The sequence below is a fragment of the Acipenser ruthenus genome, chromosome 6 (assembly GCF_902713425.1).
Source record: "Acipenser ruthenus chromosome 6, fAciRut3.2 maternal haplotype, whole genome shotgun sequence".
In the NCBI taxonomy this organism is placed as follows: Eukaryota; Metazoa; Chordata; class Actinopteri; order Acipenseriformes; family Acipenseridae; genus Acipenser; species Acipenser ruthenus.
The window spans coordinates 16,365,082-16,437,170 of NC_081194.1; the positions used below are offsets into that span (position 1 = coordinate 16,365,082).

Below are 72,089 nucleotides of genomic sequence, written 5' to 3' on the forward strand. Positions count from 1 at the left end.
TGTTTTAAACTTGTTTAATTATAATATTTGAATGATCCCAGTTAACATGTTAGATAAACAAGTATGCGTCAATTATACTGTATGCTGTCATCATGTGTTCTGTTTTGTCTGCATTGCCAGGGAATAAAAAAATAAATAATAATAATAATAATAACAACAATACCATATTCACTGTAGCAACTTAATTTCAAGAAACCAGTGTTTAGAAAAGTGTATCTTGGGCCACTCACTAGAATATGATGCTGGATAAATCAAGTATATATGTAACAAATAATATTTGTAATTTTTATTTGTGCAATATCCAGATTAAAAGGTGATTCACAAGGGACAAAAACGTATTGTCTATATGGCTCTACCTAATATCACAGAGCAAAACTTAAATCTGGATCTTTAAATAGCATTCTGTATCTGCAAAAAATCTAGCACACCTCTTTTTTTAACCAGGCCACTGTAAATGTAGTGGAATTCCTTTGACAGACGTAAAGGCCTTGATGACAGTTATTTTCCAGACCTGGGGCTCGGCAATCACAACTCTACCAGGTTTCCCACATGAAGTGTCTGAAGGAGTGGTGGACGTGTCACTGATCCCCAAGCCCCAGCATCTGGCTGCCTTTATAGAAACCTGGGGTGCTGATAAGGGGAGCTGACCCCAGTGTTGTCACATTCTCGTAAAGATTAGACGCCCTCGTTGAAGATAATTACAACAGCTGAGGATAAAGTGAGATGGAGTCTGAGGGTCAAGTATGTGCTTTTGGACTTGTATCAGGGGCTGTGATATTTAGAGCACCATACTTTAGAGCACTAGAAAGTATAAAACTATGGAGTTTCATTCAATAAAAAAATGTCATGGTTTTCAGAAAGATAAAATTATGGAATATACATCTCAACCTGGAGGAAAGATATGTCAAAATAGATATTAGTAATACAATATGTTGCTTAATACTATGCCAGATATTCTGAATATAATTAACTCCACTAAGGCTTACAGACATAAAAGTCTACTGAAATAGCTAAAACATGTTCTCCCTTTTTTTAATAGTAGCTGGTCTGTGTAATTTTCTCATGGCAACAATGGTGATGAACCTAATAACAGAGTCAGCAGGAATGCTCAGACTGGCTTGAACTTTAGGGTTAGTCAAGCCATCCAGGCTAGTGAAAGTATAATGTCAATAGTCAAATAGGCTCACCAACCCAACCAGCACATGGTTTATAACAACTGAGTGCTGTGGAAAGACACCAATTATTATTATTTTTTAACCCAGGACAGGTAACTCATACTTTAAATAATTGCGGTTTGCACCTAGAATTGAGAGAAGACAGGATGATTATTGTTGCTAAAAAAAAATCCTTCAGGATGTTGTACAGTCAGCCACTGTTACAGTAAGCACAGCCCATAACAAAATATTTAGCTTCTTTAGCTATATTTGTCATTAAGCTATGAGTTGCTATATCAGTGTTTTGGCTCCACTGGGTCTTCCCTTGATAAAGCTCTGAATCTGGGCATATGCCCAGAGCTGCCTTTAAGACAGTCCATCAGCAGTCTTGCAGTGTATCGTCATCAGCTGGCTCCTGCTCCTGTGTAAACAGCTGAGGAGAGTGGAAGTATCCTAGGCTGATTGAGATCAGTGAAAATGTCAGTCCGGAGTGCCTGTTTGGCAGATACAATCTGCGTCTGGAGGTTTTCCATGCCTATTACCACGGGAGTCTCACTCAACATTCATACCCATGTCAAGGAAGAGGTCAGAGGAAGGAAAAGGGCAGCCTAGGGCCAATAAAAGGAATTGTATTATCATCCTCCTTCCCCTCCCTTCAGAACTATTTTAAAACAATCAAGTTACTAACATACACCCCCTATACAAAATGGCAGTATCATGGAAAAGTAAATAACCATGACCTACATCCATGTAAAAATTGACATGCATATGAACAGGTTCTTCCATATAGCCCCAGCTGTCTGGATTACATAAATCTTGGTGACAGGTTACGGACAATCACAGAACATTTACTGTGGAAACTTTTATAAGGGATAGTTTGTATGAACTGTACAACAGTGCACATAAACTGTGCACTGTTGTACAGAAGGAATATAATTGCTTCCTCCTCACTTTAACCTGCTGCTCATCCAATTTATAAGAAATCCTGAACACAGTAATGCTGATACTATTTTATTTTTTTTATGTCCAGATTGATTGTCTTTAGAAGCATTGTCGTTATAATACACGTCAAGGTTTAAATGGTGTGTGACTGCTGTGAGGAATAGGCCAGTCTCAGATAACTGGGTGTGACAGTATCAACATCACCCCCTTGGGTTCTGGCTCCATGTGAACCCAGCTCCCACACTGCTTGGGCTTTGAAACAAATAAACTGTACTCTAGGTACTATAGGTCGACAATGCTCATCAAATAACATGGTTATTGATGTTTGCATGCATCCTACAGTAGCTTTGATGTTCTACTTGTGTTGAGTGTAAGTCTCTCTGTATCACTTTTTCTGACTGCTGATATATCCTCACAAACAGAGACGTAATTTCATGCTGGCAATCTCACTTAACCTGTTGTTGATTACTTCCGAGCTGTTTGCAGTTAATTGATTTAACACCTTGTGTATTTTACTTCAGTCACTGAAAAGGGAGTGGGGAAATTAGGGCACCTAAACCCAGTACATATTATTATTGAGCTATTCAGAGCAAAACAGTCTTCTTTTATAAAATTGCTGTAAAACATTTTGTATATGGTGTACATTATGTTTCAATTATATCATGTAAACCTGATTGATGTAAATATTTTCATGCATACTGTATAACAGCCCCAAAGGTCCACCTACATTTCTGTTTTCTTGAATGCTATAATTGTGATTCTGTATTTAGAAATACAAAAAGAAACATAATAAATTCAGTGACAAAGGTTTCAACTAGAAGTCTTTTTCAATGTCTTCAATGATGCTGTGTATCTGTGACATTTAAATAATACAATAGTATGTACTCATTTCCATTCAACTGCATTCTCCCAATATTATTACAACAAAATGTCTTTTATTTGTTTACCTTGTCACTTCGATATTTTCTTTTGTCACTTTGACCTTCTTGCCACGTCATGCCCCATTTCAAAGTGTCTTTGATGTGACAGTTACATCATGCAGCAGATTTGTCTTTTTTTATTTGTCTTTGTATAGGCATGACAGAGAATGAATGGAGCTGTGTGTATGGCAGAACTGCGTAATCACACAGATTATAGGGAATGATAAATGTGTCATCATAGCCATTCCTGGCAACGTACTCAGCATTCAAAATTTAAAATGTAGCGGCATTACGTAGCACTAAACTAAAAAGCAATTAAAAATCTGCCAACTGGGAGACTAAGAGCTGCCATGTTTGCGTGCATGGATTCAAAACAGGAATCTTTGCTCTCATGACATACTTCAAAACAAAGAAAATCACCAAGGATTAATAGTCCCGTAATATGCAAAGGAGCATAAAGGAACACTATTACTTCGGGGTAAATCGTAGGTTGGTATCAGTTTCTAAATTTACAAGAGGACTCCTTCCCTTTAAGTTATCTTAGCACAAACAGGAAGGTCAGGCATCTAACTTCCAGAACAAAAAAAATAAGCACCTGCCTAGGCTGCCTCTGCATTCAGTCACTGTCTCTTAAGAATCTAAAAAAAAGTATTTGGCCTCACTTTATTTTCTTTTGCTTTGACGAAACAATTATATAATTATAACGTGTTTTTGTTCTTGAGGTGGCAATCAACCTTTTTTTATATAAAATGACGTGATAACAAAACACTGGCTCGGTGAGTAGCAATAAATAGACTGTGGAGATTTGTGCATTTGAATTAAGAGTCTGCAGAGAGGCCAGCAGAAAGGCACTCCAACCAACAACTCATTTTGAAAACTCTGACAGAAATACAACATAATATTGAGAATGGCAGGAAAGCCTCTATTATTCTACTCCATTCTATCTGCTGTTGGGCTGTGTGGCGCCTGGAGCCTGTCTGCATTTAACTGACTTCCCAGGATTTCCGATTCACAGCCATGGCTTCAACTAAAGGCCAAATATTTCACTCCTGAGACATGCAACACTTCCTGAAATAGGATGCACTTGCATGTCTCTCAGTGACCTTAAACACTAATAAAGAAGTTATAATACAACCCTGGAGTCAAAAGGAGCATAACCTATTGACTGGAACGCCGTTACTGGATTTGCCTTTCCTATTCCAAGAACTAAATAAAATCTCAGCAAATCATAATGATCTTTTCTTTCATTACAACAGAAGCATGTCCCAAATGGAATATGCTACTTAAATGATAACATCACAATTACTTAATATAAAATACTCAATCTGTACTACTGTCATATCACCCATTGGAGGACTCTTGAAGAAGAATTTATATATGTGATTTTAACAGTGGCAGATCTTATTAATTCTGTCATTAAATGTAAATTTATTTGGTTTAAATCCACAAATAGATTACAAATTCTTAGTACAGGTGATACATTATATCATTAACCATTTTAATTGTATATTAAACCAAAGGCTCATGAAACCTGTCCCTTTGGGTTTATTAACTGAACAGCACTACAATGAATGTTTTTAACCTTCCAGTTCTGGGGATCGCTCCAGGTTTAAAATAAAAAAATAATAATAGTCCACGACTTTAGGACTTGGTGAAGGTTAAATTAAATTCAATGAAAATAAAAAAATAGAACATTGTTGGAATAAAGACCTGGACTTGAAGGGCCAGCCTTGCCCACTCTTGTCTGGTGAAAATGAAAATCGTGATTGCAGGGATGGGCAAAGTTGGTCCTTCCTGTCCACGTCTGTGTTCCAGCCATGCCCAACTTGCTGAATCAATTATCTAGTAAATTATCATAATTATTTCACAATACTGCAACTACAATACATTGAAACTTGGGGAAAACTGTGAGGTTAAGTTAACAACCAAGGCTTTAAAACATTTTCTTACCTGCAATAAGCAGAAAGTCCTTCACATTTTTTCTGTAGTTTGTTTAGTTTTCTACACTATATTTTCACATTGAATTGGCTGAATCAATCCCATTTATTCTGCCACATGTGCAACAGGTAGATGCCACATGCACCACCTAAAGTATATGCAGCAAAGGGAGTTTAAAGTAGAATCCTAATACATGCCACACAAGAGCCTTGGTTGTTACCACTTTAAGATCTTACCACTTAGATAGAAATCTGAACTAAAAATGTAGATGAGACATATTTCAGACAATAGCAAAACTCTACTCATGAGTTTGGAAGGAAACCTGGTGTTTATCCACCAGGAACATACAGTCTGGTTCCCTGTGCTTAATCCAATGGGTGTTGAACCAATTGTTTTCACAGCCTTGAGTGTTGCAGCCGTGAAGCAGTTAACTTTATAAAACCAGGCAAGAAAAACGGATTAAGAGCAGCCTTGTGTTGGGAGGAGGGTTTGAAAATGAGGCTGCTGCTGTTGTTTTCATTGTGTGCTCTCTACTCAGGGAGAGTAAGAACAATAATGCATGTAATGCTGATTTTGGAATGTGTCCATGCAGCTTTTCCCAGGCTAGACAACCTTGGGAACCACATAGTGTGGCACACTAGGGGTACAGCTTCAACCACCCAGCACAGGGAAGGGAAGGCTTTCACAGGCAGAAAATGTGTGAGGGATGACAGGAATCTTCCCCTGCATGGGAATATAGGGAGAAAAACCCAAAGCCCCAGAGCATTGGGCACAACAACACCAGCAAGCGTTTACCTTACACCACCAGTATGGCTCAGGGTCAATGTCTACAAACATTTCAGAAGAGGTTTGGGGGAGTTTGCAATCATGCATTTTATTTGTATATTAGTGTATGCTATTTAAATAAAAAATATCAGGAGCACTTCTAAACCAATGGTTGCATATCTGTCAAGGTTAGGACATCAAAACAGTGAGATACCAAGGAGTGAGTTTAATCTTTTTTAGGCAATGAATAGGAGTCAGTCTCACTAAGGAAGATACCAATAATCGCACTTGAAATAAAAGTCAAGGAAATGTAGAGTGAAGGGTAGTAATACGTTTTATTGCTGTACTTTTTGATGTGTTTAGATGTATCACATGAGAAAAAAACATAACTCATATAGTGTAGCTCTGCTTGAGGCAGTTAGAAGAAAACCCAAACAGTCTGTGAAGTTCTAAATGTATTGTACAGCTAGGGCCAAAAGTTTAGCATCACCTAGAATTTTAAGATTGAGATATAATTTTATAAAACAAACTATATGAACATAATTTAGATATTTTATATAACATCATATCATCAAAGAAACTACTAAATGACATTGCAAAAGTCTACCGGAAGCCAGTTTTTCGTTAAGTAAATGGAAAACTACAAAGTGGTATGTAATTCAATATGTTAACGTAACATTATTCAGGAGGTTTCATTCGACTTTATGAAGCAAAATATTTTAATTCAATGGGGTGATTCAAAACTTTTGGCAATAGCTGTATTGTTACAGCAACCAACAGATCACACAGAGCTGGTCTCCGCTTTCACACTTAGCATTGAATGCACTTCCTAATACCTGTGACTGGAATACTCTCCATTGAGTTTAGTGAACTGTACATAAAACATGAACTGGAGGTAACTACAACAATACCTACCCATAGCCTGGTCTGTTTAAAGTGTGTTGATAAAGCTTCCTGTCTGGATAACTCTGAAACATTCAAAGCCTGTAACAATCTCAATGTCACCAGGATAAAGACATAATTACTGGCATCAGAACTGGCATTACATTAAAACCTTCCAAATATCCTTAGTATTTTACTTCCTAGTCTTTTTAGTACTGTTGAAGTGGCAACATCAGTACATTGTGCTTTTTTCATCACTGGGCTTAACATGTTTTTTGTTATCAACTTTAAACAGTGGTCGACAAGCATATTAAATAGACATGTTGATATCATGCCATATTTCACATGTATAGTCTTGTAATTTGTAGTATTAATGCATGCTATTACAAAACCCCCAGATGAGAAAGGGTTCCCATAAACAGCTTAACAAACACAGTATGGCAAACGTAAGTCACTGTGTGCTTAGAAATCTTTAGGGATTAAGCAAATAAATAGGTAGAATTAACACAGACCTGAGAACTAGTAGCCACAAGATCCTGGCTTTGATCCTTGTATAAACACTCACTGACTGCGAGGCCAAAGCCAAGTACAGCAGTTTCTCTTCCTTGTACCTCAGTCCTGCCTAGAGAAACAACAATTCATAGGAAAAATTCTGAAGACTAAATTTCACAAAACAGGATAAATATTACCATTCCCTTTGTTAGAGAACTTTTCAAATTCTGAGGCTTTTAGGGGGTACCTTTTATAATTTTTGACATCTGTACCCCCTTCCTTGCTACTTTACTACACAATATATGCTTCCTATATTGGCTGGTAAAAATAGAACACAGGTATCTGGCATTTAATCAAAAGCTGAGGGATGAACCACTTTGTGGCTTGGAACTTGGCTTCAGAAGACTAGGTTTCAGGCCACAGCGTGGCACACCAGAGAAGACTTGGGGTTTGATACAGCAAAGTTACTAGGTCTCCTGGCTGGAACCAGGTTTCAAGTCACTGTTCCTGAAAAAGTGGCTTCATGTTCCCTCAGCTTAAAGAGTAAGTAGCAGGGTTCCGAAAAAATATAGTGTTATACGTCCCCACAAGTTGCTACAACTGTTTAAAAAACATACCTTTTCATTGTTAACATCCTGACAACGTTTTACATTATAACTTTAAAGTCTGTTTCAATGTTCTTTTCAGAATTGCCTCTCTAGTGCACTGGGGTTTGAGATCTGTCCTCTAAATCACTGCAGGAAAAGCATTTTTTTTTTTTTTTAAATGCAGTTTACAACTACAATGCTATAAACTATGTACATTTAATTTTCAGGCTTATAGCCAATAGCCCACCTCCCCCAGTCAAATCACTGGCAGAGTATCAATAGCATATTGGATGGGTGTTAACATCCCACTTAAATGCCCAAGGGATGCCACTGAATGGAACCAAAGGACTGTGGCTCCTATTACTGCCTCCTTGTAAACTTGCTCTATTGTAGAAATCTTTCTAGCACATTTGTATAGTTTGTGGTAACCTTAATAAACCTGTTGCTAAATCACCAGTGAGGGAAAAGACTCTCTGGATTAACATACATTTTAACAACAGTACCTGTTTAGATCTTTAAAATAGTCTGTGAAATATAAGTGCAAATGCAATTAATGGTTTACTCTGTGATCTCATATTGCTACCATTAACCTTTTTTTGAATAACTGAATGCATTCTAGTCCATTTTAAACCACTGCTACTGTGTCATAACGCTATCTCGACTTCAAACTGGCTTCTAGTATAAAAAAAAATGTTACATTCAACTTTTGCTTGTGCATCTTTAAAAAAAATTGATATGTGAAAGGTCAAATGTTACTGGCTGCCATCCAACATCTTTTGGGAGAACACATTTCTCAGGTTTTATATCGTGTTAACTCAATTCACCATATAACAGACAAAAACAATCCAAACAATGTCATTGTAAGCAGCAGCAGTCTCGGCTGTGGTTTCGAAGCAGTAACCTCACTCCCGCACTGTCTCTCCCTGTGATTCTGGTTGGCTCTCACACGGTGATTGAGTTACATTGGAGTGAAGGGAGCTGTGGGAACGAGTCATCACACTGGCAATAGGCCTGGAAGATAGGACTACTCTCCACCAGGGGTAAAGCAAATAACAGGGGTGGGGGTTGTGTTCTAAACAATGCTGTGTCTTCAATGCTTATCCTGAAAACTAATTACAGCTGGAGCCTCCATCTGGCAATAAAGCTATTTATGTCTATCTATCTATCTATCTATCTATCTATCTATCTATCTATCTATCTATCTATATATATATATATAATCTATCTGATCTATGGGCCAATTCCCTAAGCATTTCCTCCAAACTGTTATAGAACTAGCACCAAACAAATATTGTGCAGGCGCTATTGACCTTATTAAAAAATATATATTTTAGCGTAGTAAAAACTTTGCAAATTGAAACAAAAGGTAAGGACTGCTGCCGAGTGAAGGGATGCAATTTTTCTTTTTTGCTAAGAAGCTCTAATAAACTTATTTTTACTGTTCAATCTTTTTCAAGTTACTGTTTTTGTAATAGTAAACACACAAAATTGGACAGGTGTTTCAGCATAAAATATATAATATTTACTAACTGAGCATTTATTAAGTACAATCACTAGTAGCACCAAATGGCAGAACCAGTTCCAGTGGCATATCTGCACAATGCTGTACAGTACCTATAATTCCAACATGCAGCTTATTTCTCAGACAATATTGTTTATTGATAGATATATTGACATGCATGTTAACAGTTAAAATATTCCTTGCTCGGCTTTGTTTTAAATGTAGTGCTGGATGATAGAGAATGTTTTTCACGGTTTACCATCAGACATTGCTGAGCTCAGTTATCACAGCAAAACCAACAGCTGCGAGACTTTTGGAAAGAAAACGCTCGCTATAACAGGGCAACGTTTGGTGCTGATAGGTTAAAACAGTAAGCACCCATCCTCACATGGCAATGCTTTGTGCTAATTGGTTGAAACACTAAATGCCAGCCCTCACATAGCAATGCTAATTGGGTGAAACAGCTGATTCATGACAATATTACAGGCAGTGCAGATCAACCATACACTGCTCATAGTTAACAAGAGAACAGCTGTGAGTTTAGCTGAAGCACCAGCACTCCCACTTCCTGCATCCTTAGGCACCAAAGTAAATAAATAAATAAAAATTGATGTGCCAAGTATCTGTAGTATATATTTCAGTATACTACAGACCTATAAGTTTACCATCAATCATATAAAAAATCATGGAAACTACAATAAGAACCAAACTGGAGGAATATTTATATAGCAACAACATTATAGGAGGCAGGCAACATGGCTTTAGAAAGAGTAGATCTTGTTTAACTAATTTACTAGATTTCTTTCAGAAGATGGCTACTAGAGTGGGCAAGGATAGTGCGTATGACATCATCTACTTAGATTTTCAAAAAGCATTTGACAAAGTACTGTGCGAAAGACTATATCTAAAGATTAAATCAGTAGGAATAAATGGTAAAGTAACAGCAGGGATTCATAACTGGTTACAAGATAAAAAGCAGAGAGTTATAATTAGAGGCCAGGCATCAAACTGGAGTCACGCAACAAGTGGGGTACCACAGGTATCAGTATTGGGACCATTCACTAAAGTAAAATCAGGCTTATGATTCTGAAATGCCACATTATATTTTTGATTATATTTCTTTTGTATTGTAGGCTACATGACCAATCGTGAGTATTTCTGGCAAAGATTATCGTGCCCATTGTCCTGCTAGGCTTTCTCTAATTACCAGTTAAGTGTTTCATTTATTGTGGGAACCGTTGCCTTTTGTGTACTCTGAGTCTTGCAGTCAAACAGCACGTGTCTCCATCTGGGACTCGTGAGTGACCCTCACTGAACCTTTAGGCGATTTTACACATTTAAATACATAATAGTGCACATCAAAGACCAGTTCCCTTTTTGATTCCCAAGGTTTAATTATTTCACTTTTTTTTTTTTTTTTTTTTTTTTACCCATGACACATAATTGTTTACACATGTAAGTGTAATAATTGCATAATCGTTATTTTATAGGGGCTGTTGTTTCTAAACGGTTTAGATGTCACATTTTTATAAAACTTAAAACATATATATTTGTATTGGAATATCTTTTTGTAATAAAAAAATAACATTCTTCGCTATATATTTTTAGACTAATTACACAAGTAAATCCAATAAAACGACAAGTATTAAAGAAACGTATTTCAAATCTAAAAAAAAAAAATTCTAAGATTTTTATTGGAACATAATCATTTTTTTTGGTGTAAACATATTACTATATTTATCCCAAAGGTGTATACATATTTTAGAACTATGGCGGATTTTTTAAACTGACCTTAAGGCTGCTAATATCAGTGCAACTATGTATTGTCTCAGCATTGGGACTTTCACTTCTACGAATCTGGACACCTGTCCAGCAAATGTCACAATTAGCCACCATCATGACCTTTAGATGTTTCAGTACATGTAAAGTACAGTACATGATATCAAGTTAAAAGTTGATGTTACATTTACAAACGGTTTCCTAATAGAAAACTGTGTTATTTTGAACACATTTTCTAAGAATATATACTGCATTATTGCAAATAACTCTGCCACAAATACAGCAGCTGCAATTTAATTTGGTTACACAGCAAGGGTGTGTCGAAATGTACAATAATTTATCATGCAACTAAACTGTTTTTTTTTTTTTTGGTAAACAATAAAACTTTCAATATATTATTTTGGGAATGAAATTGCATCAACATTTTTTTTCTTCTCATTTAAACGAATATCTATATTTGTTGGCATAAAAACTGTAATAGGCTTTAGTTAGATAGGTCCATTGTTAAAAATATTAACAGATCGATAGATAGATTTTTAAATGATGTGTCGAGAAAAACAGCCTCATCAAACCGTGCCCTGGTGCAATTACCCCTTGAAAGGTGAACCTTCCTACCTTTTTAGTCCAAAGAGCTTGTCCTTTGTTCGGGAAGTTTTCTGATCTCCTGGGAACGATATTTGTTTTTTTTCTGCGTTTTTTCTGTTGCGTGTGGACGACAGTTGTCATTGTGCTTTTCCTAAACGACGGGTACGTTTCAAGGGTCACGGGAGGGGTAATGGGGTGTGAAACATCTCAGTACCTTTATATAACATTTACTACATCCCCAGGAAAAACACAACAAACTCACGAAAACAAATAAGCATCGCGCAAGATGCGTATAACCATTTATCTCGCTGGCACAGCATGCCATGTAAACTCAACCTGCCTACGCTCTGCATGCCGTTTTCCTTAAAACACTTCTGTCTATTTTTCTACACATCGCGTCTTCATGTGAAATGATGGTGTACATCATAATGGCTATTAGGCCTATATCAAAACTGGACACTGAGAAACACAAACTTGATTGGACGTGCTCATTTGTTATTCCACATTATCTCTTATTTTCTTATTTTTGTGTTCAATTTGCAAATAAGCTTAGTGAGATATCTTGAAGGATTTTGTGGGGGGGGGGGGGGGGGGGGGGGTTCATAGCTCTAACAAAATGATCGTGGTGTAGAATTACTTTTATTTTGTTCGCTTGCAACGCGTTTTCGAAACTTTTGATTTTCAGTTCTTAAAGAGTTGAATTGTTTTGTCATTTATTTGTGATTACATCATGTTTATTAAAAAGAGCACAATGCATCTCGCTAAAGCTTTCAGACCTCTAATCGCCTTTTATGCTAATTAAAGGTAATGACCAGGTAAATGTATTCACTAGAAGCCTGGATCTGGGGTGGGTGTGTGTGTGTGTGTGTGTGTGGGTGTGTGGGTGTGTGTGTGTGTGTGAAAACCATACTTCTTGCAGACACTGTGTAATTCGGACAGTTTAAATTACAGGGCAAGCAACGATAAAAAGTGTCAGATTTCTGTTCACACGGGTCTGTCCTATACCCCCCGGCATATTCAGGACAAAACCACTTTTATTTGTCACTTCTGACCAACCGCAGTTAAACAGCGAAGGCTTCATTTACCTGCACCTTGAAAAGGCAATGCTTACTGTTTAGTGCTTGTGGGGTGTGTGTGTGTGTGTGTGTGTGTGTGTGTGTGTGTGTGTGTGTGCGCGTGCGTGTGTGTGTGCTCCTGTTTAGGGTTTTGAGATGCATACGTCGACCCCCTTAACGCCTGGGAATACATTTTAAAATGAGTCATAACTGTCTTTTAAATACAGTTACAAAACGACAACATCCACGTAAAACCAAAAGAAGCAAACAATGATTCATATTATTTTAATGATTATTTTAGTATTTTTGTAGGCAGCTTTTCACTATCTACGTTACTGAACATCTTACATTCCTGGATGCAAGCATTATTATTATTATTATTATTATTATTATTATTATTATTATTATTATTATTATTATTATTATTATTATTATCCCACAGTTTAGGCATAATATCCACGTTTAACATTAAACATTAATAAATAATGGGCAAAAAACAATAATAAAATACAAATACTGCAGCTTTAATGTGCTTTGATATACAACCAAGGAACACCCAGGCATTCCCAAACTTTTTTTTTTTTTTTTTTTTTTTTTTGGTATCTGGTATAAATATATAACATTTAACTATTTCTAAGCATCAAGTTCCTCTGCCGTTTACCATATAAGACTGAAATATGCATGTGTAACAATCATTAGGGAACCGCACATTTAGTTTAAACAAATTTAATTTCAGCTTTATAAGGAAAATAATAATGAATTTGGGTCAATATGAAATGTTGAAGGTGCGCTTGATATATTTTTCAAGGTACTGCTTCTGTTTCCCACGCTTCTTGAAAGCCACAAGTGTTTGGCTCCAGCACCATAAAGGCACAGCCAATGAAAAGTAAAGATTTATTTGGAGCGGGCTGAGTCTAAATGCAATTTAGAGTGCTTTTGGGCGTGGTCTTGTTTCGGCGGGGGCGTAACCGACAGGGTATGGGCGGGGGCTTTCCCTAAATCCGTGATTGAGGCTCGGCTGCTGCGTGGGAAAGAAGCTCATAGAGATTTGTGAAGTCAGCACTGCAAGTCTGTATTTAGCTGCACCAGATTATACTGCTTCAGTATTTCATTTTTCGTTTAAAACGTTTTTTTCAACTCGCAGTAACGATGAAGAGACCGTGTGAGGACACAACTTCAGACAGTGACATGGACGAAAACATAGATGTTGGGAGTGAAAATAACTATTCAGGGTGAGTGCTGAGCTTTGCATTTATTTATTATTTACCAAAATAGTTTCCATGGAATACATAGTTTACATCCATTTAAATGACTGTAGTGTTAACATGTACACTTTTGATACGACAAAGGTGCCGCATCAAAAGTTTCCCTAAGTACAATACTTTCTGCCAAGTGCAGAATGATTTGTAACGCTTCATAGCATGCCTGTCACTTCAGTTCTGCCTAAGAAACTCAACCAGAGTTGTTCACCAAACTTCTTCACGGCATCCACGCATTGTATCATCAAAGCTGGCGACCCAAACGATGTGAATTATTCATTAGCTGTAACTAAATAAACAAGGTGGCTAGTCGCTTCCTTTGCCAAGACTCAAAGACACACAGACAAAAGAAATGTCAGTTGATTTAGGTCATCATTGTTTTAATTTGGTTCTTGAGATGTGTAAGTGTTTGTTGATCCGTTTCATAAGGCACTCATCTTTCCCAAGCAAGATACTCACTTTGAGACTCAGGATCACGTTTCATTTAGTCAAGTTAAGAAAATAGATCTGATAAAGACATGAATTGGAGAAGCACAAATGGTTTACCGACGCAGTTATTCCTTTTTTAAAAAAAACAGGCAAAGCAGTGGCTCACGTATTAGATCCAACTCCCCCACAACAACATCCCAAGTTATGGCGAGAAAGAAAAGGAGAGGGGTAAGTGTTTATTCTCAGATACTGGAAGAGTTTTTTTTTTCCTTCACAGATAAACATTCGAACGAATAAAGTAGGCTATATGTTCATTAATTGCTGAAATAACATTCTGCATTTAATTTTGTGTAATTGTAGAATGTAGAATTTTGACATATTGGATTTTCCTTTACAGATTATTGAAAAGAGAAGGAGAGATCGTATCAATAACAGTTTATCAGAATTACGTCGATTGGTTCCCACAGCTTTTGAAAAACAGGTTTGTTCACTTTTTACATTTTTTTCATAATATTTTTACATATTTTTTCATAATAATATGTGCGTACTGTACATGCAGCTTAATATTACGTTTTTTGAGGAAAAAGTAATTGTACTATCTTATAATAATTGTCATGTCCCGTGTAAAAGTATATATCAAATTATGTTTAAAAAGTGCAAAAAATGAAGTATTTTTTATTTACAAAATTCTTCTTCTTCTTCTTCTTCTTCTTCTTCTTCTTCTTCTTCTTCTTCTTCTTCTTCTTCTTCTTCTTCTTCTTCTTCTTCAACAGTACAGGCCTTATGCTGTGCAGTGCAACAGTGCACACACATTAAAATGATAAAGTAAATTCCAAATGTTGTTTTTAATTTCCTTTAATTATTTTATATCCCCAGGGATCTGCCAAATTAGAGAAAGCGGAAATATTACAAATGACGGTAGATCATCTAAAGATGCTCCAGGCAACCGGAGGTAAAGGTAAATAGTTCATTGACTGGCTTTCTTCTTTTTTACTTTTTTTTTTTACTTTGTAGTGAAATCTGAGCAAACAGCCCTTTGACAAGATTAAAGGAGTGGAAATCAATGCTAAAGGCAGGATTGAACTCGTGGGAAAGCACTGCTGGGACAAAAGGAGCACTTGACCCTGGGCTTGTGTTTGCTTTCATAACTCTGTGGGAGTAAAGAAGGCTCATTCACACAGGCAGCCCAGTCAGGGATTTGTTTGGGGTTTTCTGAACAGTGCAGAAATGTGCGGCGGGAGACAAAACAAACATAGCAACACATTTTAGCATAAGCAGGGTCTGTTTGGCGCCTACTCACATACTGTATCATAACTAAAGAGCATTTTAACTGTTTTTTTTCAGTAAATATTAAGCAGGCTTAGCCTAAATGCAAGAAAAGTTTTTGAGTCACTGCTACCCAAATATTTATGCTTTTTTTTTTTTTTCCTTTTCATCAGGCTTTTTTGATATTCATTCTCTGGCTATGGACTTCATGAGCATTGGTTTTAGAGAATGCCTAACGGAAGTCGCCAGATACCTTAGTTCGGTTGAAGGGCTGGACACAACTGATCCCCTGAGAGTTCGTCTGGTTTCCCATCTCAGCACCTGTGCCTCCCAGCGGGAAGCAGTCACAATGACTTCATCCATGGGGCATCACCACCACCCACTGCACCCTCATCACTGGACAGCTGCTTTTCATCACCTTCCCGCGGCACTCTTTCAGCAAAACGGACTTCCTTCCTCGGATAGCACCAGTAGCAGGATCTCAGAAGTTCAGCCACATGGTTCTGCACTGCTTACAGCTACTTTCGCTCACTCTGACTCTGCCCTCAGAGCCCCGTTAGCTGGCAGCGTCGCACCCTGTGTCCCACCGCTGTCTACCTCCTTTCTTTCCCTCTCAGCCACCGTTCATGCGGCTGCCGCTGCTGCAGCCTCTGCTTTCCCACTGTCTTTCTCAGGGGGATTCCCAATGCTCTCACCCAGCGCTACAGTGTCAGTAGCTGCTACTGCCGTCAGCCCGTCAACTGTGGTCTCATCAACCTCAGGCTCTCAGCAAAGTAGCAATGGCGGCAGCAATAAGCCTTATCGACCATGGGGGACTGAAGTTGGGGCGTTTTAATGTCCGTGCCTAAAAGGAACTTTTCAACTCAGATGTTTGTTTGAGAACTTCCGTCGCCAACCTGGTGATTTTGCAATGGGTGTTTTTAAGGTAATTTTCCTTCCAATTTCAAAAGTTATATAAATAAATGTTTTCTTTCACTTTCTTCTTTTTTCAAGTAATGGAACCAACCTGTAAGTCCTCATTACTTAACATGGGAGAATGTTTACATGCAGTTTACAAACTGGACAAACTATATATGGCTAATACTAACTATGTTATTAGCGATTGGATTAAAAACATGTTTTTTGAACTACAAGCAAAAAAAAAACACCACCACACACTGAAAAGCCTTTGTCCTTAAACTTCTGTCAAGAGCGACCTTTTTGTCTGAAGGTACACTTTGTTGTATAATCTGGACTGGACAAGTGCACATGATACTTTGCAACCAACAGCTCCAAATCAACATTGAGGGCTGGATTACTGTCACCACACTTTTGAAACACTTAAAAGAGAAGGCTATACAGTGAAAATGGTACACCAGGTGCAGTCATTAAAAAAAAAAAAAAAAGTAAAAATTAAAAGGACAGAAGAAAATAACAGCAAAAATGACAAACAACTAGAATCATATCCATTTGGACTCTGCAGTTCCCCAGATTTTGCATTGTACATGCAAGAATTGATCAGTCTGTGTGTTGTCATGTTAGAACCCCTACAAAACAATCTCAAAAGGCATTGAATGTAAAACATGACAAAAATCTATTTGATCAAACTTGTGTTTTTAAATAGTCAGGGGGAAGGTTGGAGTTTCACACTAAACCAAAAAAGTTAAAAATAAATAAATAATTTAGCAAGATTCTGATAAATTGCTCTAAGTGCTTCAACTCATGAACAAAAAATATGTAAATATGTAAATATGTCAGAACAGAGGCTAGAAAGTATATTAAATATAGACACTTGCTTTTATTATGATGCACTTGTATTTCTCTGCTGTGTGGAGAAAACATTGAAAACTTTTTACAAAAATGTAAATTAAACATTAAAAAAGGACTTTGAAATATTTGTTGTTTAAGACACTACTGTAACTTGTTTTGCTTTTTCCCCTTTTGAGCTGTCATTTGTAACCCCCTTTTCTATGCATACAAAGGTCTGCAGATATCACTGATTAAAAATACTTTTTGAACATGTGGACGCCTAGAATGTCTTTTTTTAAAAAGAATAAGCTTATGCGTGAAAGTGTGTTTCTATTGCAGCTTGCTACGTGAAATCGTACACTAAAAAAAATTCTTAAGGACACAGTTTGTTGTCTTTTAACACAAAGGGGCACATTTTGAAACAAGTGTTCTGAGAGGAATATACTGTTGATGTTATTTATTCTGCTGTGAAATTTCACCTTTGTTCTTGCACCAAACCATGTTTTGTATAGTGCAACTCACAAAACAAACACAAAAAAAGTATCTTGACAATATAAAACACTTATACATGTATCACACAGAGTGTATACATTTTTAGTTAATGAGATAAATGTCAGGATTCATGGTGTTCTTTTTATTCGAAATGTTTAGAAATAATCAAAAATCATGATGAAACACGATTTCATGGTTATTTTTCTACACCTAAACATAAGGCCTTACTTTTGTTCTGATGACGTACCATTTCAAAAGGGGCTCATCACACGATCGCTTGACAACTTGAATGTGCTTTCTTCATTACATTCCAGAAACATGTTTTCTACAGACGTCAGTTGATATTTAAAGATGACGCTTGCATAAAACATAACTTAAATAAAATGCAGATTCAATTCTAGTAAAACATGGTTCATCAGGAAAATGAGTAGCTCCTTGGTATCACTGTAAGTACCTAAACATACTGCTGGTTTCAAAGTGTAGGCAACACATAAAAGCACAACAACAACGGTCCCTTCTTCCAAGATGGGCCTTTATGTGGTACTAATCCACTCTCTTTATCCTGGGCTCTGTTCGAAAGATTTACATTAGCAAATCACTGTCAGACCATTAAATTCCTTAAGAGAAAAAGTATCAGCATTACCAAGAGAATGGGGATTACGACACACAGCGGCTGCTGCCCATTGACAATCATGGGAACAGAACTGGGTAATAAATCCCCGGGTTATCAGGTTTATACTAGCTGGTTCTCACGTCGTAGTCATTTCTTTGATGTGGCCGTCATAAAACAAGGGCACCAGTGATCAGTAGCCGACAAAACGTCAAGGAACTTCATTGCATCAACCCCAAGCACTGGGGCAACGGCTTGATTCATGTTTTTTTTTTGTTTAAAATATACACAACAATGTTTAAACACTCAAATTAAATATAACACTTATTTAAATACACAAATTATAGGATTACAGATGCATACTGCAACTAATGCATGCTTTCATAGTGTATTTTTCAAACAGATTTTGCCTTTTGCAGCAAATACTAAGGGCTTATTTATTATACAAATTCAGATAAACATTTCAAGTGTACTCCTCCACCTTTTTGAGCGCAGTATATTTGAGCAGAAGAACCAGCACTGACTTAACCATTTTTTTTTTTATAAATGAAGGCTTGGACTATCAGTAACTTTTGTCTCCAATGCTGATTGCAGAGTATTCTCCATTGTATCATTACATTCTAACAACAGCCCAAATACTGGTAGAGTAACAGACACAACTAACTAGGTGGAGACATGTGAAAGCCTGTTTGACAAACAAAAAAAGAAGGGAAGGGGGGGTTGTAAAAATAGAAACTAGAATTTGAAATAATAATTTAAACACACCAGTTTGATACTTTTATTGTGGCTGTCAATGAAGGACTAGAAAAAGACAAAATGCAGCATGCTGTTCAGTATCATGCATGCATTATCATAAATATGAATTGCCAGGTTGTGGTCTCTTGTGTACAGCAGGGAAGGGATAATACTTGTACACTGGGGAGGATGTTAGTGTATTCTGTCATGTTCCTTCTATGGACTAAAAGGAATGTCTTTCTATCCCCTGTAGGGGACATATTTCTGACACCAGGGAGGTTTGTTTGTACATACAGTACGTAACATTATACATCTGTAGATATATCCAGAGAACAAGTCATCAAATTGTGATGAAACTCAATATGGGCATAGCTTGAGTGACCTATTTATTCATGGGTTGCAGTTTGTGATTGGTTGGGCATACTGTAGTTTAGAAGCTAGTCAATTCAAATTCATTTAATGGTGGGGTATATTCTCAATACATTCTGTTTTTTGAAAAGAGATTTTTTATTTCTTAAACCATTTAATAACAAACTACAATGTCTCTAAAACATTAAGATGGAATTTTCTCCTTTCAAAAAATAAGAGTTCATTAAAAGAATCCTTTGAAAACATGTACCTTTACACGTACATTTGTTCAAAAAAGAAATTACATATCTACAGTAAGCTCTATTTGCATGGTTTGAATTGTGATGAATCTAGTTCATGGTGGACAATGATTTCTGGCTTGTTCACCTGGAAATGTGGCATGGCAATTATGGAACAAATATATCTTTTTAATATATGGTAGAAAAGTATGATCTTTATACTTTTCATATATAGCAATTGGCCCCTTTTTTTATATATTTAAAATATATGGGATATATTTTAAATATATTTTAGTCTGTAATCCATCTATTTATTTTATATGGATTACAGACTTATGAAAATATACGGTGCACCATATATTTTCAACATATAAATATATGGATTATAGACTAAAATATATTTTAAATATATCCCATATATTTTAAATATATACAAAAGGGGCCAATTTCTATATATGAAAAATATAAGGATCATACTTTTCTAAAAATATATTTTTCAATAAGGGGGACATTTGATACGAAAGGTTATTGAACCTACATGTAGATCACACCATATTGAGTGTCACTCCTATTTATAAAGTCATACTGTATTCTTCACAAGGTGAAAAACCCTTTAACAAGAATTGGATACTGTCATTTACATACATTTTCAGTGTTACATGATTCTTTTTTTAAATTTAATTTTACATATACACAGCTGAAACATTTTTTTTACACAGTTAATGAATTCAATAATAAACTTCATTTTTTTTTTTGTTAATTGATTTTACTGTAGGTTTTACTTTTTGACATGATAGTTCTTTAGGTCAGTGGTGATCACATGTCTTAAGGGCAGTGAGAAAATCAACAACCAGACAATGTAATACCATCTGTGGCATTCATTGAAATAGAAGCTCTACAGCACATTAGTCATAAATTGGGATGCAAATACATTAACTCATTTGGGTGCATCAAACCAAAATATTGCTCACTAATTGCCCACGGCTCCAGGATTATATAAAGTTTGCTACTGGAATGCTCTTCTTGGACTAATCCATTGGAAAAAAAATCTATATATAAATTTATTTTCACTTTCAGTTTAATTCTCCCAGAACTAGGTAACTTTGCAGAAAGACTACCCAATAATAATTTCACGGTATTAAATAGCTTAATACTGAGAAGTAAATAAAAATGAACATACATACACATAAAATATATTAGATGAGTTTACTGATCTACTGTTTTGAGTGGAGTTCTCTTCTACGTGGAGTTCTCTCTTTGTGGTAAAGCTACCACCATAGTTACCTCAGTGTGAGTACATAATAAGGGCTCAGAACCAGAGGGGCATAAGTGACATTTCTGTGAAAATTGCATATTATATATCAAATTAAAGCTCTTGATGAGATCTATCTAGTGCCCAAAGGACCTATCTGAAATCACAAACTGCATTGAATAAAGTGAGAAAGTAATAAAGACACAACTGCAAAATCTAGGTGCCAGGAGGGCGTAACTAGCACACTTACACCCTCTTGGCACTGAGTGTTGCATTGTGGGATGGCTAAGTGACAGCAGATGAGTCAAAATGGCTGAAAAAAAGCTGTAAAATAAAGCTTTGTGTAAAACAACATCTAACTTTTGTGGATGTTTTACTTAAATTGAGGATTCAAGCAATGAATTCACTACAGAATAAGAACCAGACCATGTCAATTGTAGGAAATCTTGTAAATTATATTTTACAGTAGTATTTTTTAAGTATAATTTATGAAACATGACTGTATATGTGAACATTTATATTTTATTATAGATACATATTGATGTATTAATTGTTATTAAATTGAAGAAAAACAAGTCTGGGATAGAACTAGTGAAGAAAACCACCCTTTTACCTGCAATGGGTATTCATTTCAGTGTGTTATTATGGAAAATCTACTTTTTACTTTTTGAAGTTTCAAATTGAAAAATATTTTAAACTCTTTAATTTTTTTTCAAAATTATATTGATACTGTGCATGTACTGACAAATGGCAATTGAACACAAACGATCAAAATCTTATTTTTGTTCTCCTGTAAAATTATGAAAATGTCACTGTGGCAATGTGCCCCGCCTCTGTGTGCAATTATGTGTTGTATGTTGCGTGTGTAAATGTTGGTGTATAGTCATTGGTACACGGGATATAAACGGGTCTGTGTTTCACGTGTATTTAAAAAGTGTATATTTGTATTTAGGCACGGGATTGCACATCACGCACGTGCATTTAAAATATAATATGTGAACACGGGGTTTCACGTAATGAATTCACGTGCTGGGATTCAAGTGAGTAATTAATTAGTAATTGAATCCCAGCACAACAGTATAAATAGATGCACGTTTAGTCACTCGTGGTTGGTGTTCGGTGAGTGGAGAACGGGAGAGAGAGAAGGAGAAAGTAAAAGAAAGCAAAAGCAAGCAAAAGCGTAAAGATAAGTGTTTTCACTCACCGTGTTTGTTCGTCCTTGTTTGTCAGTGTCTGTCCGTTTTGTTTGTCTTTTTATTTTGGCGTGTAGTGCCGTGTCCCGTGTTTTTGTGTTTCAAACCTTTTATTTTCTGTGCTGTTTTATTAAATGCTGAGCGAAACCATTCGCTCAGCTCCACCAAACTCCAAGTCTCTGTCTGTTTACTCCCTGCTTCTGGTCTGACGCCACCCACTCCGGCCGTCTTTGTGACAGTCACTTACAACCCTCTGGTTCTAAGCCCTCGAAACTGAAGTCTCGTGTCAATGAAGGGTCTTGTTTAGAAGCGCAAAGGCAATGGCAAGTATAAAACAACCAGGAAACTACCCAGAATATTAGCAAATAATTTAACTGCTCCTTCCTGCAACTAACATTTCATGCATGAACTTCAGTGTTTTTGGGAGGTGAAATCCTTTTTTTTTCTTTTCCCAAAAGCTTTACAGTGAGATTTGATATCGTACTTCCTAAACTTATTTTCAGTCAAACAAATTCAATGTACTATATAATGTTACATGTACAACAATATACATGTTCAGGCTAGACAACCTCGACATGAATTTCAAAAGGAGCAAAAATCTGTGTTGCCAAATAGTTTTTCAAACCTGATGTAGGCACTCACTCTGTGTGTGTTTTAAAAGGAGACCAAAAGTGGTACTTGATGACATTTTAAGCAGTGTCCTTCCTTGTGAATATTCCAGTGGCAATTGTCTAAAGTTTAAAAAGGGCTATTTTTTAAGATTTATTCCCATGTCCCTGTTCAATTGTAAACATCTGAGCCCAAAAACAGAACCACATTAATACCTCTATTTAGTATTTCACACCAAAATGTCTTTATTTATCACAGGATAGAAGGCATGCATCATCCTATTAGTGGGGACCTGCTTTGACACAGTCTCTCTCTTTGTGGTAAAGTTACCACCGGTTACCTCATAATTACCTCAGTGTGAGTACATACTGAAGTTTAATGTGTCAGTGAAGGGCAGTAGGAAGTGAGAATAAATCATGACAAACAACTTGAATGAAATTGCATTTAATTAGGACCAATAGCTGCAATGTAACCAATAGCTGCAATGACAATGTAATTTAAATGTAAATGCTGTAATTGATGTTTTAGTGATGTTCCACTGCATCTACATGTTACCTCATACACAATATAGTTCAGCTAAACTGCAATCTCAATTTACAATAGTCAAATCCAGTTAGGGTGCTTGGAGACAATTTCAGTTTGACTTTCCGTTGAACACTAACTTATCTTCAAATATTGAAGCACAGGTATAAATTAACACTATAATCAAAGGCAAATAATGACACCTCAAAGTGGAAGTCACAACATTCAGATTTCTTTGTACATCTCTAACATCTTAATGAACACTGAACAGCCCCTTTAGTTATTAATAAAATAATATAAAGGTCTGTCTTTCTGCTCCACAAATAAAGACCAACTCTTTTGACAGAGAACATTTAGTATACTTGGTCTGCAAACCCTAAAGCTGGGGTTTGATTCTTTCCAATAGTCCTGCACTATGCATAGTCATGATTTCCATTACACGAGAGTAGATGTTAAAACTTCATGCTGATTTGAACTCGGCTCTCGCCAAGATAAGCACCAACTAAGACGTAGCTTTACAGTAAACTAATGTGATCCATATGTGTCTCCATCCATTTACGTTTCCTTCCATATGATGATGTAGATATCCTTCTGTCTGGTGTTAATGGCTGAAGTGTAATGCTGGCTCCAGGGATCAGCTTATTTTGCCTCCCTGGCGCATCAGCACACACAACGACTGCGATGCTGGCTCCAGGGATCAACCACAGTGCGGCCTCCCCAGCGCATCAGCATGACAACCATCTGGATTGAGCTAAGTAGGGTACATCTCTGGGGTCTTCAAGTGGGCACCTTCCATCCTCAGTGTTTCGTCGACTAGCCCACGACACCTCAAGAGGGCTCGACGGTGATTCTGGCGTCCCAGCATCACCCCCCTCCGTCCCCCACTCAACTCAGCCCAGCTTACTTACCTGTACATCAGCGTTTCTTTCTTTCTATTGTGCTTGAGATCGCCAGCCAGAACCTTTCCGTCTCAACCACAGCCAGTTGCTGCTCCTCTCTGCTGCTTCAGATAAGTTCTTCACTGCACGACGCAACTCTTGGCCACTGAATCGGACGTCTCTGAGAAACCGGGTTGTAGAGTGTGCCACAAATCCTCGACAACCCACTTCCACTGGGTAAACCTGGACTCTCCATCCTCGCTGTTCCGCTTCAGTGGCTAGTTGAGCATACCGCAGTTTCTTCCTCTCATACGCCTCATCTACAGCATCCTCCCATGGCACTGTTAACTCTACCAGGTGAACAAGGCGTGCTGATCCAGACCACAAGACAATATCTGGTCAAAGGTTAGTGGTGGCAATCTCAGGTGGAAAAATAAGCTGTTGACCAACATCTGCCAGCATTTTCCAGTCTCTAGCAGCTTCCAGTTGTCCTGGGCGAGGATTGGTTTTAACACCTTTTCTTGGTGGTTGCTCTCCTGGGCGGAGGAATGTTGTCTTTTGTGTGTAATGTTTTGATGGAACAGGTGGCAACTTATTGGTCATGTTACGCTTGTCTTCCAATGCTAAGGCCAAACATCGCAGCACCTGGTCATGGCGCCAAGTAAACCATCCTTGGCTAAGAGCCACCTTACATCCTGTCAAAATGTGCCTTAATGTTGCAGGTGATGAACACAAAGGACATGAGGGATCCTCTCCTACCCAGAGGTTTAGGTTCTGTGGTGATGGGAGAACATCATATGTTGACCTGATGAGGAAACTGATCCTGCTCTGTTCCATTGACCATAGGTCTTGCCAGCCAATCTTGCGTTGTTCCATACTCTCCCACCTCATCCATTCTCCCTGCTTGGCCTGGGAAATGGCCTTTATACACCTCAATTTAGACTGCAGATTACTTGACAAAACAGAAAAAATACAAATGTTCTGAAACAATTGCGACATCTTGTGGAATATATTGGTAATTAAAAATATTTTTAAAAAGACATTCATTTTTGCATTGGGCAAGAGAAAGTAGATTCAGACAGCACAGAATGCGTTTTGTAGTACCGGTGTAGTGTCAGAAAGTGGTACGTGGACAGATTTTGGTATAGGTGCAATCAGGTTGTATGAAAACTTAAAGCAAATGCCAAAGTTAATTATACATTATTTTTGTCACAAACTTAAACTGAAAACAGACAACCAAGTTATCTTAAAACAGGCAACCAATTTATCTTTTTTATAGTAATAATAATAATAAAACAAGAATTCACGACGAACAAGACAAAATTAGCACACCCAATGTATTGCATATGATAAATATTCACGTTAGTTGCGTGCTTAATGGTGGAAAATATGATAAATTATTCCTGACGATGTAAAAGACCGTAAAAATATGATACATTAAATTAAAAACTATGTAAAAGACCAAAAACAGCATAACGTAACAGTTGTTTACCATATGAGCAAGCACAGTGCTCTGCGTACCGCACTAGTACCAAAAAAGAACACTGCAATTATAATTTTATTTTTTTGTATAGGAGTGAGGATCCCTTGTCATATGAAATCTCAAAATCAATCACTGAAATTGGTACTATAACTAGAAGACGGAACAGCATTTTATTTATTTCTTTATTAAGGTCAAAAACAATTAAAAAGCTCTGCCGTATCAGTCTCCAGGTGCATCGGACCGCAATTACACACGGAAAACACATGCATATTTATTGTTACAAAAACACTCTTCGTACAGTATTAATGTAACTGTTCGTTGAAGGAAAATTTGTACTTTGGCAATTTCTATCCTCAAACTTCAGGATTTCTGTAGAAGTCTATTTAATCATATTTTATGGCTGTTACCATGAGATTGTGCAGAATGAGATCTACAAAACACGCGGCAACATTCTAGCCAATAAGATGAGGCAGACCAATCCTAGCGCCTGTTGTTGATCTTCCGCTGGTGCAGCGTAGTTCCGTGAAGCTAGCAACAATAAGCAACAATAAGATGATTACTTCCGGTTTTCAAAACGGCTCAGCGCAGGCAAGGTATCAAAATAAAAGTACCGTATCCAGCACAAAAATATAGTGTATATACATATAGAAAGTGGGGTGCGATGTAATGTAGACACACTGGGGGTACAGAAAATAAAGTTACTTACTTAAGATTTACGTCACTGTAATAGCAACATTACTTTTTATGTCAGGTGTCTAGTTAAAACAGCCATTTTCCCTGCATTTACGGGTGCTGGGCACACTCAAGACCCACTCCTGACAAAACTAAAGATTGTGCATCTATGAAAGTGGGGTGAAATGTAATGTAGACACACTGGGGGTACAGAAAATAAAGTTACTTACTTAAGATTTACTTCACTGTAATAGCAACACTACTTTTTATGTCAGGTGTCTAGTTAAAACAGCCGTTTTCCCTGCATTTTCGGGTGCTGGGCACACTCAAGACCCACTCCTGACAAAACTAAAGATTGTGCATCTATGAAAGTGGGGTGAAATGTAATGTAGACACACTGGGGGTACAGAAAATAAAGTTACTTACTTAAGATTTACTTCACTGTAATAGCAACACTACTTTTTATGTCAGGTGTCTAGTTAAAACAGCCGTTTTCACTTGTTTGCATCATGCTTCATATCGATTGCAATAAGTATCCAGTGGGATGACTTTATATTAACAGGAACAAGAACAGTTTTGAAGCACCACCAATTCCTATCATTTTGGGGGGGGGGGGGGGGGGGGGGGTTGGCAGTACTTCAATGTCATCACAATAGACACTATTCAAATTTTGACTGACAAATGTGGAAGGAATAGTTAACACACTGATGCAATACATGGAATGTTTTAAGATCAACATTTACATTCCCACATTTTTGGCAGGCACCATGTTCTTGTTCAGATATATGGGATAATATATATTTTTTAATCTCGTCTTCGGATATTTCTTTTGGTTGTATTAAAAGTAAAGATTTATATTTAATGTGCATTGAAAATATATATAATGGACTCATTAAAGTATGAAAAGGAAATTCAAAATATACTTCCCTCATTCCAAAGATACATCACCATGCAATACTTGGCACTACATGGTGTTGTTCCTAACATAACATTTTCTTTAGAATTTTATCATAGGCGTTCCCGTTTTCAAAAACAGTCTGACAGTAGTAGTTGTGGAGTATATGTATGTTTGTTTGCAAAAACATTGCTATTTGGTGGTAATCACACTGCACTGTGTTGCAATAGAATGAGGGAACTTTTAATATATGAGTTAGCCCTCCAAGGAATTATTCCTGTATAAATAAATTTAAAATTAATCAAAAGTTATGTTCCTCTGTGTTCCATATCTCAAAATTAATATTTCAAGTGCTTAGTTTTTTCTAGTTCTCATAGTGTTTTGTTTTTTAGGACATCGTGGATCTGATCTTCTTCAGTGTTATACTTGATCCTGTGCAAATATTTTTTTTATATATATTTTTAGAATGCCCTGAAGAAGGGGGCTGTTGAGAGCCGAGGACTTCCGGAGATTTCCTCAAATTAGAAATGAGGTTTTTTCTCCCCCCAGTGCTGTTAACAGTAGTCTAGTTATCTTAAAATTCACTTTACAAATTAAAGCACAGGTAATTCAATTTCAAAGTGTGGTGTCATCTTTATTTTCTGTACCCCCAGTGTGTCTACATTACATTTCACCCCACTTTCATAGATGTACATTCTGTGTACATTCTCAGGGAAAGCTGTCTTGTGGTAGTGGCTGCTGATCGTGGCCACATGTTGGTCTTGTGCCGTTTACCACAACCATACAGCTGATGAATATCCATAGCTAATAAAGTACAGAAAAAGTTAGTTCTTTATTAGTAGCATTAATTATACAATGCAAAAATGGGTGGATAAAAAGAAAATACATAATAAAATAAATTTGATGTACACAAAGTTTAATTTATGTATTTAATTAAATCATATTTATTGTACTGCGTTTTTTTATTGCATATACATATAATCGCATACAATTAATACAATTTAAAGTAGATATTTAATGTAGATTACAATATAACAATGAAAATAACATTATATATATATATAATATATAAAAGGTCGTTTTAAAATATGTAATTACCTACGTATATTTATTGTAGATCTTCCACGTAGATTGATGACAGGAGTTAGAGACAACCGTTATATCAGAGCAACGAGAGACTTTTATCTGGGGCAAAAAAACGTCGCTTCCGGAGTGAGATGCGGAAGTAAGTTTTACCGGAAGTTGCTGTTGTTGCTTATTGTTGCTAGCTTCACATAGGAGACACGTTGTAAACTAATAGAAATGGATATAATATTAAAACGTAAAAAAATATTTTTAAACCAGGCGTTGTGCTGTGTGGTTTGAATTTGCATTGAACTTCCTGTGGGTTTACCAATGATTTTTTTTGATGAACTACGATAACGTTACGTATGCAAAAGCCTTCGTAAAAGTGTAACAAGCTATCATGGCTGAAATTGCAAAAACATTCAGGGTCCCGGGGCGACATGGTTACGCTGTAGAAATGTCTCCATATTTAACATCCAGATTGGCTTGTGCTACATCTCAGTATTATGGAATAGCAGGTATTTTTATTTTATTTTTTTAACCTACAAGTCAACTATGGGTATCACATTTTTAAAATGTTAGAGAGAGGTAATCGTGTGGGGCTGTTGTTCAGACTACAAAGTTCGCAGTGTGCAGATCATGCATGATTCTTTAAATGGTGGTATTGCCCATTGAGGTAACGAATATGTATGTGTTCGTTGGCACAACCACCTCTTGTCTCTTATTCCTATGCTAGGAATGTGTAATTAAATAATTATGAAAACAATGAAGTGCTTAACTCGAACTACTGGTGCTCACAGGGAGAAAACATTGCATGTGAAGACGTATAGTGTACTCGACCTGGGTTTAGGTATTCATATCTAAAAAATAAAAAAACTCCCAGTTAACATTCCAGCACAAGATTAATTATTGTACTCTTGTATTTTGATGTAGGCTGTGGGACACTGCTGGTGCTGGAGCAGACTGAAAGTGGCATCAGTCTTGTAAGGAGGTACAACTGAGCCTTAAATTATATTATATTATTATATTATTTATTTCTTAGCAGACGCCCTTATCCAGGGCGACTTACAATTGTTACAAGATATCACATTATTTTTTTACGTACAATTACCCATTTATACAGTTGGGTTTTTACTGGAGCAATCTAGGTAAAGTACCTTGCCCAAGGGTACAACAGCAGGGTCCCCGACCAGGGATTGAACCCATGACCCTCTGGTCAAGAGTCCAGAGCCCTAACCACTACTCCACACTGCTGCCCCTTAAAACGAGTTATGGATTAGTGTTTACACTTTATTTCCAGTGTTTCAATTGATATTAAGTGTTAAATAAAAATATATCATAGCTTGATTTTTTAATTTGTTTTAAGTGTAAACTGTAATTGTAACTGTATTGATGGATATTAATTTGGAATAGATAGATAAAAATTGTACACAAAAACATCAAAAGCTATGGTGCAATTCCTTTTATTTAATAAGTGTTTATAGCTACTGTCTGTTTCAGTTTTTTTTTTTTTCAGTTTTGACTGGAATGATGGATTGTTTGATGTTACCTGGAGCGAGAACAATGAACACGTGCTGGTCACTGCCAGTGGGGATGGATCTCTTCAGATCTGGGACACAAACAACCCTATGGGTCCATTACAGGTCTTCAAAGAGCACACACAGGAGGTAATAACTGAAGAAGTGCATGGCATATGTTGTGAAATAGCATGTTTCTAACTTGACTCAAAGGGTCTGTCCAGAAAAGTGGTAGACAGGTGGTCAGGGATTCATGTCTCTGGACTGGTAAGGCCATATTTTCAAATAGTTTCCTCCAGTCTTTAACTAACTCCAATTTTTTGAAAGAGGTAAAACACCTGTTAATTTTACAGAACCACAACCAAACAACTAAGTTATATATTTCAAGTTCTTTCCAGCACTCTGTGTGTTTTGATTTTCATTTTATAGCGTTAACATGATTTTTTCTCTTCCAAAAATAGGAGTTAATATAAGAATGGAGGAAACACTAAAAATATGCTTTGTAGTCTGTTAATTTAAGTAGTCTTTTAATAAAGGTTTATTCCCTTTTTTTAAAAAAAGACATTTCTCTCAAACCCAACTAGGTGCCCTATGTAGTTACTAACACAATTGCTATTGTCTGGTTTTTACAATCAATAATATTTTTGCTGTACCATTTCTTAAGCTGTTGATCATGATTCCAAATACAGTTAACTTTAAAAGGTGATTGGGAATGTTTTATGTATGTGTATTTTCCATGTACACAAAACATTTTTTATGTGTTCTGTCTTGTAGGTGTACAGTGTTGACTGGAGCCAGACCCGTGCAGAGCAGCTGATAGTGTCTGGTTCCTGGGACAGCACTGCTAAAGTTGTAAGTTGGGTTCAGATCCTTTCCTTTACCCGTAAATCATTTTCAGAGGTTCTGATCAATATTTACTTCATAGCTGTGCCTGTAGAATCATAGTTGCTGGCTCATTGTGAGTAGAGTAGCTTTCAACTAGCTCCTTCATACAAGTCACTACATCATGTGGTTTGTTTGGAATCAGGAAGTACTCAAAAGGAGCCATCGGAATTCCTAACACCTCAAAGATTGTAAACATCATAAAAGGTCATGATTTATTCCCTCAGCCACATGAGTTGGTGGACTTTGTGAATGTATTTTATATCATGTGAGGGATCTTGCATATATGTTATGGTGCAGCAGTTCATCCAGAACTTAAAATCTGCAATAAGAAGATATTCAGTAGAAACTAGACACATGCGCCAACAAAAAGTCAGCAGAGTAGCGTTCTGTGTCAGGATATTAAAAACATAGTCTGGCGCATCCGGTAAAGGCGCTCAACGTTGAGTTCAGGACACGCCCTATAGCCTGGACGTCGCCGGTTCGAGTCATGGATATTCCACTGCCGACTGGACGGGAGTTCCCAGGGGGCGGCGCACAATTGGCCGAGCACCGCCCGAGGAGGGGGCTTAGGTCAGCCAGGGTGTTCTCGGCTCACCACGCACCAGCGACCCCTGTGGTCTGGCCAAGCGCCTGCTGGCTTGCTTGTTAGCTGCCCAGGACTACGTTGTCCTCTGACACTGTAGCGCTGAGGTGGCTGTATGGTGGGCCTACAGTGTGTAAAAGAAGCGGTCAGCTGACAGCACATGCTTCGGAGGACAGCATGTGTTCGTCTTCGCCGCTCCCAAGTCAGCGCGGGGGTGGTAGCGGTGAGCCTGAAAATAATTGGCTATTCCAAATTGGGGAGAAAATTATAAAAAAAAAAAAAGACAATTGGTGACTACTAAATTAAAAAAATAAATAAATAAATAGTTAGTCTAACTGAATTGACGTATTTGAAGTATGTTTATCCTTTGTGTTTGTTCTTTTTATACTATTTTTACTGTCATTTCCCTATACTGTAATTTAAATTCTTATGAAACAGAACATTGTATCGTCAGATATTACAACCTTTGTCTCGTTTTTTTCAGTGGGACCCCGCAGCCAGCAAGTCAATAAGTACTTTCCAGGGTCACGAAGGTGTCATTTATAGCACAATTTGGTCTCCTCATATACCAGGTTGTTTTGCTTCAGCGTCTGGTAAGTGTCTTTATGCAGAAACTTATTATGTAACAATCTGTATTACTGTATATATAAAAATAAACTACTAGAAAGTAATCATCTCTGGTACTGGCTAAAGCTACTGGACATATTGCCACAGTTCAAGCTTCTCTGCCCTGGAGGAGCTGCCCGTTACTTTTAACCCTTAACCTAAACCTATAATTGTATTTATTTATTTATTTTATTTATTTATTGGGCTGACACCTTTATCCAAGGTGACATACAGGTGTTACAATGCAACCTTAATATTTAAGCACAGTGTAGTTTGCAGTAAGTGCAAATAATACTACTAAAATACAATATGAACTAGGATGCAACACGTTAAGATTACAACAAGATTTGTCTACCATTACATAGTAGTGCAATAGTGCAAGGATAGTGCATTAGCTGAGGATCCAGTAATGTGGTGCATAGGTCCGGCAAGTCCACTGCATAATAGGAGCAGTAGAGCAAGAGATCTACAAGTGCAGTCTAAACAAGTGGGTCTTTAGGAGGTGGTAGATGGTGATGAGAGACAGAGCAGTCCTGAAGTTCTCCGGTAGCAGGTTCCAATGGGCTAGGGAAGAGAAGGAGCGGAGAGGGAGACTGAGGTAGGGCAATGTGGTGAAGAGAGCGGTAGTCAAGAACAAGGGTCTTGAATTGAATGTGAGCAGAGTTAGGTAGCCAGTGAAGGGTGCGAAGCAGAGGGGTAGGATGTGAGTAGCGAGGTTGGGATAATATAAGACAAGCAACAAAATTTTGAATCAGCTGAAAGAGACGGATTGCCAAAGCAGGGAGACCAGCAAGGACATAGTTACAGTACAGGAGCTTGGACCAGCAGTTGGGTGGAATAAGTAGTGAGAAACAGACCGATTCAGTAGATGTTCCTAAGAAAGAATTGGCAAGTGCATATCAGGGAAAAGGTGTTGAGAGAAGGAGAGGGAGGTGTAAAGAATAACACAGGTTTTTAGCAGAAGGAGATGGATAGAGAGTTATAGTCAAGGGAGATGAGATGGAGAGGTCAGATAATGGAGAGTAAGCAGAAGGAAAGTAGAGGAGGTCAGATTTAGAGCGGTTGAGTCTGAAGTGGTGAGAATGCGTCCAAGTTGCGGTAAATTATATGCAAGAACTAGGTTCTGACCATCTTACCTTGTGCAACTTATGTAAAATGAGTAGTGTATAACAGGAAACTTAAGACCTACACTAAGCTAAGTTTGAACTTACGCAAAGATGGTGCATCCCAGTGCTAATATTTTTCTATGCCCATTACACCGTGTAACAATTTTTTTTTTTTTTTTTTTTTGGTTCCTTGGTAGTAAGTGTTATTTCCTAATTGCTTATGCCTCAAAAGTATAGAAAATGACTATTATTCCCCACAAACTTTGCTTTTGTGACCAGGACAGTGATATTTTGAAATTTACCTATTTTCCAGAACATTCCAGATAGATTCAGTGCTGAGTAAACTTGGAGTAACTTCTAGAACTTTCTAGAACTTTCCAGTAATATGAATAGTAGTATAAATACAGGGGCCTTAAGCCCACCAGTTCAGTTTAGTTCCAGCTGCCTAAGTGGATACATATCTGCATTTTTCTGAGGTGGCATCAAGGTCATAGGAGACTTCAAAATGGTGGCATTCCTGATGGGTCTCCAAGGCGGTTTTACCAAGTTTCCCTGCTATCTTTGCCTTTGGGACAGCAGGGACACCAAGGCGCACTACCACAGGCGGGACTGGCCACAGCGGACCGAGTTCTCTGTGGGGAGGAACAACGTCAAGTGGGAGCCACTGGTGGACCCCCGGAAGGTGCTGATGCCACCACTGCACATCAAATTGGGCCTTATGAAACAATTTGTCAGAGCTCTAGATAAGGAGTCGGCAGCCTTCAAGTACCTTCAAGACTTCTTCCCTAAGCTGTCTGAGGTAAAGGTCAAAGCCGGTGTCTTCGTCGGACCACAGATAAAGAAGATCCTGGAGTGCAATGAATTCCCCAAGAAGCTCACTAGTAAGGAGAAAGCGGCTTGGAACAGCTTTGTCGCAGTGGTTCGGGGCTTCCTGGGCAATCACAAGGCTGAAAACTATGTGGAGCTGGTTGAGACTCTGGTGAAGAACTACGGCACAATGGGCTGTAGGATGTCCCTCAAAGTCCATATCCTTGATGCTCATCTTGATAAATTCAAGGAGAACATGGGAGCGTACTCGGAGGAGCAAGGCGAGCGCTTCCACTAGGATTTACTGGACTTTGAACGCCGCTACCAAGGACAGTATAACGAGAACATGATGGGAGACTACATTTGGGGGCTGATTCGTGAAAGTGATTTACAGTATAATCGTAAATCTCGAAAAACTACTCACTTCTAAATCTTTTGTAGTCATTTTTGTATTACTTTAGTATCAATACATGTTAATTTGGATTCATATGTTGTTTTTTTCTGACTTTATGTGAACGAAAAGATACAAATTCGCCTGTTTTCTCATTGGAAATAGATACATTTCAAAATATCACTGTCCTGGTCACAAAAGCAAAGTCTGTGGGGAATAATAGCCATTTTCTATACTTTTGAGGCATAAGCAATTAGGAAATAACACTTACTACCCAGGAACAAAAATTGTGTTACATAGTGTTATTTGTTTTCAGTTTAAGACAATGAAACTACAGTAGTTGCATCTAACAAGAAGTACAATACATATTTACCATTTTGTAACCTTCCTGTTTAATAAATATTGTTAGTTTTTTTTATGTACACCCAACAGGTCTGATGTTCATGGTTTCATTAGAAATAAAAGGTTTGTTCTGAAGCAGTACCCCGGCTGGTGTTATCTTTTGTTATCTGTTATCAAAAAGGGACTGAAAAAGCCTCAAGCAACTCATTTAGTCAACAGTAAGTTACACTGCTTAGCTACCTGATGTCAACGGTAGTTTGTCATCCCAGATAAGATGTACAGTACAGAGACCAGTGGAGGATGTGACATGGTCCCCTAAGGGCTGATAAATATATGTAACCCAAAGAAAGAGCAGTCATGTGATGTGGAAAATGTGATTAAAGAAATGACATAAATAATAACCTATTGGCAGGGAAGGTTTAATGAGTCGGTGTATGGCAAGTTGAACAATGGTGCAACGTGCTGCTGCTGTGAAGCCAAGCAGGTGTTGACTCAAAAGTTTGTATTCTGTGGCACTCTTTGTTCCCAGTGAGGCTGTTTTAATCACATGTTTTGATGCTTTGAATACATTAACACTGTTAAAAGAAAAAAAATTGAAGATTTTTTTTTAAGTTTCTGTTAAATCATTTCACACTTCAATTGCTGTTGGTGAGGGCTGAGAGTGTGTGACTCAAACAACACTCAGTACTTACCAGGGCTAGAAAGCAACCTCTTCCTTTTGTGCATCTGTACTAAGCTGATTTAAATACAATCATAAATGATCTCAAACTGTTTGCATTTGTTGGTAAATAAGCCAACAGCAGTCTGTAAAAAATTAATAAATCCAATTTTATTCATAAAGAAATATATATTAAAAAAAACAAAAAAAAAAACACACATTCTTCAAATAATAGCATGGTTTGTGCATTCAAGACTACGGGAAATGATACAGGGCACACATACTGTTTGCAATTACTGCAGAATTAGCACTGTGTACGTTTCATATTATTTATGCACGTTTCATAATGGGCAGTACATGCCTAGATTAATTGTTATTTGTTTGTTTCTCTGCTATAATATCTACTTTAGTTTGCCATGTCATATCTAACAAGGCAGAGTTTGAGCAGTCATCACTTGGTTTGGTTATGAGCATTCCGGAGTACAGTTTATCCACAACCAAGCTTTTTGGCTGGGCATCAGCAATGGCCCTTTATAAAATCTTCTATTGCTGCCTGCCTAGAGATACCAAAATGCAGAGTGTGTTGAAATACAGTATATTTATTACTGTTTAAATTCTCACAGTGTCAGTTTCAGTTTATGGCATGTCTAGTTTTAATTATTTTACATTTGAAATACTGATTGTTATTTGTTTGTGTTTATTTAAGAAATATTTCATGATTTCTTCAGCAGTTTGCTTTAAGGTAACATCATTTTTTTCTGACCACGGTGCAGTAAAAACCTTTCTGTATAAAAAAAAAAAAGTCAATGGCCTGAAGCTAAAAAATATATAATTGAAAGTCGATAAGATGCTTTATGATGCGTTCAGTCTTCAGAGGCTGAAGGTCCTGTGGAGGTTTGGGTTTATCACTAGAAAAAGAGCCATGTCTATCTCTAAACACAGAATTTCTTTCTAGGGGATAGTACTTTAAGAATTTGGGACATGAAGACAAGAGGAACTAAAATAGCAATCCCAGCTCATCAGGCTGAGATACTGACCTGTGATTGGTGTAAATATGATCAGGTAATATAGATAGTATACACCATTTTATTCCCACAAAGACTCAATATTTAAAATAGCTTTTCACATCAAAGTACACGTAGCTAACAAAATAATTCCAGTAAATCTTATCTAATGTGCATCACCATCACGTCGTAGATCTCACATTGTTTTACATGAACAAGGCACACATTATGGTGAGTTTGTAAAAAGAGGTAAAAACAAGTTCAGACATACTATATAATATATTTTTTAAACGGTGTTATAAAGTAAAATGTGCCTTTCAAATTTCAGAACTTCATTGTTACTGGTGCAGTGGACTGTAGCTTAAGAGTCTGGGACCTGAGAAATGTTCGGCAACCTATTTCAGATCTGTCTGGTCATTCTTATGCCATAAGAAGAGTAAAGGTAAGAAAATGTCTTTTCATCACCAAACACACAGGCCATATTCACAAATATTCAAAGACAAACGCATTAATTTATGTTTACTGTATGTGTTATACATATTGCAGTGATATTTTTTTCAGGATAGGATTTTGTGAGAAGCAGAAGAACTGTGCAACGCTGGTGCCATTTTGTAATTATAGTAATGGACATTTAATAAGAAACATTTTCAACAGAGCATGTGTCCTACCTCATTAACGTAATGCAAAGAAAGCAAAAAAACCGGAGAAACTTCAATATATCGACCTCTTCATCATCAGTGCTTTTAGTTGATCACAGTTTAGCATAGTTCATCAAGTCATTATTGCTATTGCTTTGTGCGCTGTATTTTTTTAAACAGATCGTTATGGGGGTAAGCACTAAAATATTTGTTAAAAAGAGGCTGTGTGGTCTGTGGAGGTCCCTGGTTCAAATCCTGGCTCACTCACTGACTCGCTGTGTGACCTTGAGCAAGTCACTTAATCTCCTTGTGCTCCATCTTTCGGGTGAGATGTTGTTGTAAGTTACTCTGCAGCTGATGCATAGTTCACACACCGTAGTCTCTGTAAGTCGCCTTGGATAAAGGCGTCTGCTAAATAAACAAATAATAATAAAAATAAAGAAAATATTTAAGCTCTTAATGGAATTCATCAAAAAGTCTCTAAGTAATTATGGAATTCAGTTTTCTTTGTTAAGGTTTTAATATATATTTGTTAAACACATAAGGTAAATACAGCAACAGCCTTTTGTCTATACATTACTTGTTTCTCTTTCTTGCAGTTCTCCCCTTTTCACAGGACTGTTATTGCCTCTTGTTCCTATGACTTCACTGTGAGGTAGGATGAATTAGTCATACTCCCTTATACAGCAAGCCACAATTGCACCCTGATGTTGTATTTTTTTTAGTTTCTTGATTTTAATGAAACAGTTTATCAACATTGATACAAGTATTTCCCAACAGATTTTTATAGTTTGCATTCTGAAAAGCACATGGATAATTTGCATCGGCCACGATGCTATACTGTAGCACACCCACTGCCTCTTTTACTTTAATCAGACATTCTGCAAATCTACACGCTATTTACACAAGCAAACTGACAATAAAAAAAGGACTGCAAACATGACTTTGATATTAAAACTGCGACACAAAATGGGATTATAAAAAAAATATATATTATTATGGGATTGTATCATGTAGGTCGGGTATATTCTCATTTGAAACAACAACATTGTACAGGCATCACTAAAGAAATAAAAGCAGTTGTCTAAAGAACTAATGGATTGCACATAATATTTTTCAAAAAACACCTTTAAATGAAAACACTTTATTCAACAGAATATTTTTTTAAGTCATTTATAAGGAAATTGAATTTGTCTTTGCAATGGTGTCTGTGTAAACTTGATTGTATTAAAACATTTCAGGTGTGCTCTTCTTTTGACAATCGTGGGTTCTTTTACTTTAAGAAAACAATATGCTGTACAATGTCAATAGTAAAATAAGCATAGTAATGGATGGTGATTAATGTTTTCCCCACATCTGTGTTTGACATGTTGTCCTTTGTTATAAATTAAATATTGTAATGCGTCAGTCCCTATCGTGCCTCGTGCCCAGCCTCAAATGGTAATCTCGTGGGTTTATTTGTTCCCAAATGCTCATATGCTATTTTCCCATTCAATGAAAAAAACTACTGTCTATTCACAACGTATCCCTCAGAAATCCAAGAGGGGAGCTTGAAAATGAATAGTGATCAGTATTTTACTATATGCATAGGGATAAAAGGGTCTATTCATAAAAGTACTTGCCGATTGTTCTAGGTAATTGAATTTCATTTAACACTAACGAAAGTCGTCCATGTTGATATTCATAAAATGATCTGTGCAGACCGGTGACTGTCACTAAGCAATTATGAATAGGTATATATTTGTTCACGACCAAAATCCGTCCCCTTTTGATGACATCATCAGCTCTATAAATATTCGTTCAGTTCCGTCGTTAGCTGTTGGGAACATAAACAAATGGAATCTATCGACAGCAGCACCCATCGTATTAACAGCGTGCCTGTATGATACGTGATTTATCTGTAATAATTGTTAATGTTCCTTTGCTTTGTAGGACAGACGCAATTAAATGAAAAACACTTGTAAATCAATTATTATTTCAGCTTAACACAGGTACAGCTTTACTTTAAAATATATATATATATATTAGGCACACCAGACTTGAACGACGCGAGCGAGCGAATTCGATGAGAATAAAGTATACACACCGGGAGAGAAGCGAACAACACGAAAACAGCACGAGTACATAAAAAAGATGACAACTGTCGCTAGTCATGAAAAGTAAATACTGTCTCCTTTTGCTTTTTTTGTGGAGACAATAAAATAATTAAAACAAAGAAACAGAGTATGGGTACACAACACACTAAAAAAAGGAAATTTAACAGTGACTGTTTATATGTGATCTGGTTTAATGTATATTATTCAAAAAGAATACATCTATACATTTATTTGGAAATACTGAAGAAATTAGTTTACTATAATATATTTTATTGATTTTCAATTTATAAGATCTTCTCAGTTAGTGTGTTAATGTGATTATTATTGGTCAATATTATTACAACAAAGAAGCGTAATTTTACAGAAATATGAAACCAGTGTGTGGCGCATACCATCAATTTTCAAATGTTCTGCTATTTCCTGCCATATGGCATCATAAAGAACATTATATTTTTTCGATTTTAATAATTACGTTCTCATTGATGTCCATTTTTTTATTTCTTTGGTAATCTCTACGTGAGCAAGACAGGAATGGTCTGACAGCCAGTACCTTAGACCTTATTTCTGATTGGTCCATTGCAACGCGAATAGCTCATGGTGCGAATCAAAATGAAACAAATGTATTTCTAAATTCGCTCGCTACGGCGGCGGTGTGCATTGCTCCCTTTCAAGCAATAGTTTTAATTATTTTTTTTTCGCTCGCTCGCATCGTTCGCGTCCGGTGTGCATAGCCCTTTAATTACAGGGTCATCAACTTTTATAAGAACACAGTTTAATAAAAAAACAGCTGTAACAATTTGTGTTTTTTTTATTGTTTTTTTTTATTATTTTTTTATTTATTGGGGGGGGGTCAACAGCATTTTGCTGTTGTTCACTCTTATGAATAGCAGGTTGACGCTCGGGACCGATGAAAACTTTATGCTAAAGAGGTAATTGTTGAACTTTATCTCAGATTGTTTAAAACATGCCTTCATAGAAGAAAATTGTTGGGGCTTAGCGACGCGTCTCAGTTATCTCTTATGAATAGCAAATGTCATTAAATAGGCGGCTGTGGACAAAATCCGGTCATGTACTCCTGTTTTCTCATTTCGACAGGCGTTAACCCATTATGAATAGACCCCAAAATGTCTTGTACTCACTTAATTGAGTATTAATAAGAATACAGCTTATTTGACATATCCTTCATTCTTACAAACCATTCATAATTCTTTAAAACATATATTTTGTTGTCAAGAAGCTGACCTCATTTTGGTGATGCTGGTGCAGAACTAACATTTTTGGAAAGCACTCTTGAAATGGCTTGCTAATTAAACTAATATATTTGAAGCGTGAACAATGATCTGTTTTAGGATGACAATACATTTAGTAAGCTAGCAGTCTTGGCAGGATCAAGCATGCAACAAATCAACATGGGGATTTCAATACTTTGAGTCAATATATAGCAAAATCTCTTTTATCTGTACAACACCCTGGTAATCTTTCTTGTGTGCAATATTATTCTGCCCTGAAAAAGTGCTAACCAGCCCTCTGTCTATTAACTGTACAGTACAGTTCAATACTGTGTGTTTTATAATTTAAGGTAAAGGAGGAAGGTTATCATTTTTGGGGGAGGATTCTTGATTGGGAATGTCATGTTAACAGTTTTGCAGTACTAGTCTATTATTACGATCCCGACCATATATATACAAAAAAAAACAAAAAACAACAGAAGAGAAACATTTTTCTTTGTATCCTGGTTTCTCTTAATTTTTAAATGTTATCACAATGAATGTAACAAAAATATCTCCCACTCTTTAAACTTGCGTAATGCCAAAAGGGTAAACAGTAGTCATGTCATTATGGGTTGATTCTTGGTGACATCTGGAGGACACAGTATATTTTTTTTTCTTTCATTGCTCTATGTGAAATGGGATTCTCGTCATCAAAATGTTACATTGAAATGAAAGATGTTCACTTCATGTTGCGTGTAAGACCTTTTTCTTGACTGCAGGGAATTATTGGTCCATTCCTTCTCAGTGACATTTCATGAAAACAAAAGGTTAGGCTGGCCATAAAAGTGTTTTTTTTAAATGACGGTTATTTGTAGTTTAAAATCCATTGAAGATTTTCATGTAGTAAGAACAAGTTTTACATCCCTTAGATTTGGTTTAGGATTTGGTTTACTGATGTAGCTGTTTTTAAGACTAAGACAAAGCTCAATTAACAGATTGATGTATTGTATGTTTTAATTCTTACGGAGCACAGGTATAGATTATAGTATTTATCGTATTTTATGATCAGTAATACAGTATGCGAGCAGAGTGCGCTTTCTCAAGTTATTTTTTTTTTTATGGTTAATCATTTTTGTTCTGAACAAGTGGTGTAAAACAGCATCCAAGTACAACCTTTGGTAGATGGTAGTTGAAAACATTTTTTCACCACAGTACTGTATTTTGTGAGATCACCTTTACTAAAAGATGGTCTGTTTTCTCCAGGCTTCGCTAATTACCCCGTAACACTCGTCTTAACCAGATACTACACAAAGAGCAATAATAGCCTACACATGAGCAAGAGAAGATGTGCTCATCCTAATTGGAGCATATTTTTTGTTTGTTTGTTTTTTTAATCAGACCAAGCTTGTTTCCCTTTCAGTTCATACATGATTCCACACCAGTTATAAAATCAAATCTCAGGTGTTCTTTACTCTGTGTCTGCAACACTTCTGTACACTCAGACATAAATATGTCAAGACTAGAGAGCCTTTGAACACTTATGTGTCTGTCAGTGACTTTGAGTAACATATCATATTCATAATAGCCCTAGTATTATATTTCAGTCCTTCAAAATTTGACAAATACCCACTTCTTACAATATTTTGAGAATATGCTGCCACTAGAGAGTCTGGGCTGTGGATCAAGAACTTTGATATTTCCAGTGTTAAAACATTTAATCAAAATCAGGATGTATTGCATGCTACGCAAGGGAATAATATTGAAATACAAAGTTTCAATTCTCATGGTCACCACTGTGTAGAAATTCTACCTATTTCAGAATGTCGGGCACTAAATAAACATTTATATAGAACATTCTCCACCTATTAGTAAATTGTGCAGAGTCTGATCAGGTTAATTTGACAATGTGACTATGTAGATCTCTCTACTTGTAAAGAGGGAACCTTTTCTTTATAATGTATACCCCTACTTCCTTTCCCCAGTGATACCAATGATCTGTTGCCTCCAAAGAAAAAGTATAAATCACAACATTGCTGAACTTGTGCCAAATTATTTTATTGATCACGACTGCCTGCCTTTTTCTGGAATCCTTATAATAAATGATCTACTTAAGAAGCTCTTTCATTAAGACTTGATTCATTGTTCTCGGTGGAGAAATTTTTTTTATATTCATGCAAAATGGCTCTGGACCAGCCTAATTGCTTCCTTTCATTTAGTATTCAGAATTCAGGCCAGGTCATCTATGGCAATATATCGTTCAGAATAATTTTTGAAACCAAAGATATATGTGCTGATTCAAATTTAGTAATATAATAATTGCAATTGCTAATACAGGTTATGAATGAGTCCTGGAATGACTTTTCGTTTACATCTTACAGAAGAGCTGATCAAATTAGTAACCAAGACTTTCATATTTGCGTCCATGTTTGAGAATTAAAGATTTACCACTAAAATGAATCCTAACTAGATGGGTGTCTGCCTATTGTGGCAAATTGCACAAATGTGCTTTTGCAAATAATTGTAGGTCTGTTATGAATGATTATTGACACAATGCCAAGTTTGGCAAAGCATGCACTTTGACTTATATCCAGCCTGTGACTGGTGTACCCAGGCCCCTACTAGCTCTTATTCATAGCAGTCATTTCCTAGGTTAGCACCGTTTTTGAGGCTTTCTCATGTATTTTACAGTGGACCTTTGATCATACACCACTGGTGTACTTTCTGGTGTAGTAACAAGTGACATCCCCCACCAAGCTGTATAAATCTGTAGAAGTCTGTTCTTCAGAATTGCCCTGAGTCATCAATGCATTGCTCAGTCATGGCTGGACACCTCCTTATCACTGATTAGCTTCTGCTGCGATCATGTATATCCCCGCAGTCTGATACTCTCAATAACTTATGCTGAGTAATGTTAATACCAGCTTTCATGTTAATTGGATAAGCGGTTTTTCAGAAGTGTGACATACAGATGAACTGACACACACTCTCAATAACTTCAGCTAAACAATTGGCTAAGCAGGTCTCCAGATATATGGAAGCATATGAAGTGTGACTTAAGTATGTATACATACTCTCTGGATCCAGTGGACCCAGCCTGGCAGCCCTTTGCATTTTTCCAGTTAGTAAGATTGTTCCCTGTTTAACTTTTTGTTGACTTAAACCATTCCATCGCCATCAGAGTCTACCAGTTCCAGGTTGTAATTCATTCTGTTCCCTTTGATGATGACTCTTGTAGACTGTATTAAGAAATGAAATAACATTTTCACAGGTCTTTTCTACACACAACTCTAAGGGGAGTGTATCTGTCAAACATACAAGAATAATAAGAGTGTTAAAAGTTTGATTATGAAACAAAGTATTAACAATGTATCTCTATACCATGAGGTATATATTAAGTTACTAACAAGTAACAAAAAGTTCCTTGTGAAGTTACCACATGATACAATATTCATCTAGGTTTACTCAAGGGAAAAAAAAGAAAGAAAGAAAGTTGCTCACACTTTTGATCTTCTCATACAGTATTGCACATAATGAGTCATTATTGTTTGTCCATTGTAAAGAAGTTTATAACAGCGTGTGATGATTGTGCATTATTTAGTGTGTGGGTAGGGTATTAGTGTAAACTTTTTTAACCCTGTTTCTAATGCTGATGCCTCTGTTTATTTTAGAAACTCAGTTATTTTAACTGGCGTAAGGCTTTATCATAATGTTAACAAAAGATTAGCTGCCAGCCTCCTGTTTTAGGAGCAATATTGGGAAAGGCTGTGTTGCTATGGTGCTGGTGTACAGCCAATGTCCTGTTAATTTAGCACTCTAAATAAAGCGTGTGCTAAGTAAACAAGATGTGTTGGCTCCTATTGTTTACTGCCTAATTTGAGGTGTATATTGCTTCACCTGGGATTTTTTTTCCATACGGTTAGTACACTGAGCACTGTATTTTGTCCTCTCTGTGCAAATAAAGCCTTAGATCTAATCAGATGAATACGTAATCAATAATATGTGTCATGTTATGATCCGCTGGATGTGTTATTTACCTAGCTCTTTATTACACACTGCTCTCTGTTGCTTTCCATCTCAGTCTGCCTCCGTGTAGTAGTTTAGAGCGGATAAATTCCTGCACCTGGTCTCCGGTGTCTGACTTAACTTGGATGCTTAACGTGAGATTAGGTGTTTTAATTATTAACAAAACCTTTTAGTCTTGTAGGGGTGGAAAAAAGCAGTTCCAAACGAGGTCTTGAAAAATACAACAACATAGTGTTGAACTGTGACTCACTTTGGATTCATGTTTTAACTTAGAGTTTTAGAGTAAAAGGCCTATTAAAAAAAAAAATGTGTATATATATATATATATATATATATATATATATATATATATATATATATATATATATATATATAAACATAATTTATTTTTTGAAGACAAATGGCAATTTTGCTTTAAAAAGCCATTTCTTACTGTAATAGTGTAAATCTTGTTAATGGCTTGGTAATATTAAAGTCTTGCTCAGATTTCTTGGCAGTCTCTTTGCCACATTATTAATTTTATCTGTAGCTTTCATTGGTTGTTAGATTCTAGACAGAAACAGGACGATAATGTTAATTTTAGCAGTGTTTTAACTTTTACCATTATTTTTTCCACCTGAATGATAAAGCGGTTTCTCAAATGATGTAGGATTAAATGTACTCCTTAATCCTACATCATTTACACCAAAAAAGCTTTCAGTTTTGTAATAATGTTGGTACACCAAGCTGCTTGTTTTATACCATTTTGTTTTTCTTTCAGTAAATTAGCATTTGTTGTTGTACACATTGGTACACCCAATCTTTTTTTGGTGTAAACACATCTTATTTCAAACACCCCACTCTGAAAACTTGATTTCATTGTGGCTGGAAGAGCCAGTTAATCCTGATCATACATACACTGCTTCTCCATTGAATGCGTTTTGTTTTTGGCATGTGATTGCTTTAGTTGATTGAATGCAGTGCTTTTTAAAATTTGGGTAGAGTTTTAATTTGGTGCTTTGAACCAGTGATTATCCCCAGAGGAAAGGTCAGGGTTGCTTCATACACTTAGTCAGATTCAGTCAGCTGGCAGAACTGTGGTTAAGATTTTTTTTTTTTTTTTTTTAAACTGCTGTTACTGCATAGATATCAACTGTTAACCAAAAACTGTGCATTAGGCATGCAGGAGCTAAACGGAGAGCCTCGGCGGGTTAATGACATCATTACCCTCACGTAGTATTAAAAACAGCAGCTTTAAGTTTTTTTAAACCACAGAAATTAAAAATTAAAATATAATCTATTTATTTAAAGGTGAATTATTCTGTTGCTGTTACAGCCTCTTTTGCAGTATTTTGTATCATTGCTATATAGTTTAATCTCTAATGATAAGTTATATCACTTACTGTATATTGATAAAAAAAATATATATATATAATTTAAATAATAACACTCTTATAGAACCAGTGCCACCATAAACAGCCTTTGGCCACAGCATATGGAAATGGTAGAATGAATGCATTCTTAATGTATTTATATAACCAGGGTATTTTCTAGGTAGTGGTTTAATTACATTTGCAAAGTGGATCAGTTTGTTCCAGGGGGCTCTGGCTGTGTCAGGTCTTTTTGTTTATGCCCTTTTAAAAAGCAAAACAAAATGGCCATTCAATTAGTAAAATTGCTTTTTGTTGGTTTGCGTCCACAGGTTCTGGGACTTTTCCAAGACTGAGCCACTTTTGGAGACGGTGGAGCATCACACAGAGTTTGTGTGCGGGCTGGATTTCAGCCTGCATATCCCTAATCAGGTATATGACTCTGTTTGGCTTTGTAACATTTATTGTAGCAAGCATTTTTACAAACGTAAATTCAAAGGCTACATTGCTGGCCAGATCTCTAACAAGCACCGTCTCAGAAATGATGAGATTGCCTTAGGGTCAGCAAAAAAATATAAAGCATAAAGGATCAGACTGCTCAGCACTCTTTTACACCATTACATTTTTCATTGCTAATACTCTGTTTCATAATCATGGATCTGGTACAAGAAATCTAACATGAATATTTGAGAATATCCTAGGTAGACAGATCCCATTTTCTTTGCCCTGATTAAATGCCTGATCAATGCTGTCCATTTTAAAGAGGCCATATATATACTAGTGAAAGCAATGGTATGGATTCAGTCCAATGAAATGGAATTTCGCTGAGTCATCAAAAATGGGATACCTGCCAATTTGAAAAGATCCAATGAGGATTCCCCAGAGGTCCTGCAAAATATTTGGACAGGTTAGGCTCTTCTCAGTGACTATAGCTGCAGTGACAATATAGTGGGTTTGGGGTGGTGGCGTTACAAAACAGGAATGTTGCATTGAGTTGCAGCCTATAGCTCTCCAAATTCTGGGATACTAAACATAATCCAACAGGATCCTAATTTTGGAACTATAATAAATAGGAGCCTCATCCTCACTTGCTATTTGTTTCCCTTGTGTCATGAAAAAAAGTCTCACTGTTTCTTAATCTTACATACTTAGGCATCAAATAAGTGCTAAAATAAAGACTCGCTATTGTGAAAATCACCTGCCCTAATGGATACAATACCTACTAAACTAAAAGCTCCATTCTTGAAATAGTCACAATACACTCTCTAAAGTTTACTGTAGTCCACAGAACACTGATGGACGTATTTCTCTTACTGTTATTGATTTTGTAGAAATTCAATATAAATAAAAGGAACATGACAGGGTTTGTTTTAAAATAAAAAGGCAATCATTTTCCATACTGGAGACAGGTTAACTTACACAACAGTAAATTAGCAATATATATTGTTTCAGTAATTTTTGAAAGACTGCCCATGAAAAGTCCCTCAAGCCTGAGGAAAGAGTATGTGGTGATGAATTGTAGACAGCAGCCATAGCTAAGTTTTTATTTTGAAAAAGGAATTAGCAAACAGTAATGAGTTCATTGAACAATATAGCATAGGCCAGAATTATCATGTCTTTAGACCAACTTCCAACTTGCACCTTATTTTTATGAAAGTCAAATAAAACCGTAACGTTATTAAACACCCAATACTAAAAGAAACTTAAGAAATTCAGTGACAAACGTTTTCACAGTGAAGACATTAATACAATTGTTCAATGTGTTTGCATGCCAACATATTATTTTTTGCTTCCAATTGTCTGTGAGTAATTTCCCTGCAGATTTGAGTAGTTCCGTTATTCACTTCTGAATAACCATGTTATATTATACAAATATTGTTCAGTTCAATGTGGCATTTCATTTCCATTGTACATGCTGGTGGCTACCCTGTATCATCATCAGTATAATCTCAATAGCCATTTCTTTTTGTTCTAAAAATTCTGATATTGTACAGTAAAGGCATTGTTTCTATTGTTCTTCTGTCAATGCACTCACTTATATTCATAGTGTAGGTGGTCTACGTTTCTAACATGTTATAACTTATTTTTCCATTAAACAACTATGTTTTTAAACATTGACTTAGTACAAACAGTAGTTTATTTACAGTACAGGAAGTCTAAATACAATTACAGGTGGTAAAATAAAATGTGGGTTTGCTTATTGAATAAATCACTGAAACTTAACACTGGCAATGATGACTACTGGCAGTTTCATATTTTAGTACTCCAGGGTAATGCACTGCTGATTTTATGTGTTTTTTTTTGCAGGTTGCAGATTGTGCTTGGGATGAGACATTAAAAATATATACCCCTCTGTGCCTTGCATGCCCTTCATAAAGATGTACCTTAGAGGGGAAATCATTCACTTTGATTGAGGAAAATAAAACGTTTCAGGACTTCAAGGGATTTCAATCATCCAACACGACCAGTCATCTTTCTCATTTTGCTGTGGGACTCTGTAAATGAACCACCATTTTTTAAACACAGCTGGATATCTCATTTGTGTTTAATTGCATACTGTTTGCAACTGTAATTGTTTAACAGGGATTAAACTATGTGTATCGTGTTTTCTTATTTAAATAAAATTGCAATGATCTCTGTGTAAGAACACTTATTTTAATTGTCCTTGGAAAGTGCTACTTCTTGCCAATGCATGTTAAAGTTACAGATTTACAGTAATTCATTGTAAATTTAAATAAATACTCATGAAGTTTATATTGTGTAACCATTCTGCAAAAATGTTGAATTTCTTTGAGGGTCAAAAAGCACTGTCTATGATATAGTGATGTTTGACACTGGTAACAGATATAAACAAGTACATTTACTATGGCTACAGTTACAATGATTGCACCCAGAACAGAACGTTCTTTTTCTAGATTCGTGATGTCATCATACCGTCATTGTACCATAGTTTTGTTCGGAGTACTAGTATCGAAATGTGTGTGTTAATTTCTATAATTCAATAAAGCAATAATGTTTCTCTGAATCCATTGTGATAGAATGTAATGATTTAAAGGGATGACAGATACAGTAACCATGTTTTTTTCCCCCAAACAAGTTTTACCTCTTATTAGCACAAGCAATATTATTACTCTCCTCCCTTTCCTTGTCATAAGCAGATGCTTAAATTACAACACTACAGCCAAAAAATTGCTGCACCTTGGTACTGTAGTCCACTGTAGCAACAAATATTTACTGCTGTTTTAAAAAAGATGTCCATGGAATTATATTTTGGCTCCAAGGTCATTAAAGTATCATGTTGTGTAAAAAAGGTTATTTAATCCCTCATTAGTATTAAATATATTGATTTCAGCATGGGTATAACAACTACTGTTAGTATAGTCATTTTATTCCTTATGTGTTTATGGAATCCTTAATTAAAGCAAAAGAGTGGTCTTTACAACAACCCGTAACTTTAATACGATAACATGTTACCACCATTAACACCATGCTGTGCTGTTGAAAGACGGATTCTTTTTAGGCTATACCGAAGTGGAATTCAGACCCTATCTAAATAAACTCACACACTAATCAATAAAATATTATGTTAATTTAGAAAGTATTGTGTGTAAAGGACATCTTTATTTAAACACTGGGAATGATGCACGGATTCATTTTACCTACCAGGCTACTATATGCATAGGATTATCATAAGATTTTAAAAGTCATGTTTTTGGTGGTTAGTGGGTTAGGGATGCATCCTACAATTTGAAATGATTCAAAGATATGGAAAAAAAATCTACACTTTTCTGTAAATCTGGATATGTAGCACACACTTTCTGTAAATAGTTTTACCTCAAGTTTCAGATTTGTGCAAATGGAATCCTGAACTCTATTCATCAATACACACAAAACAAGTTTTACCATGCATTTACCATAGTTTAACCTGGTTTGCCATGCTTATTGCTGTGCCATGCTTTACCGTGTCTTGCTGTTCTTTATAATGCTTACCTTTGCTTAACCATGCTTTTGCTATGCCTTCTTATACTTTGTTATCTCTTCACTATGGTAAACCTTTTTTAAGGGGAGGGCTGACATAGAGTGCTTGGTCAGCTGGTGCTTCCTTTGCATACATTGTTAATAAATAAAAAATTTTAAAAAATCAACACTGTTCTCCAAAGGAGATCAGAGTAGCAAAGAAAAATAAGAATTTAGACCTTGATTTCAAACGTCACCACAAACATTTGCATCTGTGAGCTGCATGGAGCCACTCGAGTCAATGGTTGGTCAAATCACCACCAAACCACATGTGAACATACCAGTCTATTCCAAAGTGATCGATTTTAAGGGTGTCTGTATAGCAGGTATCGGTTTGTGGGCAGCCTGCTAATTTCAATTTATGAATATGTATCCAATTCATCGGTGTTTCAATTTGTCTGTGCTTTACTGATGCAAAATCAATATGCGTTAACTATCGACACCTTCCCTTTCTCCCCATGATTTATAATATGTAAATTAAACAAGTGCAGTCTATTAAAGTGAATGAAAACAGCAAGCACAGAAGTGTAAACCTCTAAAATGCTGAGCGTGGTGCAGTGGGGACTGGATTGATTTAGCAAAAGGATCTATGCAGATGGATTTCATATGAGGTTTGCTAAACATAAAGAAAACAATGGATTTATGTGCACTGAACCCCCTCCTCTTTCGTTTAGTGAATCACTCGAGTCCGTACTAAAACCACTCTCACACAATTAAGTAAATGGAAAGCGCACATTTACCTCCAGTCTCAAATGCGTCAGCATCTCAGGACTTTTTTTTTTTTTTTTTTTTTTTTTTTTTTGATGGTGTGGGCGGGGGAGGCAGTAGGGGGCGGGGTGCCACAGTTGCATTGGGCAATTGCTAAGAATTGTTCTTATTGGCCTCATTGATTTGTATGCCTCGTGAATAAATAGAACTTTTTTTAAAGCAGTTGGATTGGAGTTAGTTTGTACAACTTGGAGGCTAAAGCAATACGCTCAGTTGTTCTGTTACTTCTATCATTTTGAATCTGCTAAACTAGCTCTTGAAAGGAAACATGCAACTCTGCAAGGGTCGTTTTCTTGGAATTTCAGTGGCTGTCGCTCACGGATTTTTTTCGGGGTCTCTCAATATTTTATTAAAATTTCTGATTACTACTTATCATTTTGACTACCTCACCTTGATCCAGTGTCTAACATGCACCTCTGCGGCTCTAATACTGGAGATTCTGAGAAGGCTAGGAAAAGTAGATGTGCCTCCCTATAACTTGCATATGGCCAAAGTTTTTGCAGGTGTAACAATTTTATCTACGTTACAGTCCTGTTTTACCCTGTGGGCGTTAAGGGGGCTCAGTCTCCCCATGTACGTGGTTTTTAAACGCTGTCTACCTCTGGTTACGTTGATGATTGGTGTCTGCGTACTGAAAAACTGCATCCCGTCTATTGGAGTTATAACTGCAGTATTCATTACTACTTGCGGAGCAGCATTAGCAGGTACTGGTTAAACAAAAAATATGTTTATTTTTGGGGAGAAATTGTAGATTATTAAGATCTATTAGTACCTTTAATTACTGTGTAATGATTGTTTGCATATTCGAATTCTATCTACAGCAAATAATATACTACAACTAATAATGATAATTATCATCACCATCACTGTTATTATAGTGATTATTATTTAAAGGCGAATGTGTTTTAAAAACCGATTATATGTGAAATTTGGATTAGAATTGCTTGCCATTTCTGATTTGTTTTTAATATATAAGGTAGCACAAAGAAACAATTGAACAGAGCTAAAATACAGAAAGAAAAAAGTAGTCATCACGTGCCAGTTTGTATTCAGGTATTTTTTATGTGAATGCATATCCGCAGGAGGAGAGGGGGGTACTTACTGTATGCAGCAATTCCACTTCTGATAATAACTGCAGAAAAGTATAACCTTTTTACAAATGTAAAGATATGGTTAAATCTCCTGTGGATACACACATATAAAATGTTACTGTTATCCTTGACCAAATATGCATATTGATGTTTATTTTTACAGGGGCTGGTGATCTGACAGGAGACACCTTTGGTTATGTGACAGGAGTGCTTACAGTCATTGTCCATGCTGCGTACCTTGTGATTATTCAAAAAACAAGTACTGAGAGTGAATATGGGCCACTGACAGCCCAGTACGCCATTGCCATCACATCCTCTCCTTTGCTCTTGATCTGTTCATTTGTTAGCATGGATACCATTAATGCCTGGTCATTTCCGGGATGGACCAACCCTTTTGTGACGTGCACATTTGTTGCCAGTATTGTTTTTGGCTGTGCCATGAACTTCACCACCCTCCAATGTACCTACATCAACTCAGCAGTCACCACCAGCTTTGTCGGCGTGTTGAAGAGCATTGTTACTATTACAGTTGGGATGGTCGCCTTCAGTGATGTAGAGCCTACAACTCTCTTCATTGCAGGTGTGGTGGTCAACACTGTGGGTTCAATCACCTACTGTATTGTGAAGTACTTTGAGACGAAGCAGCAAAGTAAGTACGAAGATCTGGAAGAAGCAGCTAAAGATGAAGAGTTACCCGGCGAGGCTTATAAACCGGATGAGCCCAAAGAAAATGGGCCTGGAGAGATTGTGCCAAGTGGAACTCTAGTAGGACCAATTGATGCAAACGGTTTTCTGGAACCCATAGAAGTGAATGGCCTGGTAGAGTCCATGGAAATGCAAACACAAGCAAATCCAACTGAGGGAGAACCAAAGGGCCAATCACTGAGTGACACTTATGCCGGAGTATGGAGGTCGATTCGAAATTTCAAGTTTATGAAAAAAGACACTTTAATTGAAAACGAGGAGTTACAAAGTCCTTGATATTAAATGTAGGATATTCAATGTAAGCATGTTATTGTTAAGAATAACTGAGCTGGTATGTGTTTTTAAAAATCTTTGAATGTCATAAAAGCCAGCTTTTTCTAATGTTTTTTTTTTTTAATCTGGGCTCTTCACTGACATGACCTTTTGGGGCTTGATTACTATAGCATTCCACCAGTCATGACATTTCTACGATTATTACTGGCACATTTTTAACTATCTGTTCATACATCTTTACCCATTTTTATACATTATTCCAAGGATGATGGAATTACTTTAATAGAACTAACAAAACAAGCATATCGGTGCCATTCATCCCTCGCCACGGCTGTTACATTCAAAATGAAATCCATCAATAACATTAAATCTAAAGCTTTAGCTTGTGCTAAGGTTTGACCTGACCAAGTTTCATCACATAAGATATCTCTTGATCTATGTAAAAACTCCTTTTTCTATGGAAAGTGTGACAGACAGTCAGACAGACAGCTTCCATATACCTTCAGATTATAATGCAATTATTAGCTTGTACATTTGGACAAGCAGCATTCAAAACTGTAAAATGACATATAGAAAGACAGTGGAACAGGCAGACAAAAACCCTCCATATACCCTGAGATTATGGTACACTGATTTGACTATATGTAAGACTCACGATTCATGTTTAATGCGTGTTCGATTTTTTAATAGCATTTTTCGTTGCAATTAGTGAAGAAAATGCATTTGAACATATTTGAGTGATATACTTCTGATAGATAATACATGAAAGAACACAATCGACATTTAAAAGATGCAGTCATAGGAAAAACAGCAATTAGTTACAGACTGAGCATGGTGGTTGCTTCTTGGAGTTGGAGTTCTTGTTTTTTTATATTATTATTTATTTATTTATTTATTTATTTATTTATTAGCAGATGCCCTTATGCAGGTTGACTTACAGTTGTTACAAAGTATCACATTACAAAATGTCACGTTACAGATAAGAGCAGTTATACAATACAATAAATTCAGTAGTGTGATACAAGTACTGACAGTACGGGACAGTACCAGGGCCTGAACTAGGAGCTGCGTGTAGTCGGTGATGAAGGGGCGAATTTTGCTTCTGTTGCTGAGGAAGAAGCGACAGGAGAGTGCCAGAGTAGAGATGTGCTGAGAGTAGGAGAGGGAGGGGTTGCGGGTGACACAGAGGTTCTTGGTGGATGAAGCGGGAGAGAGGGGGTTGGTTTCAAGAGGAATAGAGATAAAGAGGTGGGGGAGGAAGAGGTGGGAGAAAAGTCTGATTTGGAGAGATTGAGTTTAAGATGATGCGATATGGGAGAAGATGTGGGAGTCAGAGGGGGGGAAAGGAGAGGAATATCTGGGCATCATGAGCATAGAAATGATACGAGAAGCCATGGGAGGAGATGAGATGACCTAAGGAGTGGGTGTAGAGAGAAAACAGGAGGGTTCCTAGGACTGAGCCCTGTGGGACTCCTGTAGAAAGAGAGCAAGAGGCAGAGGGTGAGCCATGCCAGGTCACCCGGTACATGCAATTGGAGAGGTAGGAGGAGCAGACAAGAACAGTGCCGGAGAGTCCCAGGTCGGCGAAGGAGGACAGGAGAATAGAGTGGTCGACTGTGTCAAAGGCAGCAGAGAGATCAAGGAGAATTAGGACAGAGGAGAGGGAGTTAGTGACGGAGAGCAGTTTCAGTGCAGTGTGCGAAAACCGGATTGGAGGGGGTCAAGCAGAGAATGTTTTGACAGGAAAGCAGAGAGCTGGTGATTTAAAAAGACCATGCATTTAAAAAAAAGAAAAAATCATGACCAATGTAAAAAAAATCTGCCATTATCCATCAGCAGTACAAAGCACCTTTGACCATTGTTCCATAGTCCAATTTCTGTGTTGTGCATATTTTAGCCTTTTAGTCTTGTTCCCCTTTCTTAACAGACGTATTCTTACTGCAACACATCCTTTAAGTCCTGATTTCAAGAGTGACCTAAGTACTGGTGATTTGATGGACGACGACACCTGTGCCTTCTGCCAGTTCTGTTGTCAATTCAATGCTTGTCTTTCTATTCCTTAAGGATATTATCTTCAAGTATTGCTCATCCTTGTTAGACAGCTTTTTGGGTCTTCCAGTCCTGGGTTTGTCAATTACAGATGATGTTTCTCTGTACTTGCTGATTATGCTTCAGATACCACACCTTGAAAATCGAGTGATGCGAGCTATTTCACTCAATGTTTCCCTTTATGCAAGTCAAGGTTGTTGTTATAGTAGAAAACACTAGTGGAAGCTTTGAGTAAATTGTTGATGCTCATAATGCATCAGGGTTGAAAAATGCAACATGTCTAAGACTTTTGCACAGCAGTGTGTGTGTGTGTGTGTGTGTAATATATATATATATATATATATATATATATATATATATAAATATAATATATAATATATACCTGTATACATATAATGTAACAACACATAAAAAACTACACAAATGGGAAGACATGTTATGGATTAAGCTGATGTATTCAGTAAATCTACGAAATTCACCTTTATGATTATGGCACTTGACAGGGCTATGCTTTTTTTATGACTGTCTTTACTTTTATGCTTGACACCTCTGTGAACATATTGCAAGAGTATTGAATATTGATCATTTAAAGGTTGAAATAGAACTGAAGCTGTTTCACATTAACAAACATTTTACACATATATTTGTATTGTGTAATTGGTTGTACGGTATGTTGGTGCTGTTTTATCTGAAAATGTATTGAAGATTTTGAATCATTTGTTTTTTTGTGCTTTATTTTTATGATCCACAAGAAATAGTATTTATCATTAAAGCAGCTTTGAGAAAAATATTAAGAATGAGAAGTTCTATATGTTTGTACACAGAATATGTAGTACACTAATGCTCTTAGATTATGATTTTATATATATATATATATATATATATATATATATATATATATATATATATATATATATATATATGTATATATATATATAATGTGCCAGAGGCATCTGTTTGCAAGACAAAGTTTTTTTTAAATCTGGTACGACCAACACCGGATCACTGCACAAAATGTCAGTCAACGGCATTACAGGTTAGTTCTGTTAGTGTTGCTGCTATTGTGGCAAAATTTGGGATAAATCTGGGATAAATCTCATGTAATAGTCCACAATTCCTACAAATGATCATACCTGCTTTTTATTGACAGGTTGAGGCCAATTTCGAATAGCCTCCACTTTGTTTAATTGAGGCGGCACTAAACCCCTTCCGACTACATAACCCAAATACTTAACCTGAAGGTTTAAATAGAAATGAATATTAGATTGTTAGGCATGTAAAGTAAATGACATCACAAGCACATTAATGCATTTAAATAGAATTAAATGAGTGTAGTTAGCATGGCATGAAAAGTCTGTAAGTACCTCCAATGTTTATTTTCAAACACACTTTCCTTGACAAGGCATGTTAAACATACCGCAATGTTGGGAAGTTGGCTCTTTTCAGCAAAAACTATATGCAGTATGTACTACAATTTATATACTACAACTGCTTATTAAATTTGGATACTGCATACTCTTTCTGATGCAAACTAACTGTCCTTGCAACGCTTTAAGGAAACCTCATTTTTGTATTTGCCTACTTAAAGGCTGTAAACAGGTATGTAATGGGAAATGTTACCCAGGTAAAGAGAAACAATTTCTACCCCTGGAGAAAGTGCACATTATCCAGGGGATAGGTGACATTTCACTTTCTCTGAAAAGTGCAGGTTACTCAGATTAAAGGCATCTTCAGATTTCCCAGAATAAAGGACACTTCATAAAATGTTGGTTTGGCAGTAAAATAGTTTCAACTTCTGATCATATCAATGATACATACTGTACACTTAGACATACAGGTAGTGGACAAAAAATGGAAACACTTGGGTAAATGAGGGACACCAAGTATATTGAAAGGAAGGGCTTCCACACAGATGTGGTTCATGCGTTAATTAAGCAAATAACATCCCAGCATGCTTAGGGTCATGAATAAAAATGCTGGACAGGCCTGGTTGTCTAATTATGGCTAGCATGGCTGCAAGAGGAGACCTCAGTGACTTTGAAAGAGGGGTGATTGTTGGGGCGCGTTTGGCAGGAGCTTCAGTGACCAAGACAGGTCAACTTGCTGATGTTTCACGAGCAACGGTGTCTAAGGTGATGTCGGCATGGAACTCCGAGGGAAAGACATCATCAGCAAAGGGCAACAGTGGGCGGAAGCGCATACTCCAGGATTGTGATATCCGTGCATTAATTCAAAGTGCAAGGCAAAACAGGTGAGCAACTGCAGATCAATTGACAGCAAATTTCAACCTGGGGCGCAAGCAGCCAGTTTCATCAAAAATGGTCCGCCGAGAACTCCACAGAGTGGGATACCATAGTGGCCCAACGTCCTATTAAGTGACTTTACATTGGTGTTTCCTTTTTTTTGTCCACTACCTGTAGTTTATAGTTGTTACAGAGCTGTATTCTATGATTCTCTCAATAAAGTGAACTAAATGTCACATTGTTCTAGGCTCTGGCCATATTAACGATACAGACCACTCGTGTCTTTAAAGGGGGTCATTCAAAACAACACATAAAATAAGTATTACAAATGCAATCTGATTTGATATACTCCAATAAAATGCTTTTAAATCTTTGTTTGCTGGTTCCATTCTGGGAAGAGATTCCAGTCGTTAGGGGCTCTACTGTAGATGCAAATGCCTGTTTCAGTTATTCTTTAGTTATTTTTGTAACTTGAGATACATTAGATCTCAGAGCACAGCTTTTTTCATGAGTAAGATGGAACAGTCAGACACTTGCTGTTGCTGTTTATTAACACAGTCTATGCAGTTGGTGAAAAGGTTAACAAAGATCAGTACATAAAATACCCAAATCCCTTATTAACATGAATCTATTTGTACCAAAAGTCTTATGCAGCTTTGCTGACTACCATGCGGGCTGCTAAGAAATAAATCATCATAATAATGCAGTATAGAGTTGAGATTATCAAATGTCTTATAAGGCACTATTATAAGCCTCATTTCTTGCATGCCCTGTTTCTGTTGCTTGTTCCTAACACTTTAATTCCACCATGTTGTTAATACCAGTCATCACCAGACTGAAAAGTGTTCATCTTCTAAATCAATTTCCCATCTAATGGGAAACTTTAGTTTAAAAAAAAAAAAAGATACAGTCTGGACAATGTTTAGTTTAGCAGAGTCAAACTTCTTTATTTTTGGTCTGTGTGTTATAAATCATACCCAAGGGGTGAATATTTGTTTATAATTCATTAATTCATTTGTATTTATTCAGTTTTATTAAGTAATCAATAACTACAGGGTGCATTGTGTGTATGAGGAGATATAACATATACTTAGTGTCTAATGACATTCATACTAGCGAGGGTGCTTTCAAGTTTGCCTGATGTACCCTCTAGTTATATATTATGTAACAATTGTGAAAAGGTATGCACAACGTGTGCCCATGTCATCTACCAAACTCAAAGTTAAAAGGGGGAACTACCTTTACTGTACCTTTCTTGATTGCTGACAAAATCATTCATTGGTTTCAACATGAGGAAGCTGCAGAATTAAATTAGAATGAGGATTATTTGCTGGAACATCACCAATCTGAGGAACAGTTGTTATGCAAACATCTGAAAAACAAGTTTAACCACAAAACAATTCTGCCACAAGTCTTCTTTGCGATAATTATTCCCACAGTTTCCTGAAAGGGTTAAATGCCAGTCAAATAAAGAAGCACAGTAATGTGTATTCAGATCTGGGGAAATAATTGTGAAAGTGCTTTTCTTGGGCAATAAAAGGACATGAGCATTCTCTAGTGTTTGACACAGGAATTGGAAAGTTACACAGTAAAGTTTGTAGATAAAAACAGTGTAGTTAAGAGATAAATCAACTGTAGTGTGTTAGTACTGTATATTCAATAACTGAGATGTTTAAATTATTACCAGTAGAGGGTGCCAGAAACCATCACCTGCAAGTATTTACAGATCCAATGTTATTGCTGAAAACAATGTACAGACTCAAAATAATTTACTATGCTTCTTGTTAATGCTTGTTATTTTAGTCTTTGTGTGGTTCAGGAGACAGAATGAGGCTCCACCCTAGTAAAATTAATGGGAGCTCCCTAAGTACACTTTGGGTTTGCTACCTCCTCCACCTTTGCAATGGTGTCTTTATTATTATTTGTTTAATTAGCAGACGCCTTTATCCAAGGTGTCTTACAGAGACTAGAGTGTGTGAACTATGCATCAGCTGCAACGTCTCACCCAAAAGACGGAGCACAAGGAGGTTAAGTGACTTGTTCAGGGTCACATAGTGAGTCAGTGGCGGGATTTGAACCGGGGACCATCTGGTTACAAGCCCTTTTCTTTTTTTTTTTTTTTAATAATTTAGTCGTTGCCAATTAGTTTTTAGTATTTTCTCCTCAATTTGAAATGCCCAATTATTTTTTAGGCTCCACTCACCGCTACCACCCCTGCGCTGACTCGGGAGGGGCGAAGATGAACACACGCTGTCCTCCGAAGCGTGTGCCGTCAGCCGCCCGCTTCTTTACACGCTGCAGACTCACCGTGCAGCCACCTCAGAGCTACAGCGTCGGAGGACAACGCAGCTCTGGGCAGCTTACAGGCAAGCCCGCAGGCGCCCGGCCAGACTACAGGGGTCGCTGGTGCGCGGTGAGCCGAGGACATCCTGGCCGACCTAACCCTCCCTCCCCCCGGGCGACGCTCGGCCAATTGAGCACCGCCCCCTGGAAGCTCCCGTCCACGGTCGGCTGTGGAATAGCCTGGACTCGAACTCGCAACGTCCAGGCTATAGAGCGCATCCTGCACTCTAGCGAGTGCTTTTACTGGATGTGCCACTCGGGATCCCCAAGAAGCCCTTTTCTTTAACCACTGGATCACACAGCAGTCTCCCTCTGGAGGCTGGCAAAGCTCACCAGGCACTGCTTTTAGGACACAGGAGCTCTAACATACTCCACTCCTTCCTATAAACTGTAGAGAGAGATAACAATCATAAACATGCAGTACTCAATTCAGTTTTCAGTAAAACAAAAATGAACTTACAATGCTTAAACAAGGTGAGAATTATTTCTCCTCAGTTTAATAAATGGGGATATACTGATCGTGTCCGTCCATCTGTTTGTCTTGCCCATCACACTATACTGGGTGAACTGTCTTAGTTTTGTACCAATCTTCACCAAACTTTTATAATACACTCCTAGCCTCTAGAGGTTTCAGACCAACAAATTATCGATTTTATAGGAGCATTTTAACCTTTACATGCACTCATTCACTTTCTTCCTTAAAGGGTACATAAGGACCTTTTTATTTTATTGTGATAGATGTTCCCATGTGTTGCTACAACTGTTTATGTAAGGTGCGTGTATTGTTTAATTTTTTTATTTTTTTTTACATTTTGACCACTTTTTTAAACTTTTAAATTGCATTCCCTGCCTTAAGATGGCTTCACATGTACCCGCATGGACTGCTCTGAGCTACATTTCCCATCATCCTCTTGCTCACTGGTAAATCCATCTCAGTTACATATGTGAGCAGGAGGATGATGGGAAATGTAGTTAAATAAAATAAAAAGCTCCTTATGTACCCTTTAAGCTGTCCAAAAGCATTACATCATCTCTTTATGCTGTGACCAGCTAATACGTGAGCACAAACTGAATCAGAAATGTCAATGCTACTTCTCTGCAACAGGTAAAAAGACAATATTTAGGCCACCAATGCCATTAGACAGACATATTTACATTGCTACACAGTAAGTGACAATACAGTACATGATGAAAAACATGTCTATTCTATGTAATGATGTAAGATGAAGGGCAGCAGTGTGGAGTAGTGGTTAGGGCTCTGGACTCTTGACCGGAGGGTTGTGGGTTCAATCCCTGGTAGGGGACACTGCTGCTGAACCCTTGAGCAAGGTACTTTACCTAGATTGCTCCAGTAAAAACCCAACTGTATAAATGGGTAATTGTATCTAAAAAATAATGTGATATCTTGTAACAATTGTAAGTCGCCCTGGATAAGGGCGTCTGCTAAGAAATAAATAATAATAATAATAATAATATTTATGCTGGGTTCCACTGCAAAGTTTTAGAAAGAGTCGCGCCACCAATCTTTGTTGACACCGACAAGAGTTCATTCCACACGAAAATCTTAAGTAAATGCAATTCTTACATACATTTCTTGTTGTATGTTCTTGGTTGTTCATAATATCGTAACAACGGACTACCGGTGGAATCTTGGTCTGTGTTGTGGGACTGTTGGACTGCACTGCTGAACCCATGCTTTTCAGCATGCAGGAGTGCCTTCTCCTGGTTGCAGAGACTGGCTACCACACTCAGCTATGGATACAACTTGCACCAGCATTGACCCCTCTCAAAGCATGAGAAAGGGGGCCCCCAAGATTAATCAGTGCACCTGGCAGGAGTCAGGGGGAGTGGGACTGGTCACACTGATTGGCTAAAGGTATTTCACATTGTTGCAATATTAAGGGATTGTGGGTTATAAAAGAGGCAGTCTGTGAGCTAGCCAGGGTTGGGGATTCCAGTGAGTGGTGAATCCTGTTGCATGCCTGTATTATTACCTGCTGCTGCCGAATGAAGAGCCTGCTGTTTTGAGCTACATATCTGTTTCATGTCCTCCCTTCTTAGCTAAAACACTACAATATTTAATTTTATAGAACGCAGATATGTATGTATTATAATTTTGTGTTTATATTGAATTACATTTTTATTTTTTTACAATATAGTTATAGGTACAGCATGTCACATTGATAGTAACTGGTATGTGCTTACATTTTAACTGTTTAAAGTCTTAAACATCCCAAATCATCCATCATATGAAGTATGCAACCCTGATGAGTAACAAATCAGTGAAATATTTATTCATTTATTTATTTATTTATTTGTTCTGCGTTTAAACAACACACATTTCTTTGACTATTAGCCAATTTTTTTTGTGAAATATATTGTTGCTACACTTATATTAAAATACCCACATAGTCCATGCTTATCAATATAATGGATCTACATTTAAACTCTTATATGGATAGATACAGTGTTCTGTACAGTACAATAGATAGTATGTTATATACTGTTTTATTAAAACTGAAATTATACATTTCATTTAACTATTTAACTGACCCGCATTCCTGTCTGCCTGTCACACTGGTGAACACGAGAACTGTATTGATTTTGCACCAATCTACAACAATAATTTCTATTATTTTACACTCCTAGCCTCCTATAAAAGTTTCAGAAGACATTTCACGCTAACCTTGCGCTTGTTATGGGATTATTAGGACCCTCTGTATGTGCCTGCATTGGTTCATAATTTCAGTTCATTTCTGCTGTACCTACAAAGGAAAAGGAACTGCTGTAAATATTAAAAGGAACAAACATTAAAACAAAATCCCCATGCCCAAGACAAAAACACAAGCATATGACTCATCAACGTATTGCTCGTTAAGTCATATTTAGCAAACCTTCATTATATTTCGCATTTCCTGGTGGCTCAGACTGATTCCAAATGCATAAACCAGAGCTGGTGTCTAAAAACCAAAACGGCTTGAATGCAGTATTATAGTGCTTTTAATACATCGTTTACAGTCAGGGACACGGTCAGGGTTAAGGACAGGATTTGAGCTTTCAGTATGTCTCTGTATTATAACATTCATTACCCCTGAAATCCCCTGCTGAGGGGATACAGTGGAGACTCATATGTACACATCTGAAGACCTGCTTATCCAAAGTCAGGTACTTTTATTTTTTAGACATTACTGTAGACATTAGTTTCCAAACACACACACACATATATATATATATATATATATATATATATATATATATATATATATATATATATATTAAAAGATTGTACTTATTTTAAAGGTTTGGAGCCCCTTTTATACAGACCCAGACACAAGAATTGAAGTTTTTAAAGCACTTACATGCAATTTTATTATTTACAGAAATAAAAGATAAGTCAAAACAAAACAAAACAAAAATCTAACTCTAATTAATTTTTGTACCGTCCTTAAACTACCAAACTGGACAGCTAAGCTGTTTAGCAGTCACAAAACATTAACGAAAGGTTTCCACACTACATATAGCATAGTGCAGTTCGGGGGGCGTGTAGCGGGGGATCTCTGATTAGTCTCTAATTCCCTGTTTAAGCCCTGGGGCCAGCTGCATAAAAGTGGTTTAGACTATTCTAAACTGCTAGACCAGTCTTATTTTTTGTCACTTAGACTAGACTAATGCAAGTTAGCCAGTTGCATAAAAATTAAGACTGACTAAGTCTTAGCCTAAAAAGTTAGCTTCCTCACCCCCAGGCTAACTTAGAATTTAGGTCTATGTTTCAATGGAAATCATTAACTGTCAGAAAAAAAATAATGGCCTCCCACTGGCTGTATGAACACTGTCTGAGGAAAGAAAGAGTGCTTAAAGACAGTAACTTTACTAAAGCTCTATTTCAATAAGTGTTTCAGTTTTTCTATGGTAGTTATAGTAGCGTTAATATCCTTTCTATTAACCCTTAAAAATTGCCCAATAACAATCATATATTTAATGTACATTATGAACTAAATATTAATGCATTTTAACGTATTATCAATATTTAACTAATAATACCTATCGTCCTTTATTTACATTTTTTGTATTCAATTAGCATATAGCTAGGCCTATATATTTAAAACTCGCAAAACATAATAAAATAAAAGTGTACAGTTTTGCGTACACCGTAAAACTTAGTATGACTAATGAAATCTAACTTTCGGTTGTTACAAATGGCCTGATTTAATGTAATAGTTTTGTGGTTACCATGTCAACATACCTTTGCTATTTAACAGAGTTTCTCTTTCACTGAAAGTTTCAGCAGCACTGCAGCTTGCCTCAGACACAGTGATACTGCAACACTGTCACCGACAGTCTGAGCCTCCTGCTGGCTCAGACAGATTCCACTCTCTTGCCCACCGGCAATCCCCCAAAACATTGGAGATTCCGCCCCAAAAATTTCAATAACCAATCCTTGGTTAGTTTCAGCTTTGAGGGAGGTCCTCCTCCAATACATGGGAGTTTCCTCTTGGAAATTTCTTTTTTTAGCATCTTGTACCATATTCTTCCATTGTTTTTGTACACCTTTGACAGACCACACACACAACGGGTTAACGCTGTTAACTTTTTTTGTTATTTTTTCCCACACCTTGCGATTGAGTGCGTTAGAACATGTTTCAGAAAATATCCCCAAAAGTATTGATTTGTCTGCATTACACTCCTGTAACAGGCATACATTTTCTGTTGCTGTAAACTGAGAACATCGCTGTTTGAAGGAAGCGTCGGCCATGTTTCTTTGTTTTTTCGAGTGTCTTAAATTTCCCAGAATGTGTTGCAAAATTGACTAAGTAAGACCGGTCTAACGAAAGACTGTTTTATGCAACCGTTTTAAGTGTGTGTCTATCGTCAGTCTGACTTAACATTAGACTAAGCCAAATATGTTAGTCTATGTTTATGCAACCGGCCCCTGATCACCTGCACTCCCACTGTCTAGTGTTTTCGTTGTAGCAAATGCTCAGATGCCGACATTCGTGCTTCAGCTTAAACGTCTTCGCTAATATCTAAACTTCGTTGCCTCGCTCTTTTCACTGCAGGTCACTTCTCTGTACGGCACTGCCAAGATATTATCAATTATTTTCCTACCTGCTCCGGTGGTTCTTCTCATCATTCAGCTTCTCTAGTTGGCTGCAGGAGCTCCAACGTTAGTCTTTCCTGCTCCATCCAGTCTCCAGCACAGCAACAACACCGTTCAAAGCGCAGCTCCATTGCTCACTTTTCTCTGTGTCTTCATTAGAAAGAATGGCCCTCCGCTAAACTTTCAAAGCTCCACCGACAAGACATCGACATTCCCTTGTCAGTGATTGCCTTGCCTTAGCTCTATTTAAATCTATCACAAAGCTTTGTCTGTTGAATCTCTCTTTACTCCTTGTCTGCAATCAAGCACCCCTCCCCCACTCCCCACTCAGCACCTGCTCCCACAGAGCCAGCACAATTTACCGTTCCATCAGAAGATCTGGTCCTGGACCTCCATCAGGTAAGTTCAACGTTTTAAAGACCTATCCAGCCCATTACTAACTCTATTCAACCAGTGGCGGCTTGTGACTGACGGGTCTCATAACATACTACAACGACACTGCTGTACTGCAACTCTTCCACCGGCGCCTCACAGAACACGGTTACCTCCGCAACGCAGAGACATGGTACAAGACTGGAAATCTGTCTTCATTATGAGTTAAGGAGTTCCACTATTAGGAGAATGACTGGAGTTGTGAAACCCAAATCTCTGAATGTGAGTTCACCTTTTCCATTCCAAGCAGACATGATAGTAGCAAACCACTGATCGATCCTGTATTAACTAACACATAGGATGGTGGGTATCTCATCTCTCTGACCTCGTTTCCAGAATGGGGCGCAAAGGGCGCTGAGCTTCCTCAGCAGTCAATTCTAATATTCGTTCAGCTCCAGCTCCCACCTCAGCTCTTAGTTCCAACACTCCCCCTGCCTCTACTTTCAGTATCTAAGTTACGTCAGCCGGTCCCGCCTGCTTCCACAACCCCCCTTCCAGACTCCCCAGTTTCACCAGCTGCTATTCGACTGAATCCTACACTCCTACACTCAGTCACCTCCTTCAATTCTTAAGAGCTTTCCCCTTGCCTCACCTTCCCGTCTGTATATATCAACTGACATTCTCCATTCACTCATCTGTACTCTTCGGAACGTCTGCTTCTCCCCTACGAGGGCCAGAATCAATCAAAATGCCTCCAGAATTACTATCAAGGCTCTCTTGGGTGTAGAGTACCACAAAAGGAACATCAAGCCTCTTGTGTTCATCAGACCTCAGTGTTGGCAGGTTGCTTTATGAAGTGCAAAAGCTGAAGAAAAATCTAGATGAGTCTGAATACTGTGAAGAAAGTGAGAGGGAAATGCCTAGTGGCACGCCAGCACAACTTAAAGCCATGTCCTATCTCTCAGCAAAGAGCATTAGGTCAGAATTAAAAGATCTTCATAAAACCAACAGAAAACAGGAACCACCCATTAGAAAAGACAGATTTCAGCAGAACACATCCGATCCACTCATCCCAGCTGATGCTTCTCCTTCCTGTAGTGGAAATGCACACTATTCAGCTTCTGATAATGATGAACATGTGGAAGCTAAAATTCAACCTGAGCCACAGGTCACAACAGAGAGTCTCAGTCTCAGCTCAGTCTCAGCTTCCCACAATGGGCATTTCTTATGTAGCTGCATCTCAACATGTGAGCAACAATCTATACAATCATGTGACATGGTTGCTGACAGATGCATCTCCAGATGTTGGTGAATATGGGAGAGTCAATCTAAATCCCAAACAGCATGAATAAGTTCTTCATCTTGCTCAAGATATCTGTGCAGCTGTTTCATGTATCCCAACTCTTAAGCTTGTAGGCACTGCACTTCATATACAAAAAAAAAACTAGAAGTAAGGAAACAATCACACTCCTGAATAGATTTGGCAACAGCATTAGTTTATTCACAAAAGAATGGCAGTGTAAAAGTAGAAGTTGTGAAGCTTCAAACGTTTGCAAGTGCCAGAAAGACTTCTTCTGCTGCACAGAAAACATAATCCATGTATGGTGAAGAGAGCGCAGTTGTCAGAAGCCTGTACTTTGCAGAGAAGAAAGTTGTATATTTTTAGCCATGAATGGACAAATGAACCCTCCTCCTTATTTGAACTACGCGGCGATCTGATTCAAACATTCAAAATCCTAAAAGGTATAGACAATGTTGACCCAGGGACTTCTTTGACCTGAAAAAAGAAACTAGGACCAGGGGTCACAAATTGAGATTAGATATTCAGAACAGAAAATAGGAGGCACTTTTTTACACAGAGAATTGTGAGGGTCTGGAACCAACTCCCCAGTAATGTTGTTGAAGCTGACACCCTTGGATCCTTCAAGAAGCTGCTTGATGAGATTCTGGGATCAATAAGCTGCTAACAACCAAACAAGCAAGATGGACTGAATGGCCTCCTCTCGTTTGTAAACTTTCTTATGTTCTTATGTTCTTATGAACCTGCCCTAGACCTTCAGCAAGGCTATGCTATGTGGAAAGGCAACAAATCAGATTACTTGGTTGTTCTTGAGAAGCACTTGGGAGAATCCTGGAGACAGTGTGATCAATTACCAGATTCAGATGAACACACATTATTGGTTGTAGATGCTATGGCTTTTCTTCAGCGTTACCAACACCTTGACAGCATCACTTTCAATGACTTGCAGGGTGAGTATCGAAAGAAAATACTCCACCTTAAGCCCAAACTGTGTGAATGCATCAATTTTGTTGGAGATAAATACGATGTTAGCCCAGCAGAAAGTCTGAAAAGTGAAGAGGGAGAAAGGAGAAAAAAACACAAAGAAAGAGTAAAGAGTATGAGCCATGTGATTCTCTTGCCATTCCTGAATGGAAGAACTTTATCAAGAATCCCCAAAATAAATCAAGGATTTAAATTAATATTTGGGGGCATTTTCAAGGATCCTGGATATGCAGTTCAGCTTACTTCAGAGCAAGTCATGCAAGAGCCAGAACTTACTTATGAGAAGCATGAAGAAGCAGACACAAGGATATTCTCTCACATTGCATATTGTGTCCAAAACCTAGGCTACAGGAGAGTTGTAGATCAAGCTGCTGACACTGATGTCATCCTTATGTGCATCTACTACAGCACACACATGCCAGGCCTGAAGCAATTATGGGTACACAATGTGTATTGCACAGAGTAAATAACAACGGGGTTGCAGTCCCAAATGATAAACACAAATATATCCGTCCCACAATATACCAACACGGTGGCCAGTCCTGGGTGTGTGCAGTAGTGCTCGTGGTGGGTGATACAAGTTTATCAGTGACAGTAGTGCAGTGCTGTTCCGGCTTTTGTGCTGACCCTTGGTGACATCTCCGGAACGTGTTAGTCATCTATTAATTACAAACAAGACAATTACAGACAAACAAACAAAACACTCACGATACGTATATTTTCATGGGGTCTCAAAGTCCTTCCAGGTTCAAAACACAAACCAAAGCGAAGGAACAGATTGCGTCTCTCCGTCCCCTTTTATGCCGTCACACATGACCCCTTGGTAAAGGAGTGCAGCCGCCCCTTTAATCTGCAACTGCCACGTCGTTTCCCTTCCGAGTCAATGCGTTAATGCAACGGAGTTCTGCCCCCTTTCTAGCTGGCCAACTTCCCTTGAACCTTGGGAAAGAACTGTCAGCCCAGCCCGTCCCGGGAACTCTGTTTTCGCTGCTTAGCGCCCTCACAGGTCGGGAGGGAGATTTACTACCAAGAATCATTGTATTTCTGTAGCAGTTCTTGCCAGAAAATGCATCATGGATGCCTCACTTATTTCCTCCATTCTCTTCAGTGCCTACATTCTAAGTGGTTGTGATACTGTAAGCTATACTGTAAGCTATACCTACAGGAGGGGGAAGAAGCGAGCTCTGAAAATTGCTCTTAAAGATGCTGTGAATCTCATCCCACTTGCTATGTATGGTGAAACAGGTGAAGGTCTGCAAAAATGCTCACAATCCAGATCCAGCTTATCCTGATGCTACTTCTTTTGTGCATGACAAGTTGGTACCCCTTATGATGCTTAAGTACTCAAAGCCGAAGGAATCCATGAAAAAGTATTGCGAATGCAAAACAAGTAGATGCCTGAAGGACTGCAAAAGTGAAATGTACCATTGCATGCTTATGTGCTGCAATTCCTAACAGGTGTTGTCAGACTGAAATTGAGTGTTCTTACAGTTGAGAGGACTGTGTCTGTAGGACTTTGAGTACATGCCTTAGCAGCCACTGCCCAACATTAAATAATGTAACTTAAAGAAAAATATGTAAATAGTATAGTACTGTTATTTTTCCTGTTCACTGTTAAACAAAAGCATTTATTGTGTATTGCCTAGCCTGTACTAGAAGGCTGACCACCTTAATTTACATCCATTGTGCGCAAATAGAAATTTTATGAAAGTCTAGTGTGACAAATCAGGGGTTGGCCAATAGGTGGCAGCACTGGGTGCCCCTACTGAACAGGTTAGACAAGTTGTCCACAACAGCCTGTCTTCCTCTATCATGTTTTAATGACATATACATATTGTATCTGTCTATTTAAAATGTTCTGTAAAAGTTTTCTGCTTTTATTTAAAATGTTCTGTTACGATCCACCCACCCATTGCCAAATGCTTCAATACAAACAGCCTTTAAACCCACATGAATATAGGTTTGAATGGATGTTGTGACAGTAGGAAATGATTCCTTGGTATTATTGGTGTTTAGTAATGCGTGCGTGTGAAAAGGCTAACTAGCATGAAGCAACTTGTAGGTAGAAATAGTTTAAATAATTTCTTACTAGTTTATAATACTAACATTGGTTTATTCCTTTCATAATTATTGCCTTTCCCGTTGCTATATATGACTAATATGTTATGACTAACATCACGGCTCTTAAAATTAGTTATGCGGCCTTGACTAAGTGCAGAGTTCCAGCTGGCAAGTTCCACCTTGCCATATACATCCCCCTTTGTGCACAGCACACATGGCCTCAATGGCCACCTCCCTCCTTAAAACTCAACAGCGTCAGCTCTGGTGGTGTGCTCGGGAGGGGAGCCCCTGGCTACGAAGAAGGCAGCGGGAGCTCCACTTCTCCCTCGTGCTCTGTTGCTGACGGCTTCCTTTTCTGGGGCTCCGGCCTCAGACTTTCCAGCGGCGTAAAGGCTGCTGCTAGAGTTAACACCACCCCAGGTAATGGCAGGCAGGAACTTTGCCACAGGTGTTCATTGTTGTAAATAGCTGAGCCTGTTTAAAGTCACAGTGCACTGTTTTATATTGTTTTGGATTTTCTTTTGTTTTTTGGTGATCCTTGTAAATAAAAGCACGTTTTTGTTCACCTGAACCTGTACCTCTCCATGTGTCATTCAGAGGCCTTCCACATAGACTAATAAATATGCTTAATCCACTAGTTAGACAAATCAGTTTGGACTAAATTTGGTATGCTGCAATTGACCCAATAGGTTTAATTCCCATTGAATGTGGAAATAGTTACAAATTGGACCACCACAGACACACAGTGAAAAGAGGTGCTTGTTAGTTACTAGACTATTGGAAAAAATGAATTAATCGCAATATCAAAACTCACTACTACGTGGAAAGATAGCTAAGGGATGGGTAAAATTATTCCATTAATAACATTTGCATTCTACTATTTAAATTAGTAGACCAGTGTGATGGAACCTAGAAACTGATATAAAAACTGTAGGTTTTTTTGACATCAGATATGAAGTCACTGAAGTTAGTTTCACACAATGGCTTTATTGTGCAACAGTATCACATATCATCTATAGCAGGGGTCTCCAACCCTGGTCCTGGAGAGCTACTGGATCTTCTGGTTTTCGTTTCAATCAAGCTCAGTTACTTAATTGCAACAATTATTGGATTACTTAGTCAAGGTGTATAGTGTTTATTTATCCTTATAAAATCATTAAAATATGATAATACAATTTCTATAGTACCAAGGGTTACCAAGAGTAAAAAAAAAAACAAGGCACACACTAATTTACTAGTGCACAAAGTATCAAAAGAAAATAATAAAAACACCCACTACTTTGCTAGGGTGCAAAAGTATACAAAAGAAATGAATTTCAGGCCACCAAGTCACTAGCTATAAACAGGGCCTCCCTTTCTTTCCAGAATTTGGAATTTTTTCCAGTGATTGGGTTGTCTAATTTCATAATTTACTTTACCAGTTGCCCGAGTCGCTTCATAAGGTCCCTGCCACTTAGCAAATAATTTAGATTCTGATGTGGGAAGTACTAACAGTACTTGGTCTCCAGGCCAAAATTTCAAAATTCTTGGTTTTTTTGTTGTGCTGTTGCTCCTGACAATCCTGAGCCAGTTTTAAATTCTCCTGTGCCAAACGACCAACCAATCCCAGACGGTCTCTGAAAAGTAGGACATGTTTGACTACATTTCTTACAAGATCGAGGATGCCTCGGGGTTGTCTCCCATACAGTAACTCAAGAAAACCCTGTTGATCTCTGCTGCACCTCTCTCACTGCAAAAAGGAGGTATGGAAGCAGTTTAGCCCATTTTTTCTGCTCTTGCTTGACAAACTGTCTCAGTATCTGTTTTAAGGTCTGATTAAACTGTCCCACGAGTCCGTCAATTGCAAATGATAAACGGAGGTCCTAATAGAACAGATTTTTTACAATTTGTGCATTTAGTTAAAACATTTAGACATAAAGCTAGTTCCCTGATTGGTCAGAATCTCTTTGAGGATCCCTACTCCTCATACTATCTGAACTAATTCACACATGGATCTCAATAGCACTGTCTCTCCATATTGCGTTGAGTAGTCTACCACTACTAAAATGTGCATAAACCCAGTCAGAGGGGCTAAATGGACTCACTATGTCCATCACATAGTGGGTTCCAATAAGCGGCAATGGGACCAGCGGGGCCGGGTGAACAAACCCCTGCGCTACCTGTTGGCATTCCGGGCACTCTACCACATATTTCCTCATGTCCTCATAAATTTCCTTCCAATAAAATTGGGCCAATATCCGATCCAAAGTCTTTCCATAACCCAAGTGTCCAGAAAAAGGGATATCATGGGTCAACCACAGGACCTCAGGCTGGAAAGACTTCTGAACCAATAATTGGTTTACAGGCTGTCCTGTGCCCGGAGCTTGGTATATATACAGTATATGCCCAGTTACAAGAAATTAGGGAATGTGAGCGGTCGGCTGCCCTCAACTTCCTTCCCCTCAATAGACTGAACCTGCCCCCGAATGTTCACCAGAGTGGGATTGTCAACATTCCAGTCCCAGGATTTCTGTAAATTGAGCGGGGCTGTAGTAGCCTGTGCATTAGCAGTCTCGGTAACCTTCCCCCGCAGGTCACATTGGAGTCCAATCTTCCTCCCCTGGTGTTTAACAGACATTGAGGATTCCTTCCAAACCCCAACCTTGTCTGATTGATATTCCCTCCCATTTTTCCACCCATCGTCCTCTTTGTTTTTCCGGGCGGAACCGAGAGTGGAACAAATCGGCTTGCAGCGGGACAATTCGGCCAATAGAATCTCCTGCTGCTCCAAGGGTCCTTTGGGAGACTGCTACTGCATTTTAAATCATTATTTGTTTAAAGTATGGCCAGTCTCGACCCAGAATTACAGGATATGGTAACTTTTCAGCAACAGACACACTTACACGGCCTGTCTGACTTCTGACAGTCAAATAAACTTTTATAGTGGGATATGTCTTTATTTCCCCATGGATACAGGAGATAACCACAGTTCCTTGTGCCTTCCAAGACACTCCCACCAAAATAGCAGTCCTAATCAAAGTCTGCCTGCATCCTGAGTCTACTAATGCGTGGGTACTCACGCTACCAACCCTTACATCTACAGTACAAGGTCCCTCCCAACCATTACCCCGAGATTTACCTGCTTCCGGTGTCAGAAATCGGGAGGCCCCGTCACACTCCATAGCTGCAGGGCAGTTCCACGTGACGTGACCGGACTCATGGCACTGGTAGCAGACCGGGGCAAAGGGCGTCAACTGACCGTCAGTGGGGTGGGGACCCCTGTTCTATCCCATTTGGGGGCCAACCTCGGTCTCC

General features: G+C 37.6%; 3 protein-coding genes across 4 annotated transcripts; all 3 read left to right on the forward strand.

Annotated features, from left to right (window-relative positions):
- Positions 1-13,614: 13,614 nt before the first annotated feature.
- LOC117410819 (hairy/enhancer-of-split related with YRPW motif protein 2-like) lies at positions 13,615-16,946 on the forward strand. The gene is made up of 5 exons (XM_034017662.3): positions 13,615-13,832; positions 14,438-14,516; positions 14,686-14,769; positions 15,165-15,246; positions 15,728-16,946. Exons 1-5 carry the CDS (start codon positions 13,750-13,752, stop codon positions 16,387-16,389), a joined length of 990 nt encoding a protein of 329 aa, XP_033873553.3. The 5' UTR covers positions 13,615-13,749; the 3' UTR covers positions 16,390-16,946.
- Positions 16,947-28,416: 11,470 nt separating this feature from the next.
- pex7 (peroxisomal biogenesis factor 7) lies at positions 28,417-48,516 on the forward strand. 2 transcript variants are annotated; one of them, XM_034018954.3, is made up of 10 exons: positions 28,423-28,793; positions 29,209-29,266; positions 29,792-29,942; positions 30,567-30,644; positions 31,745-31,853; positions 36,126-36,232; positions 36,503-36,616; positions 37,412-37,467; positions 45,824-45,923; positions 47,799-48,516. In XM_034018954.3, exons 1-10 carry the CDS (start codon positions 28,676-28,678, stop codon positions 47,865-47,867), a joined length of 960 nt encoding a protein of 319 aa, XP_033874845.2. In that variant the 5' UTR covers positions 28,423-28,675; the 3' UTR covers positions 47,868-48,516. The 2 variants fall into 2 exon arrangements, with proteins under 2 accessions (XP_058881104.1, XP_033874845.2); XM_059025121.1 differs by lacking the exons at positions 36,126-36,232; positions 36,503-36,616; positions 37,412-37,467; positions 45,824-45,923; positions 47,799-48,516 and adding an exon at positions 33,449-35,972 and having other exon boundaries at positions 28,417-28,793.
- Positions 48,517-50,387: 1,871 nt separating this feature from the next.
- slc35d3 (solute carrier family 35 member D3) lies at positions 50,388-53,632 on the forward strand. The gene is made up of 2 exons (XM_034017061.3): positions 50,388-50,980; positions 51,531-53,632. The coding sequence occupies exons 1-2, from the start codon at positions 50,545-50,547 to the stop codon at positions 52,346-52,348; spliced, it is 1,254 nt and encodes a 417-aa protein (XP_033872952.3). The 5' UTR covers positions 50,388-50,544; the 3' UTR covers positions 52,349-53,632.
- The last annotated feature ends 18,457 nt before the right edge of the window (positions 53,633-72,089 follow it).

Coding starts and splice junctions, on each gene's coding strand:
- LOC117410819 (XM_034017662.3), top strand. CDS start 13,750: ATGAAGAGACCGTGTGAGGACACAACTTCAGACAGTGACATGGACGAA. Junction 14,517..14,685: donor CGAGAAAGAAAAGGAGAGGG/GTAAGTGTTTAT, acceptor TTTCCTTTACAG/ATTATTGAAAAGAGAAGGAG. Junction 15,247..15,727: donor CCAGGCAACCGGAGGTAAAG/GTAAATAGTTCA, acceptor CCTTTTCATCAG/GCTTTTTTGATATTCATTCT.
- pex7 (XM_059025121.1), top strand. CDS start 28,676: ATGGCTGAAATTGCAAAAACATTCAGGGTCCCGGGGCGACATGGTTAC. Junction 28,794..29,208: donor TCAGTATTATGGAATAGCAG/GTATTTTTATTT, acceptor ATTTTGATGTAG/GCTGTGGGACACTGCTGGTG. Junction 31,854..33,448: donor TTGTTTTGCTTCAGCGTCTG/GTAAGTGTCTTT, acceptor CATTTTTCTGAG/GTGGCATCAAGGTCATAGGA.
- slc35d3 (XM_034017061.3), top strand. CDS start 50,545: ATGCAACTCTGCAAGGGTCGTTTTCTTGGAATTTCAGTGGCTGTCGCT. Junction 50,981..51,530: donor TTGCGGAGCAGCATTAGCAG/GTACTGGTTAAA, acceptor TTATTTTTACAG/GGGCTGGTGATCTGACAGGA.